Below are 72,089 nucleotides of genomic sequence, written 5' to 3'. Positions count from 1 at the left end.
AACTTGCTCTTTTGAATTCACATAAACCGGCTTCACATCTCCAGCTCTAATATGCTCTTTTATAAAGTAAAACCTTGCATTAATATGCTTTGATCGTTCATGATTAATTGGATTCCTTGCCAAAACAATGGCTGATCTGTTATCAACACAAATCTGAGTTGAGTCCTCTTGCTTTAGTTGTAGTTGCTCAGGGAATTTCCTTAGCCAAATAGTATGACAAACATAAGAAGCTGCTGCAATATATTCTGTTTCACAGATTGACAATGCAACAACTGATTGCTTCATCACCAAGATAAAACACAAAACCAGTGATACTTTTTCTGTCATTGTAACTTCCAGCTCAATCACTATCATTGAATCCAATCAACTCCAAATTTGCTAATGAAAAGTAAAATAGGCCATAGACAAATATTCCTCTAATGTATCTCAAAATTCTCTTGGCAATTTGCAAACGAAGTCTTTGGATTCTCCATATATCAGCTCACCAAACCAACTCCAAATAATATATCAGGCCTATGCAAGTCAAATAGCACAAACAACCAATAAGCCTCTTGAAGTATGTTGGATTTACTGGATTTTCTTCACCTTCCTCAGTTAACTTTGTGCCACATTCAACAGGTATATCAATTGGCGGGCAATTCTCCATAGAAAACTTCTTCAAAATTTCTTTTGCATTTTTTTTTGTGAAACAAAGATCCCATCACTGCCTTGCTTTACCTCCAATTCTAAGAAATAATCCATGAGAACAAGATCTGTCATTTCAAACTTTTTCTCCATTGATTGGTTGAACTCCTTGATCATGGAAGAGTTGCTGCCAATAAATATTAAATCATCTACACAAAGACACACAAACAAAACATCTTCATGAGAATTAGTTTTCACATATAAGGCATGCTCATATAGACATTTAGTGAAACCATTTTGAATAAAATAAGCATCAATTCTAGAATTCCATGCATGCCGTGCTAGCTTGAGTCCATAGATAGCTCTGTTCAACTTGTACCTTTTTCTTCTTTTTCTTTAACAACAAATCTAGGTGACTGCTTAATGTAAATATCTTCGTCAAGAAATTCACTGAGAAAAGCTGATTTTACGTCTATTTGGAATACCTTCTACTTCTTTTAAGTTGCTAAGAGATGAGCAATCTCATAGTTTCTAGATGAGTTATTGAAAAAAAAATTTCTTCATAATCGATACCATATTGCTTTTTGTATCCTTTCACAACCAACCTTGCTTTGTGCTTCTCAACTTCTCCTTTCATTTTTTTTTTTTGTTTTAAACACCCACTTGACACCCATGGCTTTATGTCCTTTGGGAAGATTAGTGAGCTCCTAAGTTTTATTTTTGTTGTTGATATGTATTTCTTCTTTCATTGCTTTCCTCCGCTTAATTATATTTTTAAGTAGCTTCTTCAGAGTCAATGGATCATAACCTGCAAAAAGGTATAACATAGCAAATTCATTATCAATATCAATTCTTCTTGTAGCATCATACAGGTCCTGAATGTTTCTTGTCGGCCTTCCTTCTAGGTGGATTAAATGAGCTATTGGTTGATTGTTGGGTTGCAACTCCAGACTGGTGATGAATTCTCCATAGTAATTTCTTTTTTTGCTCTTCTTCTTCTTCAACAACAATTTGCTTTTGTTGCTCTTCATTCTTCCAGTTTGAGATTTATCATTCATCAAACTCCACATCTTTTGACATCACAACTTTATTGGTGATAGGATTGTATAGCTTATCTCTGCTAGAATTTTCACCATAGCCTAAGAAAATACACTTCTGACTTTTATCTTCAAGCTTTATCCTCTTCTCTTCTGGTATTTTGGCATATGAAAGATTTTTAGATGATCAACTATTAGTTTGTGCAAACTTTATGCTTCCTTTGGTGTGACATCCCGAGTTTATTTTGTAGGGAACCTGTTTAATAAGTAGACAGCACAAACAATATAGCATCTCCCCAAAATTCTTTTACAACTTTTCTCCCTTTCAACATACATCTTACCATGTTGAGAATGGTTCAATTTTTTCTTTTGGAAACACCATTCTGTCGTGGTGTTTGTGGTATGGTTCGCTGGTGCATAATCCCACTATCTTTGCAAAAATTTTCAAAGTCCTCTGAAGTGTATTCACCACCTCTATCTATTCTAATATATTTTATATGACAACCATTTTGCTTCTCAACCAGAATTTTGAACTCCTTAATTCTTTCCAACACTTTTCTTTTTTCTTTCAAAAAGTAAACCCATGTCTTTCCACTATAGTCACCAGTAAGGTAAGAAAATATCTATTTCCACAAGGTTTGATAGGCCCATAAACATCTGAATGTATCAATTCAAGGCATTTTGTTGCTCTTTTTGATCTTCTTCCTTTGAAAGTCTTCCTTTGCTGCTTTTTCATAATACAAACTTTATGCAACGTGCTTGGCTAATCCATCTTTGGGAAGCTAGTCACCATATTCTCCAAAAGCTTCAATTTTTTAAGATTCAAATACCCAAATCGAAAATGCCAAAGAGTTCACTCATCTCGAATAATAGTTGTTGCTGTTGAAATCGGTGAGGTCGGAAGACGGACACCTGATCCTCATGCAGGGACGCTGGCACTGGAGTGACCTATAAAATAAGTCCCAAACCGAAGGTTGTGGCTCTGATGAGAACCCTCTGACACTCAAGTAAGAAAAGCAGAGAACAAAAGAGCGGCAACATGTTCTCTGAGAGAAATTTTATGAGACTTACCTGAATCCTCGGGGCTCTGGTTGTTTATATAGAAGGATGTTGGACAGCTGGGTTGTTAGCTGTGAGATTGCACAATCTCGAGATTATCGAGTCATTGGACATGTCAAACTGGGCGAGATAATTTAGCTCTTAATCATTTCTATGAGATCAGGTAAGACGGTTACGCTAGATCTTATCTATTCGGGATAGACAACCATTGCACACGTTGAAGAGATAAGTCGGCTGAGATGACGAGGATAGCTCATACACAGATTAGACCTCGTGGATGCTTCAGCTCAGCATGGAGATGGACTCCTTAGCTCAAACGGCGATCAACGGTCGTGTTGATGATCCAAGAACTTAAAATATTTTATGATGTAGTACTGATTCGAGGTGCTTATGGTAATCACCATAACACTACCCTCCTACTTTTGAGTCTGAAAATCAAGTGAAAGAAATACTCCAAAAGTACCTCGGATTTAATGCCATGCGCTTCCACCCGCACGTCTGCCTTCTGCATTTAAAGCACGTGATGTCAGCCTAATGCGACCGATGCAAACGGACATAACTAATAGGACCACTCAGATGATGACCTCTTCGAAGTTTTAATTACTTTACGATGGCTTTTTATTTTTTTTCTTCTTTAAATTTACGTTTTGAAAGTACAGATAGCCACAGATCTTCTTTTATGCTGATCATTCATCATAATTTTTTAGAGCAAGATTGATTCACAGTGCATGAAGAGACTTGAGCAAATTCTTACTTATAGGAGGCAGGTCATAGTTTCGATTGCTAAAATGAGACCCATGATCGGAAAAAAAGAATATGCTGCTCTTACCGTTGAGCCCATGGCCCCACCATTGGAAGCTGTGACACAAGATTTTTTAGAAAAAGTTTCGATCGATGGGGCATCGATGGAAATAGCACAAAAAATGAGCATCGAAGGACACTTCGAAAAAGATCCGACTGAGGTAGTGCGGATAGAGAAGGTGGTCGACAATCTGGAGAAGGATCTGACGATGACAATAGAGATTGGAGGATCTCTGGAGATGGTGACTCCTGTTGGATGCTTTCTTGCATTCACTTTTCATGCGGGACCTTCAGATTCGTCCTCTTGTGCTCTATCCATAATAGAGAGCCTCCAATCCATGATGGACTACTTAAGAAACCTCCTACCATCATTCGAGAGGTTGTTCCTCAACGAACAAAGAAAGGAGAAGTGATTTGCCGACGTTCTAAGATCCCTTGTACATATGGGCCAATGTTTGGTGAGCCTCACTAGTTCCAACCTCGATGTTCTGGTGATGGAGAAGGAGGAGATCGACTTGCTGAAGTATCGATTAGAGCATCTAGAGAGGGATAATACTGAGCTGGCTAAAAAGCTCAGCTTTACAGAGAAGGCTCTTCAGGAGGCCCAGGAGTCGATTCTCCATCGAGATGAAGAACTGTGATAGATTGAAAGACAGATTGAGGCTCTCGAATGGCAGAAATCTAGGACCGATAGAAAGGCTGAAGATCTCGAAGGGTGGATTAGAACCCTCAAGAGACAGAAGTCTGAGGTTGAGAGAGATTGTCGCCGAACCCATGATGACCTGGAGCATTTGAGGAGGACACTTAAATCGAAAAGATGTTCTCCTTGTGTTGAAACTCACTCTCAAAGGAGCTCCAGTGGTGGTCCGTCCAAGAGGGCTAGAACCTTCGAGGGGATGGGCGGTGGAGAAAAAACTCCTTGAGGAGATGGGCACTCCACTTTCAAAGGAGTTCAGGCCTCCCTAGAGCTGCTCTCGGGAGTCCAAGAGATCAGATTGGAGGTGGAGCTCCTGAAGAAGAGGTTGGAAGAAAGAAAGGTAAATCATAAACTTCTCTAGGATAAATTTTTAGATCAAAGAATTTTACTCAAACGTACTGAAAGCAGGAGAAAGTAGTTGGAGAAGGAAGGGGTTAAGATCATAGCCCAAGCTTGTAAAGTGGCGTTCTTCACAGGCTTTGAGAAGTGCAAGTCCATTGCTCAGATGCACCTTCATTCTGATTTTATCAAGCATCTTCCAATCGATTGTCTGGATGAGGATTTACAGGCAGTGTCATCGGATAACTGATCGAGGTTTATAATGACATCCCACTTTTTGGATGAGGTGGACAAGATCGATGCAGCCATCGAGACCGAAGGCATCGTCAGTGCTGAGGAATACCATCTTGTAAATGACCACCTCAGTAATCTCCTTGAGGAGTGATTTATACCCTCTTCTTTTTTCATTCTCTATGATTCGAGGCCCCTGGTCTTATAATAGATCTCCATAGGAACAGATGTATTCTTTTTCTTTTGATGAATATGAATCATGCTTTTAAATATGTGAATCAAAGTCTTTAACATATGCTCGGCCCCTGACTGTAACTATAAAACTTGATTAGAGTAATAGTCAAGGTGAATACTTAGCCTGTGTTGTGTTTTAAGCAAGGCACGAGTCGAGTTGAAGTTAGAGTGAAAATTCGAACTGGCTCTAGCTGTAGTTAGAACTGCAAGTATAGTAGAGATTATAATTCTCATTTCGTTCCAAGGTGAATTTTCATACATATCGTACAGATTTTGAAAAGACTGAAATTCGAATTGCATCTACATGGAAAGAATTGGCGCACATCTGCACATATTCCTTCGAAAGTGGTGTAAAGTGTGATTCGCTTGCTGTTGGCATTAACTATCATATCGGCGACAGTAATCACGTCCATTTACAGTCTTTACGTATCGCACATACGTCAGTCTTCTATTGATGCACGTCTTCTATAATTAATGCACCAATGGGAGACAGCTTTTGGAGGTCCCATTCAAGTCTGAGGTTATTTAAAATCTCCAGACAGAATGAGATGCGGACCTCGCAAAGTTCTGGTTATCTTTTCTTTCTATTGCGAGTTCCTCTCTTCTTTATCCTTTCACGATTTTTTTGCACGAGAAAGAGGGGTGGCCACCATGGAGCTTGACTTTGCACTGCTGGACTTTATATTAGAGTTGACAGAGTGGGACATAATCCTGTTGTATGAGCAATATCAAATACTTCCCACATTCTAACTTGAAGTCTCAGAGTCGGGTGATCCAGTCTGCCATCCGCCTTCAGGATATATGGGCTTCTATGAGGAGTGCTTCCGAGCTGGGCTGAGGCTTCCTCTCTACCTCTTTCTTTATGGCACTCTTTCAATACTTTGATATATCACTGCTATGGTGGTGTCGAATGCATGGTGGCATATCCACGGCTTCATCATGGTATGCATGCTAGTTGGGGTTGTGCCAAATGTCACATTCTTCCATTTTTTCTTTAGCCTCAAGCAACACCCAGACTCATGCAGGTGGTGGTACGTGACTCCATAAAAGAAGAAAGATGACTTCCGCTTGGTAGTTTCGGATATGCCCTCCACCTTGCATGGTTGGAAGCCAAAGTTTCTTTTCATCTTGCAGACGTTAGGTGAAGATTGAAATTTTACCACTCGGGACGAACCCCGAGAGGCTATGCTAAAGGAACCTTCGATGAACAAGAGCTTGGAGCAGGAGATGGCAGCTCTGTGGAGCTTCAGAATTTCAGAGTTGAAAGAGCTGCTGTTGGCTCAGGCACTGTTTAATACCGGTATCAGTAAAGTGGCTCCTTAAGGTACGTGAGTTAGCTGTCTTGGCCTTAAATCTTTGGACTCTATTCGTCTTACAATTTGATCACCATGATCATAGAGCTGGATGCTGGAAAGAGCTCGAGCCCACCAAAAAAGGAAAGAAAATTCTGCAAAAAAGAGGTGCCAAGCCTGCCACCAGACGGAGCCTCCGGGCCAGAGTCGAAGATTCTGCACAATCGATTTCGGAGGCCAAAAAGTCTGAACCTTCTCACCCAAAAGACAATGAGATTATGTAGATGAAAAGTGGCTTGTCTACCACCTCAGCTACTGCAGGCTACTGGATGGGCCGTGCAGACCAAGGCCTAGAAGAGGCGATTCTAAGCTTACATGCTCCTCTCAGCTCAGCAACCGACCAGCTTCACCAGCTGTCGGATCCTTCTCGGATGAGGCACCAGCCAAGGTTGCCAGTGCATCTGAAACTGCATCCATTGGGCTGAAGCTTGAGACCTCAGCGCTGAGGGATCCCACACTGGCTAGCGAGTTACTCTCCGGACTGCTTCTCCCTACCGACACGAACGAGCTGCTAAGCGTTCCTCGGAGGGAGATGAGGAGAGGAGCCATGGATTGCCTCATCCAGATATGTTGGAGCTTTTCCATTTAGTACTTACTGTATGCTCATTTATTACTTATACTTTTTTTTTCACTTGCCAACTTACCCATTACTTGAATGGGTACATTGAAAGCTCCTGTGAGCTGGCCAAAGAGGTGAAGAAGTCTGGGCTCGAAGTTGAGATGTTTAAAAGAGCAAAAGAGAAGGCCGAAAAGGAGGTTGGAGAAGTCTCCATGAAAGTCGATGCTGTCGAGAGGAGAGCTGAAGATGCTGAGGCGGTATTGAGGGAGGCTGTTGAGGAGAATCCTCAGCTGTTGGACAAGATAGTGGAGTTTGAAGCTCAGGCGAAGAGGAACGCGGCCGCTAACGAAGAGAACTCTCGCCTGCAAAAGAAAATAAGAAAGTTGAAGGCCCGACTAGGAGCTGAGGAGAAGCGAACAATCGAGGCTGCTTCTAAGATTGTGGAGGACTTTTGGGCCTCAAAAGAATATGAGGAAGAAAAAGCTGAATATTTCATCGATACCTATGACGTCGGAAGGTAGTCCATCCGAGCCCGAGTTACTACTAAATATCCAAGTCTAGACTTGAATTTTTTAGATGAAATCCGAAATCCTACCATAGTGGATATCTCAGCGGTCGGCACCTCAGCTCCAGGCACTGCCTTGTAATTTTTGTATTTTTCTTTTTGTGTTTTAGGATCATTGTAAGAAAATTTTGAAAGAAATAAAATGAGTAAAATTCTTTGTCATACTTCTACTATGTGAATTTACTCATGCCGATTTGAAGCAATTTAATTGAACAGTTACCTCATTCTGCTCCCTTAAATATAGACAATTATAGAGAATGACGGTCGATGACTTAGCCGATAAGGCCATGCTTGGGAAACGGTATGAGGCCTATGAAGATGCGCCACGTAGGCACACTCTATTTTGTGAAGCGTCACAGAGATTTATTTCCACTATAGAGAAAGTGCGTCATTAACTGCTTAGCCATTAACTTCTAGAAAGTATCGATTGATGATTGATATGGCTACTAGTGCTTATAAATAGAAAATCAGAGAGTAAAGGGATCTCTACTTCTCCTTTAATTTATGGTAAGAAGTCTCCTTCTTCACCTGCCGTCATGTCGTTGTCTCCAAATCTGCCATCTTTGGAGTTAGTTAAGCAACAGATGAGAGAGGGAATGCCTTTGCAAGGGATGTCTGCCAGAGATATTTAGCTCATGAAAGGAAGAGAGCTAGATGGGCCGGCACATCCTCTTCTCATGGGGTCCCCCTTCTTTGCCTTCTGCGATCAAGCTCCCCCCTTAGCTTGAGCATATCCTACCTGTAATTCAAGAGTGCTGCATTGCAGAGTTTCGAGATTCTGCAGCATTCAGGTGGAAAATGCTTGATGTCGCTGTCGCTGTCTTCATCCAAGACTCTGATGATTGTAAGGCCTATCTACTGAGAATAATTTCATATTTAAAACTTGACGATATACAGGCTAGCGGTACTGACGAAGAGATGGAGATCTCAATGGATGAAAATTGAATCAGCTCATCCAAATGGTGAGGAGGTGAAGTCCTCGATGGATGAAGATCGAACCAGCTCACCTGATCGATCCGATGCTCCATTGATTGCAGTGGGACGTCTCTCCTCATCTTCTTCTCTTATTTTTCTCTCCTTCTTTTGCTATCCTCCTCTTCTTCCTCTTTGCTTCCTTGTTTTCTTCTCTTGTTCGCAAGATGGTGCCTGAAGCAACTGTCCTCTAAAGTATTTGAAACACCAGCTTTTTCTTTGTAAAGTACTTGGAGCACTGACTTTTTTTGTAAAGATTTTAATGAATTAAAAAGAAATGCTTTGGTTTGGAAGTTGTTGCTTCATTTTAAATTTTAAATTTGCATCTATGGACTTTGTGAATGGCTCGTGGAGGACAACACAAATAAATATTTAGATCAGCATGAGAAAATGCTTAGTGCTCAGCTTAACACGAGTAAAGTTTTAGGTAGTTTAGCTTTAGCATAGATATATTTAGGACAACTTCGATTGAAATGAACATATTTAGAGCAGTTTAGAACAACTTGAATATAATCCAGCCATCCATTGATCTGAGGCATCATAATAATAATCTCAACACTATCCTCCTATTTCTGAGTCTGAGATAATGCCTCAAATAGAAGGAGTACTATTGAGGTAATACCTCTGACCATATGTTATCTATCTTTTTATTCTTCTTCTTAAGAGGCAGTGTGTGCTGACGATGATCTTATGCCTATGGTATCTAGGGCTCTTCAGTGACGTTTCGAGGGTCTGATTAGTTGTCCCTCATGAGTGGCATTATATGCATGTGGCAATCTTATGCCAATGGTATCTTGCACTTCTCGTCTTCGCACGAAAGGCAGTGTGTGCCAGCGATGATCTTGTGCCTATGGCATTCAGGGCTCTTCAGTGACGTTCCGATGGTCTGATTAGTTGTCCCTTATGAGTAACATTATGTGTCTGCGGCGATCTTATGCCTACGATATCTAGTACTTTTCATCTTCGTACAAGAGACAGTATGTGCCAGTGACGAGCTTGTGCCTATGGCATCTTGCACTTTGGACAGCGTTCTGAGGGTCTGATTAGTTAGCCCTCCAAAGGTTCCCTCAAGGGTCTCTCTCCGCTTCTCATGTGACTTAAGCTTTGCAAGGGTCTGGTAAGTTAGCCCTACCTCAAAGTCGTCGAGATCTTTTTGAGGGTCTGGTAAGTTAGCTCTCATAAGTGGCATTGTGTGCCTATGGTGATCTTGTGCCTATAGCATCTAGCATTTCTCGTCTTCGTGTGAGAGGTAGTATGTGCTAGCAGTGATCTTGCATTCTCGACGGTATTCTGAGGGTCTGATTAGTTAGCCCTCCGGAGGTTCTCTCAAGGATCTCCCTCTGCTTCTCGTGCGACTTAGGCTCTATAGAGATTTGGTAAGTAAGTCCTACCTCAGAGTTGCTGAGGTCTTCTTGAAGGTCTGGTAAGTTAGTCCTCACAAGTGACATTGTGTGCCTACGACAATCTTGTGCCTATGATATTTAGTATTTTTTATCTTCACACAAAAGGCAGTGTGTGCCAGCGACTAGCTTGTGCCTACGACATCTTGCACTCTCGATGACACTCTAAGAGTCTGATTAGTTAGTTCTCTGGAGGTTCTCTCAAGGATCTCCCTCTGCTTCTCATGCGACCCAAGCTCTGCAGGGGTCGGATAAGTTAGCCCCACCTCAGAGTCGTCGAGGTCTTCTCGAGGGTCTGGTAAGTTAGCCCTCTGAAAGTTTTCTCAAGGGTCTCCCTCTACTTCTCATGCGACTCGAGCTCTATAGGGGTCTGATAGGTTAGCTCTATCTTGGAGTCGCTGAGGTCTTCTTGAGGATCTGGTAAGTTTGCCCTCACGTTAGTTAACCATAATTATAGTTTAGGGTCTTAAGTAGAAGGAGGAGGCAATTCTTGGAGGACTCAGATGCTCATCGTAAATTGATGGCCCTGTAAATTTTATTTTCATGAAAAGTATTGTTACATCATTGGTAATATATGCTGAGATTCACTTCAGGACAAAACTTCACTTCTTTTGCTTTATTGGTCGACAGATTGGGTCCACCTTTAGGTGATGGGATATCATCTCAGAATCGATGCTAGGCATGTCTGCAGCAGATCAGGCGAAAAGATCCGTATTCTCCTACGAAAGATTAATTAGCCAGCATTTGGTTATCTTATCTAGTCGTGAGCCTATTTTCACCATCCGACTCAGATTCTTCTTTCTCAGTGGGATATCTAAAAAGTACTTAATTGGTCGAGGGCGTCCGTCAATTAGGTCCTCCCTAGCACCTAAGTCTATCAGGAGCTCAGGCTGGATCTTTGTCGGGGCTGGTTGATTCTTGATCGCTATCGTAGGTGGTCAAGAATAAAAATCAACTCAAACTATATAGATAGGATGAGTAGGGATCGTTTTCATGGGGATGTAGGGTGATTACCTCTTTTTTTTTAAGAAGAAATAAAAGAGAATTGATTGTAGAAGGATTAAAAGAAATAAAATAGCAAGAATTCAATTAAAAGTATAAATTAAATTATGAAAAAAAATAATTCAGAGAAATAACCCAAAAATTCTGAATCCACCATGCAAAGAGATTTATTTTTTTCTTTTTTTTATATTATAATATTTAATTCTTGTAATTATGGTATTAGTATATTTTATCTCTAAGGGATACAGACCGTATCAGTAGATTACAGCTCGTCCTGTTGGAGTATAAACTATCTAAATTCAATTACAAGATCTAAGATTCAATCTAACATACTACGATCTATCTCTCCAAAGCACGTACCGTATCCAGAGATCACAGTACGTCAATAGAGGGTATAGGCCGTGTAGGTTGGATCAATATCTCAAAAAAAAAAAAAATAAAAGCATAATTTTATTATATAAAAATTAAATACAAAAAAAAAAATAAAAACTCATTTATAGGCTTCATCATATTCCTGGATTGAAGGGATTTAGCCTCGCATCAAGCTCTCTAGCTCCATAATCTCCCAATAATTGATCCCTAAAGCTCTTTAAATTTTTTCTCTATTTTTTTCTTGCTTTTTCTCTAATTTTTTCTCTTCCCAAAGCTTATTCCCGGACTCCCTATTTATAGATGAATTTTTCATAATTTTTTGGTAGGAAAATGAGTCCTAAAATCCTTAGAAATCGTATAAAAACCCTTAGAAATTTTTCTGGCCATCGGATCAGGTTTGGACTGCCCAAATTTGATCAAAAATCAACATTTTAATCCTTATCAGGGTCAGATTTGATTCTGACCGTTTGATCTGAGTTCGGATTGATTCTAGATCGTTAGATCGTACCATATATCTTCTCTTATAAACCGACAGCAAACGTGGACCGTCGGATCTGAGTCAGGATGGATGTCACCCGTTGGATCGTGCAAAATTGGCTTCCACCACCCGTAGACTGTGCCTGTGGACCACGTATTATTTCTGATGGACCGTGCCCTAGCTTTGTGGACTGATCGACCGGTCCACCGTGCACCGGAGGCTATTTTTAGATTTTTTTAAAGGTATTTTGGCTCCATTTTTGCTTCGATTTTTGTTTGAAAAATTAAAAAAAAATATGTATTAAATTTTTTAAATTTTTTTTTAAATTTTGATGCTTAAATTACTCAATTAAATTAACATCTTATTTTTCATAAATATATCTAATTTTATATTTTTTTTAAAATTACTTATTTTTTTAAAAAATTAATAAATTCATGAAATTAGGTTTTTAAGAAGATGTTAATATCATAAATTATAAAAAATATCTACAATAAATATAAAAATATATCACTTATCACACCTCCCAACTTGAACTTTGCTCGTCCTCGAGTAAAGAAAGAATTTAGAATTAAGTATCATTTAATTTAAAGTTTTGAATTTCATCAAATAATTTTTAAAAGAGCTACTGATGTTCAGTAGAGCGTGAATGAGGTATGTCATTGGAGTATTAATACTAATCAATACAAGAGTTAAACTAAGAACACTAAATTTTTTTTGAATTTTTTCTAAATTATTTCTACATTTATTTCTAAATCATTAACCTTCTTATGGATAAGTACATTGTCACTTCCATCCTTCATTTATTGAACTCTCTTTTTTTTTTTAAAGTTATACCGCTATTGAGTGTCTTAACTCCTTAAGCTTTCTGTTTGACTTATGTAGCGAGTTTTCAACCAATGACTCCCAAACTAGATGGCTTTAGGGCATTAGGTATAGAATACCCTCAGATCTACTTGCTCGAATCAAACAAGCTACGAGTTAAAACTAGCTTTACAATAAAGCTTCTTTGTCTTTCATATCTTTTAACGTGAAACTCAATGCTTACTTAGGCAAAGAGGCCCGATTACTCAGCATGAAGTACTTGAAAACTTTTTTATTTTTTATTTTTTTTAAATATATGAAGAAACGTATAGTTACCCTACACAAGTCTATAAGAGGTAAACTCTTCTTTGATGCTGGTAGAAAAATTTAGAAATACTCAAAAAAAACTATTTAAGTTCTAAACTTAACTCCTTATTGAATTTTTTTAATACTTGATCCTTCGATATCTCACAAACTCTCTGGTCTGTACATAAATTTTTTTTAAAAATATTTAATTTAACTCAATTCTTAAATGTAATCTGGTGTTTAAATGTTAAATACTAACTTACTTGAGGACTTTTGAATTTTTTTTTTTATTCTTTCTCTCCGAACTTAATCGATATTATTCTCAATGGAGTAGGAAAAATGAAGGGTGCATAAAAAGAGAAAGAAAAAAGAGAGATGTCACCAGATCCAGAAGCTTTTTTTAAAATTGGTGCTTCCCCCATCTTAGCCAATATTGTCTTCAAATGTGTACAAAACAAGCCTTGATTAACCTGAATGTAATGCAAAAGAAAGTAAAAGCAAAAACTGAAAACTGGGTTGCCTCCCAGAAAGGACTAAGTTTTAAGTATTCTGCCAGACCAGATTATTGACAGGCTCTTCCATACAGAGCGATCTTTATTTCTATAAAAAATAAAAATTAATTAAAATAAAGTAAAAAAAAATGGATTGCCTCTCAAAAAGTGCTAAGTTTAACGTCTTCAGCCAGACACTAAAAGAGTGTCTATCCTATTCCTGCTCGAATCTTAATATGAGTCTGTAATTCTCTACATGATTCAGACTCTTCCTCAAGGTATTTTCTACTTGGGACTATTATATGACTCATTCTCCTGATAACTAACAATTCTTTCTTTATAATTAGATCTAGGTATAACTTAAGTACTAGTCAGGGTTTTAAGAGATCTAGATCTATATACTCGATGTGCTGAGAAAGTATTTCTGGATCTCCTATTGTTGTCTCTTTCTTTTTAAGCAGAGGTTCAATCAGTGTTATGAGGGGTTCAACAATTAATTTTTGGTTTAGCTGAGTGTAATGGTCACTAGGTATGGATACCTCATTATTATCAACTTCGGATATCTCCTCCAGTTTCTCAGACCTGATGTTCTCAACTGATTGAACTGATCTTTAAGTTCTAGACGATTCTGAGCTCTAGGATCATCCTCTTGTTGGCTTGATAATTTACCCTCTTCTAATTTACTAACTGCTATAGTTGATTGGCCCAATTGTTTAATTAATTGATCAGTAGTTTGCATGAAATTATTGAGGATATTTTTAATGTTTGAGGTTGATTGCATTAAGATATCTAGACTCTTTTCTAATGTGTTGACTCCTTCCTCAGAATCTAAATCTGATTGATCATTCAGTATTTGGTTGAGTCTTAGATAGGGTTGATAAAAATTATGGGCTCCTAATGTTGCATCTTGTGACCATGTAAAATTGGGATGACTTCCAGACCCTGGGTTATAGATTGATGCATAAGGTTCATTTATGTAGCTTTCATTGAATGCACTCTCCTGTATGAGCTCAGTTTGGGTTGGGTTCATCAAATAAGGACACTCCTCTACAACATGATCTGGTGTATCACATTCAATGCACATGGGTGCTAGCACTTGATTAAATTAGATATGTCTTTTGAATTCTAAGGCTTCAATTCTATTGGTTAAAGTTGCAACTCTAGTATCTTCAAACTCCCTTAAATAAAGGTATGCATTTTCAATTTCAGTAAATGTAGGATGCATGTTAATCATTTGAGAACCAATTATAAAATTGTTAGTTGAGGATCTAATTCTAGACAGTTGGACAGAGCTAATCGAATAACACAGGTCCAACAGAGTTCTAGGTTGTCTATTGGAATCTATTTTTTCCTCAATAACCTTATAGGTTTGTAGGTTTTAGATTGTGTCTAATAATTTTCATTTTATCCCAATAGAATTTTTTTTTTAATTTTTAATAATTTTTTTTTAAATTTTAATATATGAGAGAAAAAGAGGAGAAGAAGAAGAGTTCTAGAGATGAGAGTCCTAAGGAGTCCTAAATCTAGAGACGATAGAGAAGAGCATTTTAATTAGGATCAATATTTGTAGGTTTGTAATCATATTATGCAATCAATCCTAGCTAAGGGTAATCCTAGATCTAGACAGCTCCTAACTGTCAAGGTTGCCTTTGAGTACTTCAGGTAAAAGACTAGCCACTCAACTGGTCAAGTAAGTGTAAGGTCGGTGGGGGTCCTCCCGTTGCTTTTCTTAGACACCAACTGAGTTGGCCAGATAAGTGAATGGAATCAATTAAATAACCACCTTCCTTCAGGACGTAGTCCTTGAACCACTTTCCTAGACACCAGTCAAACTGACTAACCCTAATCCGATCTTACTCTTAGGATCCCTTGTCCTATTGAGCTCGAAAATCTTTAGGGACCAACGTCTAATTGATTTTAAATTAAAGTTTAGGTCAATGCAATATGCAGGATGGTGGTTTGTGGGCTAAGGAAGGGTGATGAAATCCCTACCTTATCTTGTTTAGAGTTTGTGCCCTTAAGATATTTTATGGAATTATGCAATGCAAGAAGAAAAAGTGATCATATTTGGTAGTTAGTTAAGAGTAAATTAATTTATTTTATTTTTTAGATTTTATGATTAAGTATCTAATTCCTTAAGTAGATTATGAGGTGTCAATGTAGAGTTTTTTTTTTTTTTTTGGAAAGAAATTAAGCTTGACTAAGGAACTAGGTAAGTTAGAAAGCAATTAAAAAGGAATTAATTTTTTTTAAAAATAATCATGCCTAGATCCCCGACAACGATGCCAAAATTTGATCACTGTCGTAGGCGGTCAAGAATAAAAACCAACTCAAACTATATAGATAGGATGAGTAGGGATCGTTTCTACGGGGATCTAGGGCGATTACCTTTTTTTTTTTTTAAGAAGAAATAAAAGAGAATTGATTGTAGAAGGGTTAAAAGAAATAAAATAGTAAGAATTCAATTAAAAGTATAAATTAAATTATGAAAAAAAATAATTCAAAGAAATAACTGAGAAATTCTGAATCCACCATTCAAAGAGATTTATTTTCTTTCTTTTTTTATATTGTTAATTGATCCTTAAAGCTCTTTGAATTTTTTTTTCTTATTTTTTCTCTAATTTTTTCTCTTCTCAAAACTTATTTTCATATCTCCTATTTATAGATGAATTTTTCATAATTTTTGGGTAGGAAAAGGAGTCCTAAAACCCTTAGAAATCGTATAAAAACCCTTAAAAATTTTTTTGACCGTCGGATCAGGCTTGGACCGCCCAGATTTGATCAAAAATCAATATTTTAATCCTTATCAGGATTAGATTCGATTCTGACCATCTGATCTGGGTTCGGATTGATTCTGGATCGTCGGATCATGCCATATAACTTCTCTTATAAATCAGCAGCAAACGTGGACTGTCAGATCTGGATCAGGATGGATGTCAGTTGTTGGATCGTGCAAAAGAGGCTTCCACCGCTCGTAGACCATGCTTGTGGACTGCGTATTATTTCTGATGGACCGCGTCCTAGCTTTGTGGACCGACCGACCAGTCCACCGTGCATCGAAGGCTATTTTTAGGTTTTTTTAAGGTATTTTGGCTTCGTTTTTACTTTGATTTTTGTCTGAAAAATTAAAAAAAATATGTATTAAATTATTTAAATTTTTTTATTTTGATACTTAAATTACTCAATTAAATTAACATCTTATTTTCATAAATATATCTAATTTCATATTTTTTCTAAAATTACTTATTTTTAAGAATATTTAATAAATTCATGAAATTAGATTTTTAAGAAGATGTTAATACCATAAATTATTAAAAATATCTACAATAAATATAAAAATATATCACTTATTAATTCTCTGCTTCTCAGCTTGGCGACAAAGCGTTCATGAGCTATGACTTTGTTGTCTCGAATCTGTCCCACTCCATGCTTAGTCAGAAACTTCACCATCAAATGGTAGCTTGAGACAACAGCTTTCAAAGTCCGCAGGATGTCATTGTAAGCTGAGAGCTTTCCTGACCTAGATGATCCCCTAGTAATCATGTGGATTTTTTTTCGGATGGGTCGCTCCTCTTCCGCCACTCGTCCTCCGACTTACTGTGGCTCCTGCCGCACTGCCGCTTGCTGTGGCTGAGATAGAGGGAGAGACTGTTGAGGCAAAGGGGGTGGTTGCTAAACTCTCAAAGCTCGACGTTGAGGGATCGCTCTCTGGATAAAATGATTCAGCTGCCCCTATCAGACAAGCCTCTCGATCTCATCGCGAAGCTGGTGGTAGTCTTCAGTATCATGACTATGGTTACGATGGTAAGAGTAGTATTTATTCAGATCTCAGCAGCATTCTGATCTTGTTCTCATCAGCCGTGGCTCGGTAACTCAGGCCCCACTTGTAACAATATCTCTTTTCGAGGAACAGTCAAGGGTGTATAGTTATTGTACTGTCTAAAAGGTAATGGTTGCCGAACCTTTCTTGGAGGACTACGGGATCGACAATTTCGATCCCCATTATTCTGCCTTGGGGGTGGGGACTGAAAGCGCTGGCATCTTTTCTCCTCTTGCCTTGGATGGTGCTCCTTATGGATCCTATCACGACTGAACCGATAGGAGTATCATCAGCAAAGGCCTCTTCTATACGGGCATACTTCTCTGTATGCGTAAGCATATCTAGAAGATCCCAAAGATAAATCTTAATTAACGACTTTTTCAAGTCATTCTTCAGTAGATCGCTTATCATTACGGCCATCATGGTCGACTGGTTTAGATTTTGGATCTCTAGAGTCATCACGTTGAATCTATTTATAAAAGAGCAGATTGACTCGCCCTCCTTTTGCTTAATAGTATGGAGGTAGTCAGACCACTTCTGCTATCGTCGGCTGTTGATCTAATGACTGACGAAAGATCGACACATATCTTCAAAGAAATAGATAGATGTCGGCTTCAAATTTGAGTACCACTGCCAAGTGACCCCTTTAAGGATTGGAGAGAATGCTCGACAGAGAATTGCATCCGATGTTTTCTGAAGGAGCATGACTGCCTTGAAGGTCTCCACATGATTGACAGGGTTGGTGGTCCCATCATAGACCTCCAGCTGAGATAGTTTGAAGTGCAGGGGGAGTGGTTCCTACATAATCCTCGGGATGAAGGGTGGCTAGCGTTATACCCTTCGTAGGACAGCGCTGAGGAAACATTATTGTTGAGGGTCTTTTTTATTTTTTGATCCAACTGTTGGCCGAGCTCCTGTAATCAACTTTTAAAATTAACTTCATGGACAGTACTAGCCTCGGAGCGCAGAGGAGATCGGCATTTGGGGGTTGAGTCAATATCCGATTATGGGCTTGGAGATCATCGTCTGACTGGCTGCTGGGCTCTCGGGCGACTTTGATGCATCAACCTCCTCTCCAGACTTCAAGGAGGTGCTTACGGCTCTGGTTGAGGTGGTGGTTGTGGAGCCACAGTCAAAGTAGGATTCTGTGGGGGCACCACTGCAGAAGGCACAGACGGCACCATCGAAGGAATTGTATGATGCACCGCTATAGGGGGTGCAGGGACAGCCTGAGGAGGTTGTGGTGCCACCTGGAAGGGTGTAAGAAAGGTCTGGATCACCTGGATTGCAGTCGTCAGATGTTGAACTTATTGGAAGAGCTGATCGAATTGGTCGGCCGTGACTGACACCGACTGGGCCTGTTGAACTAGTGCGATCGGTTGAACCGATGGAGGAATTTTCGACGCCAGTGATTAAACTTGATTGTCAGCTTGGCTGGCCGTTTGTCGAGAAGCGGTGGCATTGAAAAGTCAGAAAGGTGTCCGTCTTGGAGCCATGAATGTGATGGTTCAAGCCCTTCCTCTATCTGTTGCTGTTGAAATCCATCGAGATCAGAGGATAGACATCTGATCCTCGTACAGGAATGCTGGTGCTAGAGTGATCTACAAAATAAATTCCAAACCAGAAGTTGTGGCTCCGGCGAGGATCCTCCGATGCTCAAGTCAGAAAAGCAAAGAACAAAAGAGTAGTAACGGATTCTCTGAGAGGGGTTTCATTGGACTTACCTGGATCTTCGGGGATCTGGTTGTTTATATAGAAGGATGTCAGACAACTAAGTTGTTAGCTGTGAGATTGCACAATTTCGAGATTGTCGGACCATTGGACATGTCAAATTGGGCGAGATAATTTAGCCTTTAATCATTCCCGTGAGATCCAGAGAGATGGTTATGCCAGATCCTATCTATTTGGGACGGACAACCATCGCGCATATTAAAAAGATAAGTCGGCTGAGGTGACGAGGACAGCTCATACATAGGTTAGACCTCATGGATGCTTTAGCTCATTATGGAGATGGACTTCTCAGCTCATACGTCAGTCAGCGGTCGTGTTGATGACCCAAGAATTTGAAATGCCTTGTGATATAGTGCTAATCCGAAGCACTCAGGGTAACTACCATAACAATAGCTTTAAAGTAATTTGATTGGTTGATGCAGAGTGTTAATAGAAACATTTTGTTCTTCTCCATTTTGACACAAGCAATCAAGGAGTTGCTTGCATCATGGATGTAGAGAGTTAAGTTTTTCATTTCAATATCATAGCCTCTTTCAAGCAGCTGACCTAGGCTCGAAATATTATTTTTCATATCTAAAATATAGTAGACAGTGGACATACCTTTGCTCACCATTTCTAAGTTCAATTAGAATTTCTCTCTACCATACACTGGTTTTTGAGATGAATCTCCAAATGTGATATTGCCATTGTAGCTTTCATCATGTTTTGAAAAAGCTCCTTCCTTCCACATATGGTTAGAGGCTCCAGTATCAAGATACCAAATAGTGGAATTGCAAGCCTCATTGTCATTATAAGCCATCAATAAAATTGGTCCCTCTTCCTTTTTGTCTTCTTCCTTATAAAATTCATTTTCTCGGCTTTATTGTTGGTATTATGGTAACATTCTGATACATAACAATCGTATTTTTTACAAACATGGCATTGAATTCCAAATTTATTACACCTCCATCATGAATGTCTACCACATCCATAGCCTTGACCTCTGTCACATCCACATCCTTTATGATTGCAAGAATTTGTATCATTATAGTTGTCATCAGAAGCACGTACTTCTTGTGATCTGCCACCTCTCTCTCTTCTTCTAAAATCTCTTCTTCTTTAAAAGCCTCCTCTATTAGGCTGACCTCCCTTGTCTTGGGGAGTAAGTTTGGTTGGAAGAGCATGTTCTACTGACTTTTTTTTCTCTTCTCTTGACAAGCCTTCGTTCGTGAGCTTGAAGAGATCCCATAAGCAATTCTACTATATTTTGCACTAAATTTTTTGATTCTTCTATGGCCGCAATCTAGCTTTTGATCTAAAGACCATATTATCTTCTCCATTACATGAACATCAGTTAATTCTTCTCCATTTCTTCTTATTTGATTAACAATGGGAGAAACTTTGGAAAAATAATCAGAAATAGATTCTAAACTTTTTTCATGAAAAAGTGCTCAAATTGAGCTCTCAAGACCCGCAACCAAATTTTCTTGACTTTTCTTGCTCCATTGAATACTTTGTCAAGTAATTCCTTGGCCTCCTTTAATGTGTTTGCTATAGCAATCATCTCAAACATAGCTTCATCAAGCTCTTGATAGATTATAAATAGTGCCTTCTTATCTCTGTATCTTGATTTTTTAAGCTGATTCTTTTCACTACTACAATAAAGGCTTATGGCAGCTCTTACTATGGCAACGGTTCGAAAATCGTTGCAGTAGAGCCTATGGTAATGGTTATCACCAACTGCTGTCATAGATCGAACCTATAGAAGTGGTTATAGATAACCGCTGTCATAGGTTAGCCTATGGCAGTAGTTATAAATAACCGTTGCCATAGGTTAGCCTATGGCAGCGGTTATAGGTGACCGCTACTGTAGGTCCAACCTATGACAGTGATTTTTGATAACCGCTCTCATAGATCTGATCTATGACAGCAGTTATCAATAATCGCTGCCATAGGTGAGAATATATATATTTTTTCTCTGAATATGGTATAATTTTGAAACTTAAAATTCATCTTTATCATTCATTATTTAAATAATTATTATCAAAGTATCATCATAAAAGATCGTCTCGATCCAATAGCTTTAGGTATGTCGATCAATAAAATTCGATTTCGACAGTCACGAATGATAGCATAATCATCTGATAGATAGAGACCATTGATGGATTCGAAAACTTGCAACGATGATCTTGATGATATTTATAGCATACTATTAAAATTTTACTTCAATCGGATATCATTATCATAGTTAATTTAGTACGGAATGGTTTCGACCATTAAATAAAAATTGAGTTCTCAAAAAGCCAAAACATTTGATTAAGATAATTTTTTTAAATAAATAATCTTTACTACTATTTTAATCATTTATATAGTGGTGATCATAAAATTCAAACTGTACGTATATGAACCATCCATATTAAGCAGATCTTACAAATATACAAGTATAATTACTTAAGGACTTTGAGAATGAGAATCAAGAGACCTATAATTTTTGATGGTTTATATACACACAGTTTGAATTTTATGATCACCACTATACAAACGATCAAAGTAATAGTAAAGATTATTTATCTAAAAAATTATTTTATAATCGGATACTGTTTGGCCTTTTGATCACTCATTTTTCATTTAACGGTCTAAATTATTTGACGTTAAATTAATCATGATAATGATGTTCGATTGAAGTAAAATTTTGATAGTATGCTACAAATATTATCGAGATCATCATTAAAAGTTTTTGAATCCATCGGCAGTCTCTATCTATCAAATCATCATGCGATCGTTCGTAATCATTGAAATCAAATTTTATTGATCGACATACTTAAAGCTACCGGATCGAGATGATCTTTTATGATGATACTCTAATGATAATTATTTAGATAATGAATGGTGAAGATGGACTTTAAATTCTAAAATTATATCATATTTAGAGAAAAAAAATATTCTCATCTATGGCAGCAGTTAGAAAAAACTACTACTATAGCTGCTATAGGTCAGACCTACGGCAGTGATTATCAAAAACTATGGTCATAGGTTGGACCTACGATAATGGTTACTTGTAATTGCTGCCATAGGATAGACCTGTCACAGTGGTTACAGATAACTGCTGCCATAGGCTGACCTGTGGCAGTGGTTTACCTATAACCACTGCTATTGGTCCAATCTATGTTTTTTCTAATAGTCCCATATCAGTTGTGGAACTAATAAATGATTGATATATAATAACTTACGTAGTCAACCACCGACAGTTTGGGTTTGAGCATTTTGCTTTGGGCCCCACCACCACCGTTGTTGTCGCCCGCTGCTACCACCGCTCGCCGCCTCCACCTCCATCGGCCTCCGCTGCCGCCCTAGCCCATCGAATGGCGACTGTCAGTAAGCAACGGCCAGCCGTCCCCTCCTGTCGGTCGGTAGCCTGCTGTCGGTCGGTAATCATTCGATTGTCGGTCGATCATTTTGACAGGCCAAAGGCTACAACAGCGGTTTGGCAACCACTGCCATAGGTAATCTATGGTAGTAGTTGATATAACCACTGCCGTAGCTAAACGGATATTTTTACCGGTCAAAGGCTACGGTAGCGATTATGCTATCACTGCTATAGCTTGAAAAATCACTGCCATAGGTAGCCTATAGTAGTGGTTGACATAATTGCTATCGTAGCTAAAGAAATTGCTGCCGTAAGCCTACGGCGACGGCTACAACAGCAGCGATTAGGTAACTGCTACCATAGGCTATGGTAGAAATTTTTTGAACTATGGTAGCAGTTTTAAACAGTTGCCATCATCTCTTTTTGTAGTAATGTATTTCGTTCTTCTCAAGTCTTGATTCTTCTACCATATTGGGTTTAGAATAGCCATCTCGTATAAGCTCCCATACATCTAAAGATTCCAAGAGTGCTTTTATTTGGATGCACCATATGTCATATTTGTCTTTTGTTAATTTGGGAACCTGTGATTGAGATGTAGTGACCTGGCCGGTCTTTACATTTTTTTGAACCGGGGCCAAACAAAAAAATGAGATCTTTTCTATTAAAATTTAATATATTTTAAATATTAATTATTATTAAAAAATTAATCTATGTACAATAATTTTTTATAGATATATTCGTTAAGCAGTATGTAAAACTCATCATGAACCTATTTAATTATTTTTCTTATTATAATATTGTAGAAAGTCATCTTTGCACCCTACTGGAGCATCAATACAGGGCCTGGGGCTTGGAGCGGTCTCCTAGTTCGATCTGCCCCAGAGCTGGCCCTGATAGTGATCGAGGAAAGAAGATGCTTCTAGGCTTCACATTAGAAAATGGGGCTCATCTGTGACCTCTGCTTCTTAGCTCGTTAGGGCAATGTTATGTTGTACTCAAATGTTTTTATTAGGCTTGATTAATCTGGCTAAGCATTAGTGAACAAAAAAGGTTCAGGTCGTATCTTTCACAAGAAAAAAGGATGTCAATCATTAGATCCTACATTGTACCGATTTCCAAAGTATTTGAATCTTTTCTTCTATCTACTTTCACAAATCTCAAAGTAATCATTGTACGATTCAATAGTTGAAGTCACGAAAGAAAGTGAATCATACTTGTGCGAAAGATGCAACCCGAACCCAAACAGGAAAAAGGCCAAATCATGAGATCCCATGCAAAGTCAAATTTTTGAAGCCCAGCAAGTGGGCTAAAAGATGAGGCATTAGGATGTTAGATACTACTTATAGGCTTTATAATAATTATTTTGCCAAGCAGCTAGATAGAAGGCTTTTTATCTTATCCATTTAATGCTAATTTTGTATGACAAAATTCAAAATTCTTTGCATGGAAAATGTTAAATGTAAGCAACTCAAGCTTTCGTAGCAACCACCCAAGCAAGGGTCCAAGTGTCAGGGCTGGGCTAACTAAAACACCGATCCAAAAAAAACAATTCTTTGGGCCTATTTGGGATAGCCTGTGGTGAGATCCAACAAAACTGGTTAGAAAGTGATGAGCGGAAGGAATGTAATTAAGGGGCAAGAGGAGAGCATGGGAAGGGGCTACAACCATGATCAAAAAGACGACCGATCTTGAGGTTTTCTTTTATTCTTCTAACTTACAAAAATTGGGCCCGACTATTCTCCATGGAGTCGGACCTGTCAGGGTTGTATCTTTGTCAGGGTTGTATCTTTCTCATGAAAGAAGAATTTTCCTTCATTCATGTGAATCCACCATTGGATCATCCACTATTTACTTTGAGATCTATGCAAATAGATAAACGGTAAAGTTTGAAGTGCTTTAAGATCTATGCCGTAAGTGATTCAATGGTGACTTCATGTGAAAAAAGGTGATTTTTTTTTGTGCATGAAGGATACAATCCTAATCCTTGTCCATGTGCTCTTCCTTCTCTCTTCGTTTCTCTTTATTCCATCAACCTTGCATTCTCTTTGGGGGTAACCTAAAACCGCCACAAATAAGCAATTAGGCTATCATACTTGAGAAATTATTGCCTATACTACATGCACCAATGCGGCCATGTGCATAGCCAATTATGGCTGTTGGGTCCTGTGGTGGTGCATCAAGCTTTGTTGGGTCTTGATGCATAAATGTTGGGTCTTGATGCATCAAGCTTCATGCTTGGTGCATAAATGGGGCCCATAGGAACCGGCTGTTAATGGCTAAGTATACAGCCACATTGGTTAATGCAACGTAGGACATAATTTCTTCATTTAGTCCAGCAAGCTACATACAGGCCTAAAAGATAAGGCCAATAACAAATATAGATTGCATATGATTCTCACCCTGGCCAGAACCAAAAAGCACAATTACTTCTTAAAAAAGCAGCCTCTCCTCCTTTGCTAGCTAGGGTTAGGTTGGCTGACTAATAAAACACCAGAAAAAAAATCTCTCTCTCTGTCTTTTGTCTGGCAAAGACTGGGTGTCTCACTTCATTATAGTTTTTCAATGGAGGGTGAATGCTGGGTGCGAATAGAATAAGTCATGAGCTTAGTCTGTTCTATTGAAGATGAGAGAATACATGATCCTCCATCTAATGTTTCTGTTTGCCACAACCATCAAAGATTTTCATGAACAAGTAATAACATTGACAAGAAAAACTAAACAGATAAATGGAGTTTACTTACTTTCACTTCATCCATAAAACTATAATTTTCCAATGGACTGATACAGTGAAATGCTACAATATTAGAGAAACATGACTCTTTATTTATATATAAAATTTATAGATATATTTTATTTTTAAATAGTGAAGTGTTAAAAGTAGGGTGTGCATTCGGCTTTTTCGATTTAAATCAAATCGAAGTTTTGAAAAACCGAACTTCCGAACTTGCATTTTGTAGAACTAAAAATCGAACCAAAATAGCTTAAAACCAAACAAACCAAACTGAAATAATTTCGGTTCGGTTCGGTTCGGTAATTCAGTTTTGGACTTCTTTATGCTGGGCTTTTGGTTTTAATTTAGACTGATTAAATTTTTTAATAATTTTATTATTTGGACTGCAGAATTGCACTTGAGCTTAGTCTAGGTAGACCATGATTTAGAAAGGATGTGATAAGTGAGTCTGATTCAAAAGTAGACTAAATAAATCATGAAAGATAGTCTTTTTATTTTTTTTTAATTCATTCTGAGATTTTGCCACATGTTCTATGAATATCATCCAAAGAAATAATATCAATCTGACTCATCTAAACGAGGCCTCAAAGAAATAAAAAAAATAATAGCACAAAATCTATATAAATATGTTTTCAGAATATTAACATTTGAAAATGAACTTTCTCTAAACTCAAAGCAGAAACCTCCTCTCACAGGGCAGATGCATGATGGACGGTGTGCAATCGGAAATTGGTCAAATACAAGGGGTAATATAGCATGTCATTTACCGTTGGATTTGATACGATCTAACTGGACCATCTGGTTCAAGTAATATTTAGCTCAAACATAAATATTAAATCAAAAGAGATCAACTATCAGATAATTTCAATTTTCGGTTAATTAAAATTATCAAATTAAATAACAAAGATTGAACCGATAAAAAAATTTCAGTTCAGTTTTAAACCAAAATCAAAATATTCAGAAAAAAATCTAACCAAACACCAAAATAATTAACGGTTTGGTTCGATTTTCGATTAACCAAACCATTTGCACACCCCCAGTTAAAAGTATTCAAATGCAAAAGATGAAGTATAAATTTGTTCTTCAATTTCGCACCAAAACCAAACAAATGATTTCTAATAATAAATTGATTTATTAGAATAATGGAAGTGGCATATCTTGAGCATCAAATACATTATATGTTGCTTGATAAACTATCAAAAGCTTCAAACTTTGTAGAAGTGTACACAACTTTGTAGATTATAAGATCCTCTTCAACATTAGTATCATCAGTCTGTTATGATGCTACTACTATATTCAAAAAGCCAGCATCATTCTTTTGCTTGTGTGCATACTCTGAACATACTCATTTACCATACTTCTTACATTGATGATACCACATTTTGCTTTATCTCTGGACTTTAATTTTGACCATGCACTTGCAAATCCTTTCACTAGTGATATTTCTCTCTCTATTAACACACCAATTGAAGAAACCACTTGACTACTCTTCTCTTGATCACACCACTGAGTTCATGTTGAGATTTGTCATATCATTAAATTTCATGATCGGACCATCCCACGAATCAATCATCGAGCAATATATAGCTACTTTCACATTATCTTCAATTACAACCTTGATAGTGACTGGCTAATCGGTAAATTAAATTGATTCAGATGCTCATGTAATGAATCTACTCATGCATCCTCAAAGTGTACAACTTCGTCCGAAGAAAATCTTATATTGGCATAGATTTTTCTTCATATATACTCCTCAACCTTTCTAATAATCTTAGAAGTTGTTTATGGGGAAACTTTAAATAGGCTCATCTCATCAAATGCCATGAAGAATCAGCTATTACCATCTAGTCCCTCTAAGCAAATTTTTCATCCACCATTGTAGTAGGTTTTTCTCTCTTTGCCCTTGATCATATCACTCCTATCCTTCGCCAGTACAACCTGCATCTTTTACTTCCATATTCTAAAGTTGGTGTTATTAAATCTTGGAGTTTCAAATTTACTTGGACCAACCACCACCACAAATAGCCCTAAGATCTGATGCTAATTGTTCCAAGTAAGGAACAACTAAAGAAAAACAATCAAATTAGAAATAATATTGGCACAAGACACTAAAATTTAACTTTGTTTACCCAAAATATGAGCTATGTCCATCGGGAAGCAAGAAACCTACTATGATAAATAGAGGACCTTTTACAAAGTTTTGCTAAAAAAAAGCGAATACAAAGATAAATACAAAAAAAAAAAAAAAAGACTTTCTAAGAAACCTAACAGAAGAAGCACGTCACCAAGAGACTACCAAGATGTTGAGATGGAAAAATAATTTTCTTTCCTCCTCTATCTCTCCTTGCCCCCTCCCCCTCTCTCCTCTTCTTCTTCTTCTTCTTCTCTTTCTCTTTTATTCTACTTCTTTCTATTTTCTTATTTTCTCTCCACATATGCCATAGTGAGTCATCGGAAACTAGCACCCCTCCTACCTGTTACAACAAGAACTCTCCTACTCATAATAGAATTCCAGGAGAGCACCTCCTCTATTTTCAACATGGTGCCCAAGGAACAGTCTTAAGAGGACCTTGTTTTATTACATGGCAAGAGAAGCGAAAAATCCAACAATTAGTATAATATCAAGTATATAATCTGTCAACGGGCCAGTTGAAGATTTATAGAACATGCATCTAACTTTGTTGTATAAGGTTTTTATATGTTATGGTAGTATATATTTTTAATTTTATAGTTGACATCCAGTACTCTATTGGATCATCATCTAATATTTTCATTATAATGATTGAAAATGTCTATTTGATTCCACAATATATTGCCATGTTGGTGCTAAATTTATATTTTTGATAGCACACAGGCCCAAAACTGCCAAACATTTAATATGCACTCCATCAATTTATTGGATCAATGACGCAGTTTACTAGAGTGTACCAAAAATGCTGCTAATTTAAAATTTTATCTGGCATTTTCTAATTTCTTTACTAAAATTAATAATATAATACCGTTGCTTAATTAAATTATTATAGCGACATATAACAAAAATGCACTAGTATAACTACTATTTGCAAATTTCTCTTTTCTAGTAGAAGCCTTATTCCCATGCACTTTTGCCAACTGAGAGTTTGACTCCACATCAAATTACAGTCTTGTTGGGGCTAGGTAGTCAGCTAATTCCTGAAACCCACAAATCCACATTCCATAGAGTTTCTCTCGAATGAAAAAAAGAAATCACATATGCCATCCACACATGGAAAGATCCCTTAAAATAACAATCCACTGCATGTGGAAAAATCCCTCACCCACATAATCCACCGTGTCCGACAATCCATCATGGAAAGAGCACCCTCTTTGTGCTTAACCTGCGCACCCTAATCCCTATAATCTACCACCTCATGCCCATGTCCTCCCCTGAAAAAAGTATTTTATTCCCTCTCCTCCTCCCTAGCACTGTTTAAGGCCATTGAAAGACTATTCGAGAATTGAGCATCAGCAGTGAGTTCCTCTCTCTCTCTCTCTCTCTCTCTCTCTCACTCACTCACTCAATAGAGTCTTTTTGTGATTTCTATGTTAGAGATGGTTGGATGGGCGTATGATTTTGTTAGATGCAAAGATTATTTTCTTTTGTATTTCTATATAATGATAGTCTTCTTGTTACTCTCTCTTTATTTTGCATATTAACTTTTACTAGCTTGACAATACTACAACAGAACAGGATATTAGCGATACAAAAAATTCGTCGCTAATAATTCATTAGAATTTTTTACATGTATACCCTCTCAAACATTTAAATTTGCATAAATATCCTTTCAAAATTGATATCTGCATATATATCCTCATAAAATATTTTTTTTACATATGTACCCATATCATCTAATACTGTTAAAAATTAACGGTTTAAAATTAAAATGACTAAAGTATCCTTATAGATAAATATGCAAAAAAAAAATTTATAAGGATATATACATAAATAGCAATTTTATGAGGGTATTCACGTAAATTTGAATATTTGGAAGGGTATTCATACAAAAAATCTTTAACATGAATATACCTCTCTTGATTTGTTAATTCTTTCCTTATTCTAATAGAGAAAAATTAATATATATAATTAAAATAATAAATTTATTTAATTTATTAATTTATATAAATAAAATAATTTTTTTATCAAATGATAGATCAAAATTATTTTATCTAAAAAATAAACTGATCATAACCATCTATGTTTTCTCTAATATATAATAATATGCTTCTAAAAAAAGTATCTAAACTTAATATTAGATAAATAGTTTGTACATTTGCATAGAATGGATATAGTTATAGATTTGAGCATTATGTAATAATAAAAATTTCTAATCTTATTCTATTTTATTTTAAAATTTTTATCAAAAATATCTTTATGAAGTGTATAAGGTATATCATATTGTTATAAGATGAACATAATCATCCCATGTTAAATAAAAATAAAATATAATATAGTATTCTAATATATAAAATATTATATAATATTATCATCATATTATTATATTATATAATATGTTACTACATTGTAGAATAAAAAGATCTGAATTCATCTAAATGAAATAGATAAAAATTAAATTAGAATTTTTTGCATGTATATCCTTCTAAACATTTCAATTTACATGAATATCCTCATAAAATTGTTATTTATGTATATGCTCTTATAATTTTTTTTTTTTGCATATCTATCTATAAGGATATTTTAGTCATTTAAATTTTAAACTATTAATTTTTTAACGATATTAAATGATGTGGATATATATGCAAAAAAATAAGAAAAAAAATATACATACAAAATAAGTATTTTATGAGGGTATACATATAAATATCAATTTTGAAAGAATATTCATGTAAATTTAAATATTTAGGAGGGTATACATGTAAAAAATCTAATTTATTTTCATCGGTAATAGTTATTAGCGATAAAATTATCGTTGCTAATATTTAGTCACAAATAATGATGTCGTTGATAATTTTTTATGATGAAAAAAATTTTCATCATTAATAATCGATATTACCGATCAAAAATTTTTATCGTTAAATTTTTTTTTTTCAAAACCTATTCACTATGAAAAATTTTCATCATAAAAAATTATAATTTGTGATGAATAATTATGTCGCTAATAAGAAAATTATTTACGATGAAATACTTTCATCGCTATTAATTTAATTAAAATTTTTTATGAAATATAAATTTAGAAAAAAATATTAGAGATGTAAAATTTTTATCACAAATATGATAATTTTTTGATGAAAATTTTGGTCGCTACTAAGTTAGCAATTATTTGCGATGAAAATACTTTTATTGTTAATAATTTAATATAAAATTTTAATATTTTTAAATTTATTTAAAAAATTATTTACGACCAATTATCTTTGTCGCTAATAGTTTTTTGATGATCAATATTTCATCAGAAATAATTTTGTTGCTAAAAATTTAAATAATTTTTTTTAAAATAATATATAAATATATATTTTTAATTTATATTTATAATATTTTTTTATTTATAATCTATAAAATAAAAATAAAAAATTCACATAAAAAAATCATAAATAAATTTTATCATTTTATTATATTAAATTAAAATTATAAAAAAATTGAAATAAAAATAAAAAGCAACATAAATAGGTCGTCAAGTGTCGGTATCTGCAGAAGGAGAACAGACTGGAGAAGGAGAGCGCTCGAAAGAGCTCGGACCGACTTGCTGCTGCCTTATCAGCTGCATCATCTGCTCCATCTACGTCATCCGCTCCATCATTTGGGTCTGGAGCAACTAGCATTCATCGACACGTGCAGCCAACTCATTAGCTCGCTGTTCAATCCGCTGTCGATCTTCAGTAGCCTGCCTCTATATCTCCACCAATCAAGTATTGCAGGCAGCATAGATGTCAGTCTTGAACAAGCGTGAGGATGAGGGAGCACTGATCCCATGCCCTAGACCCCTAACATAATAAGGTCTCGTACCAAGCACATAATCACAGATCTCGTCATCTGTGGGTGTGGTCGAATCCTCAGGGATAGGCTGGGATCTGATGCCTATCATACGATCCTGAAAATTAAAGTTATAGCTATTTTAATTTTGTATTGAAAATCAAACTGTGAATGAAAAAATAATTAAAAATACTTACAAAAAGCTCCTGGCTCTCCATCGTCCACTCTCCTGATCGTCGTTGGTGGGTCTGCTGGTAGATTCGATTCTACCAAGAAGCTCACCATTCTCTGCATCTCTCTGTAATTTGAGAATAATTAATTAAAAAAATTTTAAATAGTTAGAGAGTTAAAATATGCTAATTAGAAATTACTTACTATCCGCTCCATATGACGAGTGAATGACCTCGAACCCCCACAATATGACACGATCTATCTCGTCTGATTCATGATGTTCTGGGTATATCATCTCTGTACAGTTAGCAGTCAAATTAGTAGGTAACAAACTGAATTTAAGAATAAATGATTCAATCATTAAAGTCTAAAAAAAAAATTTGGATGTGTAACTTGATATGCCAGATTTTTGTAATGCTGGCATACGAGAGCCCAATCATCCATAGTGATGCTGTCATATGGCCTCGTCATGTTGCTTCCACCCTATGGTCCTGCATCACATGTACCAATGCTGATGAATGCGGTAGCGATACTCCTTGAAACGCAAACATAAATGAGCGTCCATAGCTCACCGCATGCGATCTTCCTCAAAATCAATAATATCAAATACACCCTGCCAATAACAAATATTAGAAGAATACCGTGCTAATTAAATATTCATAATATAATCTACTTTATCTATAACTGGATGTAGAAAATCTCTTTCTGAACCCGTATAATGTGACGCCAATTGAAAAGCATCATGGGGGCATAGCTGCGGCATATGATACTCAGCTTAGTCTGCCACGGCTCGCACCATCTCCTAATGGGTCTGGTATAGTCGGATGGTATGTCACACCCCGAACCCAACACCCGGGTTGGATACGTGATGACCGCACACTCCTTAGAGCAAGCCCTAAAGAATATGCAAGGCCAAATTAAATCATTACAACCTTATCAACCATAATATTTAATTTTAATAATAATTTATAAAATTTACATAATTATAATTAACATTCCTTCAATCCTCTGATCAGGTATCAACGGTACCTATCTATGCATCCGCTCACTCACAAATCCATACCATAGCCAACCATGGACATCTTGTAACTCTGAGAAGAAAAGAAAAAGAAAAAAAAAGAAAAAGAAAAGAAAAAAGAAAAAGAAAAATAAAAGAAAAAAAAAGGAAAAAAGAGAAAGAGAAAAATAAAAATAAAATAAAATAAAAAGAAAAAGAAGAGAGAAAAATTTTCTCTCTCTCCTCTCTCTACCTTCTCTCTACATTTTCTCTCTCTAGATTCTCTCTATTTTCTCTCTCTAGATTTTTTTCTCTCTTTATGAATTTTATCTCTCTAGTATCTTTCTCTCTCTCTGGTTTCATCATGGACCCTAGGATAAAATTGAGATGAAAATAAGATGATCCGAGATTGCTCCAAATTCGTACGGTAGATCTGATCCTAGTCCGATTCTATTTGAAATTTGTAACACTTGATTTATGTTAAGTCACCCTGATAGGACCTCTGATGATCTTGACCATAATTGCCTCATCGAAAGAATACGAAGATTTCTCTCTCCACTTTCTCTCTCTACTTTCTGTCTCTAGAATTTTCTCTCTCTTCATGGATTTTCTCTCTCTAAAAGTCTTATGGATTAGTGGAGGATCTAGATACTTATGTAAATCCTAATTTTGATTAATCCTAAGAGAGGTCCTCGATCTGTGTTATTAGGATCGATTATCGATAATTTTTCTATATATGATTTTTATGTTTGATCAGGGTTATGAAGAGATGATTGTCTACATATGATATCGAGTAAAATATTTTGTTAAAAAAATTCATAAGTCAAAGTAGAACATTGATTTCTTTGCTCGGATCAGTCACTGGTAAAGGTAAGAATCTCTGTACATGATCATCATTATATATGTTATTTTACCGTTGGTTTTATCTCCTTGATTTTGCAACGTTGGATTTGAGATCGATGAATTTGTTATATCCGAGACACTGTTATTTATTTATGTAATTTTGAGCATGAGTATGCTATATCAATACATATGTATCAGCGATTGATGGCATGATTATGTGTATGACATATTTATTACACTGCAAAAGATGAATTGATTAATGAAGTTAAATATCATAATTTTATGAAAATAAAAAGAAAGAGAAATATGGTTTGGACTGGCCTTGTCATGTGGAATAGCTTGCCAGGAGCTTATGCCTGGGACAGCCCCCACAAGCTTATGTGTGGAAGAATAATATGATCCAAGAAAGATCATGAAGAATCTGATCCGAGAAAGATCATGAATGATTTGATCCGAGAAAGATCATGGCCACTTTGATCCGAGAAAGATCATTAATATTTCGATCCGAGGAAGATCACAGAAATTGATCCGAATAAAAGATCGTCGCATGATCCTGGTAGTCCAAAGCCAAAGCCAAAGCTAAAGCTAAAGCTAAAGCGAAAAAGAAATGATTAAAGATGATGTGATAATAGAAGAAAATAGAAAGATAAGACATGAAACAATCGTTGAATAAAATTGTTTCACTTATTTAACATATGATGATGCATCTCTTTTGATAAAACAGATAATCTATAAATGTTTGCAGTATTCTGGACAGTGAACATCGACTTTTTATGTGTTATTGTCTATCATTATTTTCAGATTATATTATTATATTGGTGTGATATGAAAATTCTTACTGGGCTGTAAAGCTCACACCCCCTTCATTTTCTTTTTCTTCTCAGAGTTACAAGATGTCCATGGTTGGCTATGGTATGGATTTGTGAGTGAGCGGATGCATAGATAGGTACCGTTGATACCTGATCAGAGGATTGAAGGAATGTTAATTGTAATTATGCAAATTTTATGAATTATTATTGAAATTAATTGTTATGGATGTTAAGATTGTAATGATTTATTTTGGCCTTGCATATTCTTTAGGGCTTGCTCTAAGGAGTGTGCGACCATCACGTATCCGATCCGGGTGTTGGGTTTGGGGCGTGACAGAATGGTATCAGAGTCTAGGTTTAAGATCATCAGAGATTATGAAGAGATATTAAAACTTTATGTCAGATCAATAGGATGTGATAGAGTGATATCTGAGCTTAGAGCTTAGGTTATGTTCATTTGGAGACAATGATACAAGTGATTAGGATATGATAGAATAGTACTAGGGCCCAAGTCTAAGGTCACTAGGGATTGTCATATAAATGATATCAAAACTTTGAGATTATAATCAATAGAGTATGATAGATAATATTAGAGTCTGAGGTTATAATCATTAAGGATGTAATAGAATGATATTACAATTTAGGTTATGATCATTAGAGAATATGATTTAAGTGGTATTTAAGCTTAAGATTATAATTATTTGAAATTATGACTTTAGTGATATTTAAACTTAGGTTATGATCATGAGGAACATGATAGATATAAAAGAGAAGATTCAATATTTAGATTTTGAATCAGTAGATATTAAGATGAAATTTATGTATAAGTGGAATATGATATCTATAATAAAATTGACGAGTTATATCTTAGATTTCAATTAGTACGGTTGACCTAAGTATAAAAGAGTTGATCTTGGAATGAAGTAGAAAGTATTGATAAGTTATGTTGAGTATACTAGATGATTTTAGAATATAAAACTTATATAATTGAAGATCATGATTTTTTTTAATTCTAATGATAATTGTCTGAACATTATGAATTTTGGACTTATCAAAGAAAGTTAATTAGGGTATGGTCTAAGAAGAAATTACATCATATGAGAGAGAAATATTTTTGAACACTGAACCCATAAGAGGTCATATAAGAAACTCAATTTTAAATAAAAAATATATTTAAATTTTTATTATGAGAATATGAGATACACATTTTGGTGAAATCTTTGGTTACTCAAAATATCATATTCTGACTAGGATTCTTTGATTTTTCAAGTTGCATGAAATTTCAAGTCAAAAGCTTACTTTTCTAAGTGGATCAAAAGTATTTTGATATTGTTGTTAAATTAAAGAAAAAAATTTATTTTGTCAGAGTATGATATACAGGTTATGATGAAATCTTTAATAATTTGAATTACTATCTGTGGATTAATTTTTTTGTTGAAGATGGTGAAGTGTATTAATTATTCAAGTCAAAGTTTAGATATTTTTTTTAAATTGAACTAAGACATCTTGCTAGTGTTAAATTTTGAATGACTTATACAAGGGACAAGATTTTCTATAGATTTATCGATTAATATTAAGGGTTGTGATGAAGAGAGCTCTATAAGAAATAATCAAGTTGATTCTACTTAAGGATATTGGCTTGAGTTCTTTTAGTTGTCAAGTTAGAATTAATTCTTTTAAAAAAGAAGATTGATTTAGAAATTATCTAAATGATTGTAAGGTAAATCTAAGATTAACTCCAATTAATTCTAGACATATCGGATTCTTGAAGAGTGATGAAACTTATGCAATGATTTCAAACATAGAAAGTGGATCAAGATTTAATTTTTATATGCTATACCCAAAGGTAGTAAAGATAAAGAAACTTAAATTTTGCCCTAAGTCTTATATGAAATTTGAAGGTTGGATCTATCCTGGATTGATCTAACATATAAGGATATTTTATCTTTGATAGACTTATATAATTTGGTAAGTTGAGATCAGAGTGCGCAGCAAAAGCGTGATGGTCTGAATTGATTAGAAATATTAATCCTTTAAATCAAAAGTTATGATGGAATACATTAGTTGCAAATAAGGAAGGATTTTATTGATAATGAAAGGATGCTATAAATTCTGATCTAATCTGATCATAGCCTGATAATTTTTGTCAGTAAGTTGCTTCATTGTAGATAAGGCCAAGAAATTTTAGATATCTCAAGTTTATTAACAGCTTGATAGTTTTGATATTAGTTCAAACTTAGAATGTCCTGACATACATCTCATATTTTTTAAAAAAATTAATATTGTTACTTAAACTGATATAGAATATTGAGATTTTTCTTAAGATGAGAGTCTATATATAAAATTTGTTGGAAGATCAAGTGAAGAAAGAAATCGATGATTGTGAAGAGTGCCCGATGTTTGACCTTTATTTATTTTCTATCAAGGATAGTCTGAGATAATTATGAATTTCGAGTGAAATGTATTAGACAAATAATGGTGGTATATTAATACAAGTCTAAAATATTACGGTTCTTCGAAAAAGTTGAGAAATCAATAAGAGGAGATGAATTTGAAATTTCAAATAATTTTGTTATAATAAGATCATGAGAAATAAATAATATATAAGACATTATTGTAAGCTTGAGAATGATATGAAGAATGTATACTTTGAAATATATCTCAACAACATAACTTAATTTCGAGGATGAAATTATTTGAAGGGAGGGAGAATGTAACACCCCGGCCCAAATTGAGCCCAGAATCAGCCATAGCCCACAAAAAAAAAAAAAGGGGGAGAAGACTCCCGAAGGGAGTCTTCTTCCTCCGTTCACCGGCTCCCAATCGGAGTCGGAGACAAGCTCCCTCCGGCCCTATTTAAGGAGGAGATCCCTCCTCTCTCCTTTCCATCGAAAATCTCGGGGCAAAACGGCGGCAATCGCCGAAAATTCCTCACAGAGATCCATCACTGTGACGTCCAATTTCTCACCGGAAAAGCTTCACCAGCGACGGAGGTAAGCCTCCTCCCCTTCCTCTCTCCTTCCCCTTCCCATACCGATGTGCACGCTCGCCGACGACCGGAGTCGCCGGATTTTATTGCGAAAGAAATCCTTCTTTTTGCCATTTTCCATCGCCGGTGGTCACCGCTGACCACCGGTTTGGCCGCCTCTTGCCGCCGGATCACCTCTCCTTTGGCCGTCGACCATCCCCGCGCCGGCTGCGCCGTCGGTCGGCCAACCAATGAGGGGATCAAAGATCCCCTGTTTCGGTCAAAAACAAGCCGCGGGAAGAAAAGAAAAGAAGAAGGAAGAAGAAGAAAAGAAAAGAAAAGAAAAAGAAAAAAAAGAAAAAGAAAAGAAAAAGGAAAAAGAAAAAGAAAAGAAAAAGGAAAAAGAAAAAGAAAAGAAAAAAAAAGGGAAAAAGAGAAAGAGAAAAATAAAAATAAAATAAAATAAAAAGAAGAAGGAGAGAAATAAATTTTTTTTCTCTCCTCTCTCTACCTTCTCTCTACATTTTCTCTCTAGATTCTCTCTCTATTTTCTCTCTCTAATTTTTTTTCTCTCTTTATGGATTTTATCTCTCTAGTGTCTTTCTCTCTTTTTGATTTCATCACGGACCCTAGGATAAAATTGAGATGAAAATAAGATGATCCGAGATTGCTCTGAAATTCATGCGGTAGATCAGATCCCAGTCCGATTCTATTTGAAATTTGTAACACTTGATTTATGTTAAGTCACCCTGATAGGACCTCTGATGATCTTGACCATAATTGCCTCATCGAAAGAATACGAAGATTTCTCTCTCCACTTTCTCTCTCTTCATGGATTTTCTCTCTCTAAAAGTCTTATGGATCAGTGAAGGATCTAGATACTTAGGTAAATCCTAATTTTGATTAATCCTAAGAGAGGTCCTCGATCTGTGTTATTAGGATCGATTATCGGTAATTTTTTTATATATGATTTTTATATTTGATCAGGATTATGAAGAGATGATTGTCTGCATATGATATCGAGTAGAATATTTTGTTAAAGAAATTCATAAGTCAAAGTAGAACATTGATTTCTATGCTTGGATCAGTCACTGGTAAAGGTAAGAATCTCTGTATATGATCATCATTATATATGTTATTTTACCGTTGCTTTTATCTCTTTGATTTTGCAACGTTGGATTTGAGATCGATGAATTTGTTATATCTGAGACACTGTTATTTATTTATGTGATTTTGAGCATGAGTATGCTATATCAATACATATGTATCAGCGATTGATGGCATGATTATGTGTATGACATATTTATTACACTACAAAAGATGAATTGATTAATGAAGTTAAATATCATAATTTCATGAAAATAAAAAGAAAGAGAAATATGGTTTGGACTGGCCTTGTTATGTGGAATAGCTTGCCAGGAGCTTATGCCTGGGACAGCCCCTACAAGCTTATGTGTGGAAGAATAATATGATCCGAGAAAGATCATGAAGAATCTGATCCGAGAAAGATCATGAATGACTTGATCCGAGAAAGATCATGGCCACTTTGATCCGAGAAAGATCATTAATATTTCGATCCGAGGAAGATCACAGAAATCGATCCGAATAAAAGATCGTCGCATGATCCTGGTAGTCCAAAGCCAAAGCCAAAGCTAAAGCTAATGCTAAAGAGAAAAAGAAAGGATTAAAGATGATGTGATAATAGAAGAAAATAGAAAGATAAGACATGAAACAATCGTTGAATAAAATTATTTCACTTATTTAACATATGATGATGCATCTCTTTTGATAAAACAGATAATCTATAAATGTTTACAGTATTATGGACAGTGAATATCGACTTTTTATGTGTTATTGCCTATCATTATTTTTAGATTATATTATTATATTGGTGTGATATGGGAATTCTTACTGGGCTGTAAAGCTCACACCCCTTCATTTTCTTTTTCTTCTCAGAGTTATAAGATGTCCATGGTTGGCTATGGTATGGATTTGTGAGTGAGCGGATGTATAGATAGGTACCGTTGATACCTGATCAGAGGATTGAAGGAATGTTAATTATAATTATGTAAATTTTATGAATTATTATTGAAATTAATTGTTATGAATGTTAAGATTGTAATGATTTATTTTGGCCTTGCATATTCTTTAGAGCTTGCTCTAAGGAGTGTGCGGCCATCACGTATCCGATCCGGGTGTTGGGTTCGGGGCGTGACATGGTATCTCAATACGGAGATGCTGTCCCAGGTGCTCACGTCTCCAATGATCTAGAGTGAGGTTCTTCGATAGATCTCGCCCTCGCCTCACCACCGATGGAGACCGGCCTGAAACAATAATAAATAAATCATTAATATGATAGCTATCTAAATAAAAAAATTAAATTTTATTATATAAAAAGTATAGTAATACCACTTGAACCCGCTTCACTCAGACCCTCCTCACTCGGACCTGTCTTACTGAGACCTGCCAGTGCAGGACCCTCTGGCGATTCTGCGGGTACAATAGTGAAAATGGATGAAAGTGCCTCAGTCTCAGAGGTAGGCTGTGAACACGAATATTGTCATCTATCTCCTAGTACCATACCTGCAATTCTTGACATATAAATGAATATAATATGAAACAATAGTAGTAAAAAATAAATTTCATTTTAATGAATAGAATTATATCGCATACCATTATTACAAAAGAAGATTCAACAAAGAATATAGATCTACTCATCAATATTCATATCTTTCTCGATGTGTAGGTCCTCCTTCAAATCACAATGGAGGCAGTCCCATGGAAGCAGCTCCGCAGATAGGGCTGGAAGTGGGTCGGACCGTGAGGAGGCCCATCGGGCCGGGCTTCAGACTCGCCCCCAAACCATTCAGGCCAGGCTCTAGCCAAAAAAATAGGGTCCATTTGGCCATTGAGCTGGGCTCGCCCGACCCAGAACCAACCCGATTGGGTTTGGATCGATTAACCCCCCTCTCCCCCGACCCCGACCTCAACCCAATCCATATTTTAACTTTTATATATATAATAATAATTTTTTATTTTTTTAAAATATTATTTTACCTAAAAATATTTTTTTCTTAATTTTTTTTTCTAAACATTTTTTCCTAACAATTATTTTTTTTCTAAATATATTTTATCCTAAATATTTTTTTCTTAAAAATTATTTTTTTTCTAAACATTATCCACTCGTGGCCTGACCCACCCCTCGTGGCCTGACCGACCCCCATGGCATCGTCGCCGTCACCCACCCCCTGTCGCCCGCACTCGGCCCCCGCTACCGTAGTGTCGGTGCTGTCACCCACACCCCGTGACCCAGACTCGGACCCCGCGACCCCTGCTCCTATGGTGCCGCCGTCGTCACCCACCTAGTGCCGTCCGGACTCAACCCCCAAGACCCTTGCTCATGCGGTGCCGCCGCCATCAACCACCCCCCATGACCCACCCCCCACGACGTTGCCGCCCTCTCCAACCCCCTGCTATCCGGATCCCAACTCGGATCGTGATCAGATCCCGATCTGGATCTCAATCCAGATTGGAATCTCGATCTGGATCCCGACCTCGATCCAATTCGGATCATGATTATTTTATTATTATTTTTATTTTTTTTCCTCCTCATTTCTCCCTTTCTTTCCTCCCTCCCCACCTTGGCCGACCCTCCGGCCCCCGTGTTGCCCCTGATCGTCCACCCCCACCCCACAAAACCCCCACCACTCTTTGGCCTCCCAGCCCCCTGCAACTCCCTCCACCCGTCGTGCCACCCCCTCCGCCCTCCGACCTTTCGGCCCCCGTGTCGCCCCAGGCCGCCCACCCCCACCCCTACAACCCCCTTCGTCCCCCGACCCCATACCAGCCACCGTGTCGCCGTCGGCCGCCCAACCCCACCCTTGCAACCCCCTTCGCCCCCCGACCCCCTCGCCCCCGTGTCGCTCCCGGCCACCCAACCCCACCCTTGCAACCCCCTCCGCCCCCCGACCCTCTGGCCCTCGTGTCGCCCCCGGCAGCCCACCCCCACCCCTGCAAGCGCCTCCACCGCCGATGGCTCGATCAACCAAAAAAAAAGAAAAAAGGGTGGGAAGAACCTTTACCTCCGGCGGACAGCAATGGTGGTGGCGGAGAAGCCCACGGCAATGGCGGTGGATGGCAACGACGGTGGCGGTGGTGGAGACATGATCGCCGGTGGGAAGAGAGGGGGGGAGAGCTCGGAGAGGGAGAGAGTTTTGCAGGGGGAGAGGGAGAGGGAGAGGGGGGGAGAGCTCGGAAAGGAGGGGGAAGAGCTCGTAGAGGGGAGAGGGAGGGGGGAGAGCTCAGAGAGGGGAGAGAGAGGGGGGAGGTAAAGGGTTTCGCATGAAGAGACGTCGAGTTGATGTTTAATAAATGAAAAATTATTAGTGATAAAAATTTTCATCGCTAATACGCATATTAGTAACGGAAAGCAATTTTCGTCGCCAATAAGGCCCGTCAAAAATTTTCCACTAAAAAAATTTTTTTCTAAAAAAATTTCATCCAAAAAATTCATGAAATAACTTATTGGCGATGGAAATAAAAATATGTGTCGTTAATAACGGTATTAGAGATGAAAATACAATTTTCATCGCTAATAAGTACCAACCAAAAATTTTTTTTTTCTCTAACAATTTTTCTATCAAAAAATTAAAAAAAAAATATTTTTAAAATAATTTTTCTAACAAAATTTTTTTTCATCTCTAATAAATTTTTTTTTCCATTAACAAATTTTCTCTTCACAAAAATTGATTAAAATAATATTTTTAAAATTTGATTGCTGATGAAAAATCAATTTACATCATAAATAATTTTTTTTAAAAAAAAATTAAAAAATTTAAAGATTATTTATGATGAAAATTCAGTTTTCATCGTTAATAATTAAAAAAAAATTCTTCCAAATTTTTTCAGTCTAAAAAAATCTTCTCAATAGTAATTTCATAAAAAAATAATTTTGAATTTGTTCATCATGAAAATTTTCCATCCAAAAAAATTTAACAAAAAAATAACATTAAAAAATTATTGGTGATGAAAAATAAAATTAATTTTTTTTAATCTAAAAAATTTTTGGTCTAAAAAATTTTTTCAAAATAACTTCATTGAAAAAATTAATTTTCTATTAATCAAAAAAATTTATTTAAATGGTTAATTTACATTTTTTTTTCAAATTTTTTTTTCAAAAAAAATATATAAAAAATATAATTACGATGAAAAGTTTAATTTACGTCGCTAATAATTATTATAAGAACGACTCTTTAGGTTCTATAATGGAATGGGCACTATGGGAGATCGATAGTTTTGAGGTCTTTGATTTTTAAGGAGCTCGTCTTCTTCTTGGAATCCTCATTTCGAAAGTTAGAGTATGAGAATATCATGATGATTTTAAAATCGTGAGAGAAATCTATCAAGATTGAGATTTGAAGGATAAGGTAGAGACAGAAAGTTAGAGGTCCAGAAGCTCGTATATTATATGTGAGGATCGAGTTTGAGAAATTTAAGAGGAATTGTGTGAGCATCAAAGAGTAATTAACCAGAATCAAAACAGACCTATGGGTAGTGCAAGTTATATTATAAAGCACAAGCTCACATTTATGTTTTGCATTACTAGAAAGATGAGTGCTCGTATTATTTGTCTTCTCATGATTGAAACTCATACAGAGATTTATTTGAGCATCGATCGATGCAGAAAGTATGGTACTTTCGAGATTGTGAAAGTCATGCTAGAATACGCTGGTTAACTATATGGTTTCTGCATGAAGGGAGGCTCCATTTATGTAGCTCAAGGCAGATACTCCATCAGAAAGATTCATTGATATCACTAGTAATAGTGACAGCGATGAACAGATGAATTTTACGTCACAAATAAATATATAGCTTATTTTATTCAAAAAGATCTATTCATTCTACTCCGCGAATATTACCCACTTTCATATGATTTTTTCATACAAAAAATTCGATCTAGATCATAACTCATATTTACTTCTTTACCATATGAAAGGACAAAAGATATATATAGCTGCTACAAAAATTAGATACAGTTGCCTTATACAAAATCAAAATTTTAAATTTTATGATTTTTTAAATATTAACGATGAAAATATTTTAGTCATAAATAATTAAATATTTATGACGTAAATTTTTTTCATCGTAAACACTAAATTATTTATGATAAAAAATTTTCATCGTAAATAATTAGCCACTTTTGATTTTTTTAAATTTTTTATTTTTTACATATTGACGTCAAAAATATTTTTATCATAAATAATTAGGTATTGATGATGAATTTTTTTAATCGAAATACTTGATTATTTACAATGAATAATTTTCATCATAAATAATAAGTAATTTTTAATTTTTTTTAAATTTTTGATTTTTTTAAAATCTTGACGATGAAAATATTTTCATCATAAATAATTAAGTATTTACTATAATTTTTTTTCATCATAAATATTCGATTATTTATGATAAAAAATTTTCATCATAAATAATCAATAATTTTTGAATTTTTTAAATTTTTTATTTTTTTTTAAATATTGACAACAATAACATTTGCATCATAAATAAGATTATTGACGATAAAAATAGGTTTTCTTTCAGAAATACATAAATTATTTATGATGAAAATATTTTCATCTCTAATATTTAAAAATTTAAAATTAAAATAAATGATAAATTATTTATGATGAAAATATTCATCTCAAATAATAGGTATTTACGATAAAAAAAATTTTCGTCACTGATACATGACTATTTGCAATGATAAAATATTTTTATCATAAATATTAAATTATTTATGATGAAAATATTTTCATCATAAATAATTCCGTCATAAAAAAGCTGTTTTCTTATAGTGCAAGATGGTACCTTGTTTGAAGCCATTACTCTTAAACAACTCTAGGTTTCCCTTTTTCTGACACGAGAAGCATATGCACACTTATAGGGCATTTACATAAGAGAAAATTATACATGAATATGTATAAAAGTTTAGGAAAAAAGTAGATACCGTTACACATTTTTTATTGGTAGAGCAGGGGGACTATGTATGCACGTACATAGGAAGATAATACATAAGATATCTCAAAAATAGACTTCCAATCATCCTTAAGAATGCATCAAATCTAGAAAGATGCCAAAGTTGGTGCTAATCTAGTAAGAAAGGCAATGCATGCTTAAATTTCATCATCCCAGAACTCCTTAATTTTGTAAATGCGTTGAGGGTGAATAAAAAATTTGGCTCTTAGCAGCCTAGCTTGTAATTATAAACTAAAAATTTCTTATGAATAGAAATTAAAATAATTATCCTATTAGAAGGGCAATATATTCCTTTACAATCATTATATAACAAAGCTTTTCCTCATGCTCAAATTGATGTAGTTTAAGAAAGCATGTGTATAACATAATAAATAAATAGCAATAGAAGATTGTGCATATCGAAGTGTTAATGTTGTAGATAGAGTATCAGGCTAAAATTATGCTCTGACATTTAGTATGATGCTTTTTTGAGAAAGGATATGAACCTAATAATGATATAAGCAGCCACTAACTTACAGACAAGAAACCAACAAAAAATTTTGAGAGAATAATTAGCATGACTTTAGTTCAATGTTAACATCGTTTGATTGACAAAAATGCTGGTTATTGCCTAATTTTTGATATTCAACTGCCTTTTCTCACTTTTTTTATGGATTATAAATTTTCTACACTGAAATATAACCCGCATCAAGTTGTATTAAGAAGTAGTAATAAATCAACCAGAAAATATTACAAAATGTAATTATGACAACAAGAATCATGCATATCAGCTCGATAAACTCAACTATTATAATTTCAATTACATGGACTTTTAAAGAGCATGTTTTCATGATACAATTTTGCAATTTTAAAACCATAATTTTTCTACGAAACTCCTAGTTTCAATTCTGCATGCTTCTTTCCAGCGGTTCTTATAGTCAGGTTAGCTCATTTTTAGGCTGACTTTCTATAGTAAGTATAAAGCTTTATGGACAAACAGCGGATCCATCAACCTAAGTAAGAAGATATATATTATAACATTAAATAGCATTTCTTTTTATTGCAATGCCTTATTTTAATTCATTCTTCTACTATCATTTCAAAACTTAAAGCAAGCAAATGCATACATAGAGGAATTTAACTGATTTCTAGATTTTGCATTTTGCTAATGCATATCTTGAGAAATCGCATAAGAAAAAGATATTGCGTCCATCCAAGAATTGTAGCAACAACTTATGGAAGATGCGAGAAGATGTATATGACCATATAGTAAATGTGATGGATTTCTTAAGAAAAATACTAATTAGATTTTCCATAGGGTAGCTTTTATGTTTTGCTCATGTCTCTCATACTCAGGATGAATTAGATCAATTTGATGACATGCATGGGATATTGCAAGATGTATTTTCAATGGTACATCAAGATAGTGTGACAGAAAATCTAGCTAATGAGCATATAGAGGAGTCTAATATTGAAGCCAAGAAATTTTATAAATTGGTTAACAAGGTCCATCAAGAATTGTACCCAAGATGCAAGGAATTTAGCAAGTTGGTTTTTATAGTCCAATTATTTCATAGTATAAGAATTGTTGGATTAACAAACTATTCACCATATAACCCTAGTTGCTGAGAAAAGCATTTCCAGATAGTGAGCCATTGTCACGTACCTATTATGAAGCAAAAAATCATAATTGGGGACCTTGGATTGGTTACAATAAAGTTCATGTATGGACCAATGATTACATGTTTTACTGGAAAAAATTCAAAAATGTGCCATGTATGGGGCTTCTACGTGCAAAGCATCTAAGAAGCCTTTAGATGATGATGGAACAACATCATGTGAGACCAAAATTAATTTCTATAAATATTCTATACCACTTTTCCTTAAAATCAACACTTCATAGACTATTTATATCATTAAAGACAGTTTCATCATTAGTGACATGGCATAAAGAAAGCAGATCAAATAATGGGAGGCTGAGACATCTTGTAGACTCTTCAGCTTGAAAAATATTTGATCACTTGCATCCTTCCTTCTTCATAGAACCTTGAAATGTTATATTTGGATTAGCAAGTGATGGTTTTAGTGACAGTCTATTGTTTTAATGCCATATAAGTTACCTCCGTGGTTTTACATGAAACAACTGTATATTTTGTTGTCTTTGCTGATTGAGGGACCATCTATAAGTAGAAATGAAAATAATGTATACCTAAAACCTCTCATAAAGCAGTTATAAGAATTAATTTTCAAAATTAGTTACTCCATCTGGAAAATAGATATGGGATCCATCATTTATTTCATTACCATTTCTCTCATTTACTTCTCATAGAAAACATGATAATCTAACTAGGAATTTATTTTTTCATGCATGATTACCCCTACTTAAATGGCCTTGAATATATCTTGAGGCATCCTTATCTTTTCCTCCTTTAAATTCTTTTCACTTTTACTGTATATTCTTTCTCTAATTCAATAAAATGGGGGAAATGATTTACTTCCTCCTTAACCATCTCCCATAAAAGAAGGAAAATTGTGGGAAGAGATAACTCAATTAGCGAAAACCAGTTTTGTTACTGCCCATTTTAGGCTAGTACAATGCAACACTTGTTCCTATAAATGCCCAATTCCCATGGCTCTTTTCCACCAAAGACTACTCAAGCCAATTTCAAGAGAATTTAGACTGAGAGAGAGAGAGAGGCGGGGGCAATGGGAATATCAAGCTTAGTCTTATCTACGATCTGCGCCATGGCTCTTGCCCTGGTCTCTATCAGCCAAGCCCAAAACTCCCCACAAGACTTCATCAATCCCCACAACGCTGCCCGTGCTGCGGTTGGCGTTGGGCCAGTGTCTTGGAATGATGCGGTGGCGGCCTACGCGCAGGACTACGCCAACAAGAGAAAAGCCGACTGCCAGCTCGTCCATTCCAATGGCCCCTATGGCGAGAACATCTTCTGGGGTGGTGGCCCAGGATGGACGGCGACCGTTGCCGTGAACGACTGGGTCTCGGAGAGGCAGTACTATGACTACGCTAGCAACAGTTGCGCCGTAGGGCAGGTTTGTGGGCACTACACTCAGGTGGTATGGGCCAAATCGGTGCACATCGGTTGCGCTCGCGTGGCATGCGATAACGGCGATACCTTCATTACATGCAACTACGATCCCCCGGGCAACTACGTTGGGGAGCGCCCCTATCCTTAGTAAACTTGAGATGAATTGTAATTAATAAGATGAAGTAAGGTTAGCTTGTGGTTTCTAAGTTCTGAAGTCTGCCATGAAATTTGACATTTAGACAATAAAATGAGGCCTATGTTTCATTACACTTTTCCTTTTGTTGTATTCGTTCTTTTCGAATGGTTGAAAATATGTTTGTGGAAATTATGATCTTTTTCTTCGTCTTCTTCTTTCCATCTCATGTAATCTATTCAGTTGGTGACTTTATTAGATTACGCTTTCGTCCATTTTTTTCCTGCTCTAACTCCTCTCTCTTTCTTGTCCTTCTTTTTCTTCTTCTGTTTCTTACTCTGGTCTTCTCTTTCTTTTCTCTTTTATATCCATCATTGCTTACAGTTGAGTCATGGAACACTTTCTTCACCTAGCTTTTACTACACGCCTAGCCTCACTTTTATAACAAGAGAATTCTCCTATTCATAATAGATGACTAAGAGAGCATATGCAAACAAGGCAAACAGAGAAAGCTAAAATGAAGAAAAAATTATCTTCATATTTCTTGATTGAAAAACTAATAAGGAGGTTCCATTTTTTTTTTATACAAATGAAAAGGACTATCTAGAATTTAAAGAATGATCTAAAATGCTAGCTAAGCTGTACAGATTAAGAAATGATTCATAGCAAATCTTTTCCTTTTCTTGCTAGCTAAAATAAGTAAGTAGATCAGCTGGATAACAAATCTTTGACGTCCTTTTGAGTAAGTAGACCAACTGGATAACAAATCTTGGTTGCCCTTTTCTTGCTAGCTAAAATAGATGGATATTGTTGTCCTTTTCTTGCTAGCTAAAATAAGTAAGTGGATAACACATCTTCATCCCCCTCTCAAGCTGGAGGCTGGTGAAGATCAACCAGACCAAGCTTGGACAATATAAATGTAAAGGCAGCAGCAGACAAAGATTTAGTGAATACATCTGCCAAGTGAAGACGAGATGGAGTGCGAATAGTTTGAAGAAACCCGCTGTTTACATGATCCCGAACAACATGACAATCTATATCGATATATTTTGTACGTTCATGGAACGTTGGGTTGTTACTGATGTGAATGATAGCTTGATTGTCGCAATGCAATAGAATGAGAGTATAGAGGGAAATCTGAAAATCTTGAAGAAGAAATGAAATCCACTTGAGCTCACAAGCTGTGCTGGCCATGCTTCTGTATTCGGCCTCAGCTGAAGAACAACTCACAGTCATTTGTTTCTTTGATTTTCATGAGATAAGAGCAGAGCCCAAAAAGATACAAAATTTCATGATTGTTCTGCGGCTTGTTGGACATGCTGCCCAGTCAGCATCGCAATAAGCTTGAAGCTTGAAGGATGATGCTGCTGAAAAAAATACTCCCTTGGAAGGACATCCTCGTAAGTATTTGAGAACTTATACAATAGCTTGCCAGTGAGGAATCTTTGGTGATTGAAGGAATTGACTGAGTTGTTGAACAGAGTACGTAATGTCTGGTCTAGTCAGACTTAAGTATAATAATTTTTCAACAACTTTTTGGTACTTTTCTGGGTCTGGCATTAAATCTCCCATATTTGGTGATAAACGAAGAGCTTGTGCCATGGAAAAAGGGGCATGTTTAGCATTAGAAAGCCCAACGTCTTATAGCATGTCAAGTATATACTTGCGTTGGCTGATAAACAAACCTTCTGATGATCGAGCAAGTTCAATACCTAGGAAGTATTTAACATATCCCATGTCTTTAATGGTGAATTCAGCATCAAGAAACTTCTTAGTGGAGAAAATGGAATGCTCATTTGTACCGGTGATAAGGACATCGTCAACATAAACAAGAAGAGCTTGAAAATCATCTCCAGAGATAAATAGATAATGATCAGAAGATGACTGAGTAAAATCGAACTCCTTGAGTTTGCTTGTAAACTATTTATTCCATTGACGTTCCGCCTATTTCAACCCATAAAGGGATTTAATAAGCTTACACACCTGGCCATTGCATGCCTTTGTATAACCCTCCGGCGGTATCATATAAAGATCTTCATCAATGAAACCATAAAGGTATGCATTGTTGATATCAATTTGATGAATAGGCCATTGTTTGGCTGAAGCAATGGCAATAAAAATACGCACCGTAACTATTTTAGCAACCGGCGAAAAACTGTCTATATAATCAATTCCTTCAATCTGGTTATAGCCCTTAGCTACCAGCCGGGCCTTGAATCTATCTACTGTGCTGTCCGGCTTGTTCTTTATATGATATACCCATTTCGAAGCTATGGATCTTTTTTCTGCTGGAAGTTCAATCAACTGTCATGTATTATTGCGCTCGAAGGCATCCAATTCTTGATTCATGGCTTGAACCCACTGGACATCATTCTTAGCTTGATGATAAGAAGATGGTTCCTTGACACTTGATACATTAGCAATAAAAGTAAGATAATCATGATTAAAGGTAGGAGCAGAAATGAAATGGTTATGGGGAAAAGATGTACCTGCAGAACCATCTTGATTAGGAGGTAAAACTATTGGTAAAGAATTGTCATGTGTAATTTGTGCTACAAAATCTTGTAGCCAAGCTGGTTTTGAGACCGTCCTTGTACTTCTACGAAAAGGTGCAATAAGAGGTACAATAGGTGGTGTAGGACATGACTCTTGATGAGGTGATGGTGGTGGACACTCAACTGGAACATTGGAAATAGGGTGAAAAAATCATTTTGTGTAGTCACAGGTATAATGGGTACAGAAATTGTGGATGAAGGATATTGACTAGATGATGAAATGGAAGGCTCATGTTTATAAGAAAAAATGGACTCGTGGAAGACTACATCTCTTGACATAAATACTGTGTGTGATTTGATATCATAGACCTTATATGCTTTGTACCCAGATGCATATCCAAGAAACAGACATTTTGTAGCTCATGGTTCAAATTTTGTTTTATGTGGCTTGGTGTTGGTGGCAAAACATAAACAACCAAAGACTCTAAGGTGTTTATAATCTGGTAATTTGTGATACAAAACTTCGAAGGGTGTTTTCCAATTTAAAACCGAGGAAGGTAATCTATTTATTAAGTAGACAGCTGTAAGTATGGCTTCACCCCAAAATTGTTTAGGTAGATGGGAATGAAATAAGAGTGCTCGAGCTACCTGTAACATATGCTTGTGCTTTCTCTTAACTACTCCATTTTGTTGAGGTGTGTGAGGACAAGATTTTTAGTGAAGGATCCCTCAATCTTGGAACATAGATTGGCAAGAGGCATTGATGAATTCTGAGCCATTATTCGTGTGAATGAATTGCACTTGTTTCTAGAATTGTGTTTCTGTTAAATTCAAAAACATAGTGAGATGAGATAGGGTTTGGGTTTTATCTCTCCTAGGTAAGCCCAAGTTGTTCTACTAAAGTCATCTACAATGGTTAGAATAAATCTTGCTCCAGTGATTGTATGAATATGATATGGTCCCCATAAGTCTACATGTATCAATTCAAACACAGTTTTACTAGAAATTGTACTGATTGAAAAAGATAATCGCTGCTGTTTTGACAAAGGACAAACTTCACAAGGTAGAGAATCTTTAATAGAAATATTGATATTTGGAATTTTGAACAATGTAGACTTGGATACATGACCTAAACATTCATGTCGTAGAGCACAAGAGTTTGTGACAGACTGAACATTATTGCAACTTTTATGAAAAACAAACTGTGAAGGAGTATGTGTGAATGATAAAGAATCAAGCTTGTATAAACCAGCATGTTCTTTTCCAATAGCAATTATCTCCTTAGTCCAATGGTCCTGCAAAGTACAATGAGAAGGAAAAAAATAAACCATAGTATTAGTAGATTGTAGAAGTTTACTGACTGAAAGAAGATTGTACTTGAAAAAGGGCACATACAACACATCTGTGAGAGTTATTTTTGGATGTAAAGAAATAGTGCCTATACATGTAACATTCTGTTTGGTCCCATCGGGTAAGTATATGGGTGAAGGGTTAGGTGGTCTATGTGGTTGAGAAAATATTTGTATATTTGAGCATATGTGGCTGGTTGCACCTGTATCAACTATCTAGATACTAATATTTTCATTACCTTTGCTAAGAAGACACCAATGAGGTTCATTACATGCAAAGTTTGAATAATTGGCAGTGTTTGGCTCCATGGTCACCTTCCCTTTCATATACTTTGCTATTTCTTGCTAAATTACGGTGGATAGATTGGCGCTCTGATCACTTGGCTGAGATAGAGGATTGAGTGGATCATCATCCATAGGGGTTTCATGAACTCGGACTGTGTATGCCTGATTCTGTTGATTAGCACGTTTTTGCTTCAGCTCCTTGTACCAATCTGGGTAGCCGTGTAGTTTAAAACATGTGTCACGCATATGATCTTGTACCTTACAATGGGTACAAAATCGATCCTCCTTTCTAGCAAAGTCACGCTTTTTGTTGCCACTAGAATTCTGACTTTTTTGAATATTAGCTTCTTTTGTACCTTCAGCCTTCAATTCTTTAACCATCATTGCCCCAGCGTGATCCATCGAATCTGAAGTAGAGAGAACTTCACGCTGTTTTTCAACACGAAGCACCATAGAATATGCTTTATTCACAGCAAGTAATGGATCGAGCAGTAAGATCTGGTTGCGGACATGATCGTAGCTATCATTCAAACCCATAAGAAATTGTATCAACCTATCTTCATTCTCAATATTTGCAACAATTTTTGCAGCCCCACATGTACAGATCGAAAAATTCCTCAAGCAAGATAACTCATCCCAAAGCTTTTTCAGCTTTGTAAAATATACCATCACCGATATATTTCCTTGAGAGAACGAGCTAATTTCTTGTCTAATTTGGTAAAGCAACGGGCCATTGCTTTCACCAAATTTTTGTTCAAGTTCATTCCAGAGTTCACATGCAGTAGTTATATAGAGAAATGCCTCTACTAGATCTTTAGAGATAGAGTTCAAAATCCATGACAGCACCATGCTATCGACTCGTTGCCATTTCTCAAACAATAGTGATTCAACATCAAGCATAACATATTTTTCATTTAGAAAGCCAAGTTTATCCTTAGCCTTGAGTGCGATCTTCATCGATCGACTCCATGACAAGTAATTCAATCCAGTTAAGGGAGCGCTTACCAGGAGCATACCCGAATGATCAGAATTCGGAAGGTTGTAAGGATCGCTGATAGGAACTCTGTCGATCTGAACACCGGACTGAGCTTCCTCTTCCATGAGTTTTAATCATCACAAAACTTAGAATATTCTAGGCCACAATGATCGTGGCTCTGATACCATGCAAACAAGGCAAACAGAGAAAGCTAAAATGAAGAAAAAATTATCTTCATATTTCTTGATTGAAAAACTAATAAGGAGGTTCCTTTTTTTGTATACAAATGAAAAGGACTATCTAGAATTCAAAGAATGATCTAGAATGCTAGCTAAGCTGTACAGATTAAGAAATGATTCATAACAAATCTTTTCCTTTTCTTGCTAGCTAAAATAAGTAAGTAGATCAGCTGGATAACAAATCTTTGACGCCCTTTTGAGTAAGTAGACCAACTGGATAACAAATCTTGGTTGCCGTTTTCTTGCTAGCTAAAATAGATGGATATTGTTGCCCTTTTCTTGCTAGCTAAAATAAGTAAGTGGATAATACATCTTCAGCATCACCTCTCTTTTCAATGTAGGGTCCAAGGAATAGTCTCTTAAGCGGACTGTTTCTTCTCTTTTACATGGTAAGAGAAGGCCAAAACCCAACATCCTCTATGTTAGCTTCAATTGTCAAGCCAACCAAAAGATCATAGAGAACCCTCTACCGACCATCTCTCAAACCACACCCTCTCCCCTTTGGACAATAGCTAGTTCAACTCCTACCTCAAGATGAGCCCGGGAAATGTTCAAATCCACTCATCTTGCACTACAACAAAATTTTTGATTAGCCGCATAATCATAGTGGCATTTGTTATTTTATGTGGGTAAAAATTCTTTTCTAGTGGCATTTAGTCTCAAGTGCTTCTAACTGTTAAAAAGTGTTATAAAATATAAGGCATTTTTTACATATGCTAGCATTTTATTAATCTTTTGTGGCATAAAGCATAAAATGCTGGCATTTAGATGATAATTCATATACTAATTAAGGAATTTATGTAAAATACCGATAAATGTGATATAATTAGTATGATTTCATTACGAGACTCTAAATATTCTATATTTGGTTGATGTAATTTAAGATCAAAATTAATTAAAATCTTGATCATATATATGGATAATTTTAAATTTTCATAATTTAATCTTGCTCATAATCGTGTGCCATTTTATACATACATCAATTATTATATTACCCAATTTTTGTAACAATTATATGATTGATATTTCTCAACCGTATGATGGTATTTCTCATCTACTATGGATCAAAGAGTCTAAGCACTCAAAACTCTCTCCATTCTTCTCCAACCATGACTCTTTAAAAAAGTAATTGCATATATGTCCAAGAGGAAAAATCATGCTGATTGCTTTAAAAAATCAAACTCTCACTTGCATCCAAATTTAAAAAATATGTGTCTAAAAAATTCCCGTGGATTATAATATTAGCTATTTTTTTTCTAAAATTATGCAATTGATATATCTTAACTGCATGATACTATCCTAATTATACAAAAGATATCAGAGTCCAAACATCCTAAAACTCTTCCATTCTTCTCCAACCATGATTTCTCTTAAAAAATACTTCTACATGCATCCAAAATAAATATCGCACACTCCTTCAACAAAAATATTTTCTCATGCATCTAAAAAAAATGTGCATCCAAAGAAAATTGTCATAAATTACCATATTAGCTAATATTTCTAGATTTATGTGATTAATATATATTAACCATACGATAGTATCCTAGTCATATAAAAGTTTTCATTCATCGTAGATCAAAGAATCCACATATCTTAAAACTCTTCCTAATCATTCCAACTACAATTTCTCTAACAAAAAAGCATCCAAACTCTAGAGGGATCCCTAAAAAATATGAGTTTAAAAAATTTCCTAAACAACATTGGGCGTCCAAAGAAAATTCTATGCCGAACCATGATTTCTCTACCAAAAAAGCATTCATGGGATTGCTCCAAGAAAAAAGCGTGCATCCAACAATTTTTCTAAACCATATGGCACATCCAAAAAATCCAAAACAATCATGATTCTTCTAATTCTTCTACTGCTCATAAAAAAGATTATAAGACATCACAAAAAAAAAAAAAATCTCAGATATCATAAGATAGATGAAAGAGTCCAGATATCCTAAAACTCTTCCAAATTTTTTCAACTACGATTTCTCTATCAAAAATATGATATCCTAAAACTCTTCCAAATTTTTTCAACTACGATTTCTCTATCAAAAATATCCGACGTCTAGTGGGATTCCTAAAAAATGTAAGTCTAAAAAATTTCCTAAACAACATTGGGCATCCAAAAAAATCCATGCCCAATGCTTTATCTGGTTTAAATATGAAATGTATAGACATTATAATATTGAGCCTATTTATAAGAATTGGATCTGGAAATCACTTAGTAAGAAGTGGAGGGACTACAAGGCACAACTAAAGGTGGACTAGAAAAATGATAATCTTTCTAAGTGATAGGATCCCTCCAACTCAATTGGAGGCCCTTATTACATATTGGACTTTGGATGATGGACAGGTATATGTTTTTGTATGAGTAGGTTGAGTTCTTGCAATGAACCTTCATTTATCATGAAATTCATAACCATTTTGATTGCATCTTGTCGGCAGAAAATTTCTGCATTACAAATTCTTTTTAGTTAACTAGCTGGTTTTTATATTTTTGTGTGATTTGCTGATACAAAATTTTCTATATTGCTGATTTTATTGAAGTTTTCTATTTATGATTAGTTGACTAAAAATTTCTGTTTTTGTTTTCATTAGCATCTGAATCATTTTTCTGTTTTATCTTGCAATTTGTATTCTTTTCTTCGCTATGCATAGATGTAAGTGTTGACTCTATTGTCCTACTGCTTCTATCAATAATCTATTTTATATATTACAAGCATGTTCATTAAGTGTCCCGCCTCCGTTCTAAGATCGCAAGTCAAGTGATCATGGCAACCACCATATACTCATGAAGAACTTTCCTCACAAGCATGCAAGATATTTCATCATGATATTATAAAGTAACAGTGGAATAAAATTTAAATAATTAACATTCAACTTTAGTTCAAATAACTAAATCTAATATCTTACAAAATAATATTTTATAATTTTATATCACCTAATCTAAAATAAAGATATCAAATTTTATTTTTAATTCGCTCTTCCATATACAAGCCCCAGATCAAGCTAGATCTTTAAATATGTAAAATAGTAAAATATAAAGTAATGAGCTAGATAGCCCAGTAAATAATATACATTTTAGCTAGATAAATTTAGTAATAATAATATACTGAGAATAAGCATGCAAGATACATCAATCAAAATATACAACATTAATCCAAATAAGATCTATATAAATTTATTTTTTTTTATAAATCAATTTGTTTTAAAATATCACGTTCATCTCGATGCCATAACTAAATCAAAGTACTATTGCATAACCCCCAATGATAGAGTATCGAAATACCAATGCACATCCTCTACTAATAGTGTATCGAAATATCAACATACAACCTTCACTGATAAGGTATTGAAATATCAGTGCACAACCCTCATTGATTGGATACCAAAATATAACACACAATATACTAGTAGAGTATCCAAGTACCAACATACAATTCTCACTGATAGGATATCGAAATACCAATGCACAACTCTATTGATGGGATATCAAAGTACCAGTGCACTGACCCCACTGGTAGAGTATTAAGGTATTAGCGTACAATCTCTACTAGGGGGTATCAAAATACCAGCACACAACTCCTACCGGCGGGATACCAAAGTACCAATATTTAATCCCCACTGCTGGGTTTGATACATAATTAGATCGTAATTCAAAATCCATCTTAGATTAAAACACTGTTTCATATTTAAATTTGAAAAGTTCACAAACCATGCAATACTGAAATCAATTGGACCATTCATATCCAATTCAATTGGTTTATTCATAAATCATTTAACATGTCAAAAAAAAGGAATACTCAGATAATCAAAATACTATGTATTAAATTTATAAATCATAAATAATTCAATATAAAAAATATTTTATAATTTACTGATAAATCTAAAAAAAGTGAAATATTATTTACCTCACATATACTCCAATAAATCTATATAATTTCAAATTTTTTTTTTCAAAATCTTTGACTCATAGTCACATTGCAGTATCCCACTACTAGACATCTTTTTATCGAGATAATTATATCCCTATACATAATTAAGTCCAATAATTAGAAAGGATACAATTAATCAAGGAAGACATGAGAATGATAGTTGCACCCTATGGTCCAAATTGATCTGATCATAATAATTTTATTCGATTATGATTAAACTAAAATACAGGTGGTTTAATAGAGATCGAGGATGACCAAATTAGTAGCATTCAACAATTATCAAGATAGAGGCCAACATGATACTCAGCGATCAAAGATCAATTTGATCAAATAACTTTATTTAATTAAGATTATATTAAGATACAATTGACTCCATAGAAATTAAATAGATCAAATCTGATGATATCTGGATCTGATCAAGATGGATACCAGTATACTGTTCGATGATCACATATGAGGATCATTCACTAAACTTGATCAAAATCATCAAAAGAAAGTCCTTTACATTATCAATCTTAGAGAGATAAATTTTATAGAGATAAATAATTTTAGATAGAAAACTTTGTAAAGAGAAGGTGAAATTTTTTGGAGAGAAAGGAGAGAGAAAAACTAGAGAGAAAGTGGAGAGAGAAAGTGGAAAGAGAAAGATACAAGAGAGGGGGAAGAAAGAGAAACTTCCTCTCTCTTCTTTTTTTTTCTTTCTTTCTTTTTTTCTTTTTCTCTCTTCCTTTTGTTCCATGGTAAACTAGAGGATTGTTTCCCCCTTTTTCTCTCGGAGCAGTGGATCACTGCCGGTCATATGGCTTTGGCCCGTGGTGGCTAGGTTTACAACGATGCACTCCTAGATCAATGGTCAGCAACATCTTTCGGTGCTAAAAAAATCAAAGGGGTAGAACAACCAAATTGAAGCAGGGGAGGTGTTTTTAAATTGATCGATTTTTGATGATTCTCGATGGCATCCAGCTGGTGGTGGCTCACTAGAGTAGGAGAAGATGTAGCAGGAAAGATAGAAAAACAAATAGGAGTTTCATACGTTGTCTTTGGTAAGGATTCAAGATTGACACAAGGTGGGTGTTTAGAGAAGATGAAGGCTTCTCTGATAAGGATGGCCACCGATTATTGATCGGTTAGAAGGGGAAGCTGAACCCCTATAAATAGGGGTGGAGGGGGTATCATACATGGACTCTGATTGGGAGTCCAATGGGAGAAGACTCCCAATGAGAGTTCTCTCTTTTTTTTAAAATTTTTTTTCTATCACTTTAAGATTTATCCGACTATTTTAAATTGGTTGATAAGATGGGTATTATATTCTCCTCCTTTAGAAAAAAAATTTATCCTTAAAATTTTTCTTGCTCAAGTCCTCAAAAATTTAAAGTTTCTTTTACCTCATGTTATAGTCATTCTTTAATTTTAAAATAGAATCTTTTATCATAATATCTTTCAAATCAAATTACTGTTATGATCTGCTTGAAAATAATCTAGACCATTATGCTTCTACTGCATGCTCTGATTTAAATCTATCAATACACTTGTGTCAAATATAAGTTTCTAAATTATGTCACAATTAATATAAGTTATCGTTCTAATATCTCTAATATCTACCCACCTACATTGATGTCTAATTTTATGTGTCATAATTCATCAATTTATGCTCTGATACCATATTAATTGTCACACCTTTGATCCAAGATCGTGAGTGTAGGGATTGCAGCAACCACTGCATACTCATGGAGAAAACTCTCCATTGGTATATAAGAGGTTTTATCATGATATCTTAAAGTAACAGTAGAATAAAATTTAATAATTAATATTCAATTTTAGTTCAAATTAATAACTGAATCAAATATCTTATAAAATATTATTTCATAGTCTTTTTATCTTTCTTCCTTCTTCTCCTATCTCTAATGAGCCATCGCCGGCCAGATTCCACTAGGAATTACCAAAAATTGGTTTGAAAACCCCTCTCCTTTGGTTTGGTTGTTCCATCCCTTTTTTTTGATTTTTTGACATCAAAAGGCATTATTGACCATCAGTCTGGGGTCCACTAGTTGCATTGTTGCAGCTCCAGCCACCGTTGGCTAGAGCCATACGGACGGTGATCCACTGCTCTAAGAGAAAGGGGGAAAATACTCCCCTATTTTATCGTGGAACCAAAGGGAGAGAGGGAAAAAGAAAAAAAAAAAAAAAAAAAAAAGAAGGGAGTTTCTTCCCTCTCTCTCCTACCCCTCTCTCTCCGCTTTCTCTATCCACTTCCTCTTTAATTTCTCTCTACTTTCTCTTTCTAAAAAAATTTACTTTCTTTCGCTACAAATTTTTTTTTCTAGAATTATTTCTCTCTATAAAATTTATTTCTCTAAAATTGATCGAGTAAAGAATTTTCTTTTGATGATTTTGATGGAACTTAGTGAAGAATTATGATCCACCATCATCAAATAGTGTGCTGGTACCCACCTTGATCAAATTCGGATACCATCAGACTTGATCTATTTGATCTTTATGAAGCCAATCATATTTTAATCTGATCTTGATTAAATGAAATTATTTGATCGAACTGACTTTTGATCATCGAGTACCGTATTGGTCTCTATCTTGACTCTTGTCGGATACTACTAATTTGATCACTCTCAATCTCTATTGAATTATCTGTATCCTAATTTGATAATGATGGAATAAAAATATCATGACCAGATTGATTTTGACCATAGGATGTAACTACCATTCATCATGTCTTCTTTAGTCATTCATATCCTTTTTGATATTGGACTTAATTATATATAGAGGTATAGTTATCTTGACAAGAAGATATTCAATCGTGGGATACTGCGGTGTGATCTATGAATTGAAGATTTTAAAAAAAATTATGAAATTATATGGATTTATTGGAGTACGTGTGAGATAAGTAATGCTTCTTTTTTTTAGATTTATTAGTAAATTATAAATTTTTTTTTGTATTGAATTATTCATGATATATAAATTCGATACATTATATTTTGGATTGCCGAATATGCTCTTTTTCTGAAATGTTAAATGTTTTATAAATGTACATATTGAATTTGATATGGATTATCTAATTGATTTCAGTGTTGCATAGTTTATGAATTTTTTGAATTAGAATATGAAATAATATTTTGATCTGAGATAGATTTTGACTTGCAGTCTCACTATGTATCGAATCTAGCTAGTACAGGTTAAATATTGGTACTTTGATATCCTACTAGTGGGGGTTATGTACTTGTACATTGATATCACTATAGGAGGAGTTGTGCACTGATAATTTGATACCTTATTAGTGGGGTTTGTGTACTAGTACTTTGATACTCTATCAGTAGGAGTTGTACATTGGTATTTTATGGAGATTATGCACTGGTATTTTAATATTCTACTAGTCGATATTATGCACTGGTACTTAATTGATATTCTGTCAGTAGGGGATGTGCGCTGGTACTTTGATATCTTTTCAGTGGAGATTGTGTGCTGGTATTTCGATATCTTGTCAGCGAAAATTATATACTGATATTTCGATATCCCGCTAAAATTTATATTCAAATATTTTGTATTCATCAGTATCAATCTTTGGGTCAACAATATTGCTCCCATTCTTCATCAATACAACCTGCAATGTTAACTTCCATACTATAAAGTTGGTGCTACTAAATCTTTGAAATTCAAATTTAGTTGGACCACCCATCACCATGAATAGTCCATTATTTTTCTTTGCCTTAGCTTTGAGATCTGATACCAATTATTATAACTGAAGAACAACTATAGAAAATAATAAAGAAATAAAAATAATATTGGCAAGATACACTAAAGTTTAACTTTGTTCACCCAAATTCCAAGCTAATAGGGAGCAATAAATCCACTATAACAAATAGAGGATCTTTTATAAAAGTTTACCAAGAGAAAATAACCTAAAGAGAATAGAAGAAAGATAAATAAAAAAAGAGATATTTTCCAAGAAATCTAATAGAGAAGATCATATCACCAAGAGATGAAGGAGATGTTGAGATTGAAAAATAATTTTCTTTCCTCCCAAACCCCCCTACCATGGAAGTTTCTTCGCGCCCAACTTTTACTAGCACCCCTCCTACCTTTTATAACTAGAGAACGCTCCTAGAGCACCTCCTCTCTTTTCAACATGGTGCCCAAGGAATAGTTGCAAGAGGACCCTGTTTCATTACACGGCAAGAGAAGCCTAAAACCCAACAATTAGTAAAATATCAAGTATATACTGTATCAATTAATGGGCCAGTAGAAGATTTAATAGGTTACATATATAACTTTGTTGTTTACGATTTTTATATTTTATTTATAGTATTTTTAATTTTATAATTTATGTGTAGTACTTTTTTGGATCATCATCTAATATTTTCACTATAATGACTAAAAATGACTATTGGACATGCATAATATATTGTCATGCAGGTGCGGAATATACGTTTTGGTATGGCAAAAAGGTCCAAAACTGCCAAACATTTAATATGTGAACTTCTGTGATCATTGGAATCAGACTATTTTGGAACATGCTAGCGTTCATTTTTTTATTCTTTTAAAAAATCCAGTTAGATGCTCATTGATGACTTTGCAAATAATGGTCGCTTGCATGTCCCCACAAATCACAATTTGTAGAGCAATCGGTCAATATGGGGCGTCGGATTCTAAAAACCAAAGGGATGCCGAGAAGGACTGATATGCATCATCTTCCATATCCACGAATGCATAAAATTGAATGCTAGGTTGGATGTGTCTGTGTGTGTAGATCCAACTGTAATAATTCATAACCTCATCAAAAATTATTAGTCGAAAGATATTATTTAAATTTTTTAATTCTATATAAATATTCAAAATTTTTTCAGTGAATAATCGATGTGGGACTAAATACGTACCCATATAAATCCTCACATACTTCTCTCATTTAAATCTTGATATCTTCGTTAGACTAAGAGTCTAAATCCATATATTCATTTATAAATACTATGATTAGCCTATGATCATCCTTATTGAACTCATACTGCAGTATCTCCTAGTCCATATAGACTATGGGCTGAATCGGTTCTAACATATATCATTTGTAATAAAAAGACTAGCCGAAAGATATTATTTGGATTCCTTAACCTTATATAGATATTCAAGATCTTCTCAGCAGATAACCAATATGTGACTAAATACATGGTCCTTACACCAATTAAGATTACAAGTGCCCTTGGTAATATTTCTCTTTCGGACTAGATATTCAGTGCAACAAATTGTCATTTTTCATGATAATGCTTATATAATTAGCTAGAAAGCATGTTATCTGTGGTGGTTCTAATAATGTGGAGGGCACCAATAGTCCCACATCGGTTATGAGTCAAGGGGGACTCGTGCTTATAAGGAAGAAAAAATTCTTCCTACGGAGGCGCCTTTTAAAAGGTAAAACCGTGAGACCCATGGGCCAGAGCAGACAATATCTCACATGATGGATCGAGCTCTTATCCGCAATAATGGCATGGCAGAAAGGGGTCGAGGTCCGCCTCGATTTTTTGGGACTGAGGTCTGCCTCAGCTGACTGTGGGGCTCCTCGGACTGTACACATCAGAATCCCCCTTGATTGGGGGGATCTGTTGTGGTTCTAATAATATGGAGAGCACCAATAGTCCCACATCAGTTGTGAGTTAAGGGGGACTCACATTTATAAGGAGAAAAAAATTCTTCCTATGTGAGGCGCCTTTTAAAGGAAAAAACCGTAAGGCCCATGGGCCGAGCGAACAATACCTCACGTGACGGATCGAGCCTTTGTCCACAATATTATGTAAGCCCAGCCTGCATCCTGCATCCTGCTAAATAGAGCTCGTGTGTTAAAACCAAGCCGGGTTGTTTGTTGGCTCCGATCATAGTCAAGGGCTGCCAGGATCTTCAAGTTGTTGCATGTTTGGGTTAGCAGATAATGCGCTTGCTAATCTAACCTGGCCCAAGAACCTGTTTCACATCTATGATATAAGCCAGAAGTAATAGATCATGACCGTGCAACAACTATTAGAAAATTTCAGGACTGCTGATTGTGGGACTCTTTCCTTCATAAAAACAAGCAAACATTGCAACCCAGACCTTAGTTTTGAATTCAACATATGGGACAATAGTGTGGTGGAGCTCTTAAATCTTTCTCACTGGATTCTTATGTCTACATGACCTCCTTAACAATAAAGTTTGCGACTTTTCCTGGCAGATTCAGAAGGGAATTTTGGATGAGAAGATAAGCTTAATTTGAATGGAGACACCAACCCATTTATTCCTACATTGAGGATTTTTTAGCAAACACAAAAAGGCACATTGCATTTGCAGAAAAAATTGTATAAGCAAAATACAAAAAAGGTACATTGTATTTTGTGGAAATGTTGTTTTTGAACCAAGGTTTGAAACATTGAGTGATTCATTGCGCATATATTTTGCCCATGAACGTGAGGATCGCAGGTTATTGGTAGGCATTAATTACATGATTTTAGCTCCTATGCTTGAGATTGAAGAAAATCTTTCGAGATTTTGGGAGATCTCATCGAGTCAATCTTTCCTTCTTAACAGCCTGATGGTTCGGAGTTTGTCTTGTGTTGTCGGCATGATTCTAATCCTAGGGTCGTAGTGTGTCTGAGTTTGGAGTCGGATTATAGCCAATATCAAGGAATCATCTTGGCAAAAAAATTTGGTTGTCCGATCTTCCATTCCTTCTGAGGAGATCCTTTTGGGATTGATGTTGCTTCCATATGTGTCATCGGTAACAGGTTTGAGGTGAATGCCTCGCTTCAACCCGAGATAAGAGAGATCGAGGTTGGATGGTTGATTCTTTTCATAAAACTTGCCCCCTACTTTCGAATCTGAAGTGACTTCATCACTTTGGGCTAAGGAGGTAGTTGGCTTAAGAGACCCGACCTCAGCTCCTAGTATGATCTCTAAGTCAAAGTATTTAATTCGCATTATTTGGTAAAGAGAATTTCAGAGCTTCATTAATGCGCCATTTTGCAAATCTTACCGCAATAATGAGGTGTGGATGGCCCGAAGCACCGCATCATAATGATTTTAAATAGTGATTCGGTAGTTATTTTTGAATCCATGGTGGTTTTCCATGCATCGATCATCGGTAGGTCCCGAGTTACCCCCTACGAGTCTATCTACATGGCACAATTAGGGGGCGATGCGATGAACGGTTGTACAATCTAGTGTCCCTAATGCTCATTATATCTGGTGCATTGGTGCTTTGATCCGGGCCATTGATGGATAGTATAAATAGACCCAATCTCTTCTCCTTTTCTTCTATTTTCTTTGTCAAATCTTTTGCTGCTCCGCTATTGCCACTGCTAGTGGGTGCTTGTTGTTGTTTGTGCCATCATCTTCTCTGGCTCCATTGTGCCCTTGATCTTTAGAGCAAGCTCCCCGCTTTCTGATTGGTTCTCCTTTTCTTCTTCCTTTGCTTTTTTTTTGTTTTCTTGCTTGATTTTTCTCTCAACCTTCCTATTCTATTTGTAAGTTTACTTCTACCTCTTCTTTCTTTTATGGCTTCTAATGGCAGCAAGGCCAGGGCTAAAAGTTGTTGGGGTAGCTGAAATCCATAATGAACTCCTCCCCGGGTTAGGTCTGAGGGGAATCCTTAGACAATTGCTGAATCGGATCCTCATCTAGGCACTGATCTCCTGATCTCCAAGGCTTAGATAGTCTCATATGGGGATTCAGAGATTTCTAGAGCCCGAACAATAAAGAGTCCAACATTATAGAGTTCGACTTGAGGAGGTTCCGAACTCAATACTCCATCCTTATGTCTTTTCGATTAGAAGTTCTGGTCGAGAAGATCAGGTCATCAAGGCTTCAGAGAGGTGAGTCACCATATATAAGGAGTTCCTTTGGGTTGGCCTCCATCTTCCACTTTATCTCTTCATCAGTAACATCTTAGACTTTTACATGGTCCTTCCTACTCAGATCACCTTGAAATCGATCCGAGTGATCTTTATCTTCATCATTCTTCATGATTTTCTTGAGATCGCTCTGAGGTGCTCCCTCTTCAGAGCAATATTCACCTTAAAAAGATATTCTCATGAGAAAGAATGGTGGTACTTTTCTCCTCGTAAAGCTATAAGTTCATTAAAGGGCTTCCCTCTACGGTCCATGGTTGGAAAAGCCATTTCTTCTTTGCTTCCTTGGATTTGCCTTAGGACTTTAATTGGATCTGGGGTGATCCTTAGCTTTCACCCAATAAGGATATGTCAGTTCTTGTCGAGGATGATGAGGACTATCACTCCCTGCTTGATGTTGAGGTACTAAAATTGAAGGAGTTGGCGACCAAGCAGGCATTGTATGACACCGACATCAGTTGGCGTTACCTTAGGGTATAACTGATTTTTTTTGACTTGGATTTCATACTAACAATCTCTATTTGGTTTTGTAGTGATGTGGCCATCATTGGAGTCCATAAAGTTGGCCCTGAAGACAAGATTGGGCTCCTCAGGTGGGGAGCCTTCACCTAAGAAGTAGAAGAAGTTGAGGCCAATGACTTCTTTCCTAATCCCCGCACCACCATTAGGGACCTTGAGCATGGAGTCGATTGAGATCGACGATGAGCCTAGGGTCATCTCCGCCATGCCCTTGAGATCAACTCCTCTAGCCTATACTGAGTTGGGTCGCATTCTGAGCCCGGTGCTACCTTCCCGATGCACTCCATCCCCGCCTTGTCCAGCAACCATACCGATCTCCCCAATGGTGCCGACTTCAATGGCGAGGTTTGCGGTTGGCCCCTCCTTATTAGAGACTGAGGAGGGGTTCCTTACTCTAGCATGAAAGTTTGGAGTAGTAACTCCATTCTCCAAAATCATCAGCTTGTCTAAGAGCTGATGAAGATGATTCTACTTTCATCCGACTAGTCGGATAGAAAATCTCATCCCTAGATGAGGTGGTGGGCTCCTACTATGCAGGTCTTCTCGAGATAAGAATCTCTCCTTTAATCTATTTTTCCTACTTGAAGTCGATGTTCCTGACTTGGCATATATTTCTTTTACAGTTGGCCTATGATGTCACTATTCTCAGTGAGGGCCTTGTCAGTTTCAACTGAGTGAAGCTCTCACTAGAGGAGAAGCTTCAAGCCTCTGAGGCTCGGATGAAGGCTGCCGAAGAGGTGAAGAACATGGCTGATGAGGAGGCATCCTAGGCCTGGTTTGAGCTCCTAGTTGCTCGTGAGAAGTTTGAGGTCCTCGAGGGTCTCGTTATTATGGAGCAGGGTGCTGTGCAGGTGCATCGGTGGAAGATCGCCGAACTGGAAGAGGCACTCGAGCTTGGTGAGGTGGTGCTCAAGGCTACCAAGGAGAAGATGGAGGTGGTTGAAGCTTAGGCTGCCTTGGAGAAGTCGAAGGCAATCATCGAGGCTAAGTCCCAGGCCATGGAGTGGTTCATGGCCTCCACTGATTTTGAAGTTGAAGTCGTCGAAGGCTCCACGGTGGCCTATGGCCTCAGATTTAAAGCCTACAAGGCGTAGGTCGCTTGGCTTTTCTCCAACAATCAATATGAGCTACCTCAACCTCGAAGCTAGTGATAATGAAATCGAGGAGGATCGGGCTGCGCCATCATCTACCATCGAGGCTAAGGTTGTCCTAACCATCGAAGTTGCTTTTGAGCCTCCATTCAAGCCTACTGCTGAGGAGACTCCTTAGTTTAGTTTTATGTTTTTATTTTTCCAATCTTTTATAATGAACTTCTTTATTAATGAACTTTTTTTTTCTTCATTTTTTGATTTATTTGCCCCAATGTACTTGTTGTTTATTTTTCTAAGTCTGAGATCATGGTACAGGCACTTCGAACTAAAACATGTCAGCTAGGATAAGTGTTTGACATGGATCCCATGTGGCGATCATCGGTTTAGACAAGTATTTGAAGCTGATAATTTCAGTTCCATGTCTGAAGTCAATTATATATAGAGTCTGTAAGTTTGGACTCGCATCTAAAGTCGATCTAATGTGGAGTCTATTAGTTCAAACTGACATCAAAAGTTGGTCCAATGCAGTCCATCAATCTGAATTCGCATCCAAAGTTGATCCGATGTGGAGTCCATTAATTCGAACTCATATTCAAAGTTGATCCAATATGGAGTTTGTCAATTCAGACTCACATCTGAAGTCGATCCTATGCGGAGTCTATCAATTTGGACTCGCATCTAAAGTTGATACTTCACAAAATTTGATAGTTGTTGTCGGCCATGTTCATGATGTTGTTTGCGCCCAACTGGCACCTATTTATGAGGTTGGGATGTTTCTGGCCTAAGTTTTGTTGAAAATTATGTCTCAAAGTCAATCGTTAGTCTATTGATAATTATGCTTATTAATATAATTATATATGAATTAATTATTAATAAAATATTTATTTGATAATTTTTATTACAAGCTTATACATCTTATATATCGAACTTCTGTATTATGATGAAAGTCTTTAGAACTATTTTAAATCGATAAAAAAGATTTATCATTTAATTTTTAAATAAATTCACGATAAAATGATAGGTTATTACTAAAATGATAGCTATATCAAGTGTAGGTCGTTGTGTGCTATATAAGTTGGTTGTCCTCTTAACCAAGGAACGTAGAGACGCTGGTATGGTATGCAAGTAAAATCTAAGAGTACATTTTACTGAACGTGATCAATTTCAGAGCACTCTACTATCAAGAGTTACTCCGAAGGGATATGGGTATAAGTGTCCCTCTGATCTGAGATCATCATGATGATTTGCAAGCAACTTACTGTGCTTTGATATCAGACTACCTGAATTTCTAATTCAGGATTGAAAGATTTCTGAGCACAGTCAAGTATTTGTGAAGTCGGTGCATGAGTCAAGATGAAATTGATCACTCTAAGGAATTGAAAAGAATGCTTGGTGTTTTAATTTTGTAAGACCTTGGCCAGGACAATCCTTGTGAGGAGTTACAGAATTTATTAGGTTGAGATACATAATGGATGCACTGTTAGGAGTTGACAGTTTAAACTCTAAGTCATCCTTACATCAAGGATTAAAGGAATGAATTATACGGTAACTGTATCCAAGTAGATTCTTGAGTATTGCTTTGCATACATTCGGTCTATCCGGACATTGGGTACCATTGCTAGATGGTTATTCAAATTGGTATAGAAATCTGTTCCTATGCTACCGACTTAGATTCAAACCTATAGGGTCACACACATTACAAGTTTCTCTCTGATTAGATGGCTGATCTGAAAAATTTCACTAGATTGAGACTCTACTGAAGAGTCTCACTAGACTAGGACTCTATTGAAGAGTCTCACTGGACTGGGACTTTGGTGAAGGGTCCCACTGGACTAGGACTCTATCATTAATGAAAAATTAGTCAGTGATTAGATCATTGATCAACTCAATTTGATTGAGTATTAAAAGTCTGAATCAAGTCTAATTGAATCTAATTCAATTAATTCAGGTCCGATTAGGTTATGAGATGACCTAATCGATAAGAAAGAATTGATCCTGATTTGATCAGATCTATGGCTCAGTTAATTTGCTGATTTGATTAGATTTAATTGAGGTTATGGGAGCTTAATTAGATTAGGTTTATCATGATTAATTTGGGTTTAATTGAATTGGGTTTGGATAAAACCTAATTAGGAACTTAATTGGTTAAACCCTAGAGTCCAATGTGATTGGACTTTCTCCCTTGCACCTTCCCTTCTCTTCACACCTTCTTTCATCACACAAATTGGTTTGTGTGCTAAATAATCTATGCCAAAGCCCTCCTATTGTCACCCATTAGTGATAGGATTAGGTTGGTTTTAAGTTGAATTCAAAAGGTTTAAATTTAAACCTAAAACCATATCCTTATCCTCCTACATGCCGACAATTTGTGAAAGGCCTCTAATATGTGCGACAAAAGAAAGTATCCTGATTTATTTCCTATGCCAAAAAGCTTGTTTGGTCTCCTCTTTCATTTGGATATGGATGGGTTAAGTGGCATTTGATTTGAAATTCAAAGGGGTTTGAATTTGACTCGAACAAGTCCTTATCTCATCCCAATTCTTTTTATGCAGCAACCATAAAATGCTTATAATTTTGTGCGCCATAAAAATCTTTAATTTTCACCATGAGATACCTGAGAAAGAGAGGGGCCGAACATCCTTTTGGGGTGCAAGGTTTGGGATGGGCTTCTATCTTCTTGGCATGTGCAAAGGAGGAGATCTATCTCCTCTCAGGTGAGAGATCTAGAATCATTCTAAGATTTCTGGGTGAGGAAAAAACCAAAGAGAAGAGAATCTTTATGTAAGTTTTCTCCACCTTCCAACATCCTCCGTTGATCCATCTTCGACATCGAAAAGATCTAAGATGATTAAAGAAGGAGATCAAATCAGATCCACCATTAGAAGCCGACTGCACGAGCTAGCACTCCCACGGAGGGCTGATCGGTCTGAGGACTTCGTGTGGACCATCCGTAGAGGCTGGACGCTTGTGCGGCTATGAATGATCAGTGAAAACTTTCAGATCCATATTTTCGATCATGGAGTTCGACTATCCATCCTCAGGTATTGGATTCGAAATCCTAATAATGGTAGATTAGATTTATTACTGTGTGTTGATTTTTGTTCATGGGCTTGTTTTTTTACATTCAAATTTTTATGCATATAAATTCATATCATAGATCTATTTGTAGAAGTTTTAAGATTAGATCTTATGCATACATTTATAAATTAAATAGTTAATCTTATATTTTTTCATTATAAAATTTTTAAAATACATGCACGAAATCTCTGCGCATTCCAACAGTGGTATCAGAGCCACGGTTCTATATGATATGATGTTATATGTATTTAGATCTATAATTTAATTTTGATTAAATCTGATATATAATTTTTAGATCTAAAATTAGTTATAGATCAGATCACACAAACTAAAATAAGGTTATCCCACGGTAAGGTTTACCCCTTACAGTGCAAAGATTGTCTTAGTTTGTGCTGATCTTTATAAAATTTAATTTTAAATTAAAGTATATGATATTTATTTATGATGATTATTATCTACATTTAATATGATCAAAATATAATAATCAGATCTAAAATAATTTAGATTATATTTAAATTATTTAGATTAGATGATCTGAGTAGCGAAGTAGTTGGATCGGATTTGTCACCAGGCCTTCCGATCATAGGAGATAATAGAGATTTGATCTCTCTTTTTTTATTTAATTGAATTCTGTTATGATGTGTAGGGGTGCTATTGTGACTTTGTCTCATGAAGATGAATGTGAAAGAGAAACTTTACTTTTCTGTGAAATCCTACGATTGTATATGTGATATATTATATGAAAAATAGTTGCATCTAATCATTGCAAATAAAATTTAGAATCATAAATATATTTAGAATAGTTTTAAAATAATTTATGATTGATTTTATTACTATTTATATAGAATTATTTTGATATAAAATTATTATAATTATTGTAGTTTGCCTGTTAAGTCGACTCAGTTTTGTTTAGATCGACTCAAGACCATGGTTAGTCAACTTACTTTCTGTTGAGCTGACTTAATAAAACAAGCTAAAAATATAATTTATAATTCATCATCAATGAGTCAACTAAGTCTCAAAACTTAGTCGACCCATTGTATTTAGTTGGCTCAATCCAAGGGTGAGCCGATTCAAGTTCAGATCTAAATAATCATGCATGAAAATTAATTATAAAAATATTTTATAAAATTTAAAATTATTTTTAAATATCGAATCCCTATCCAAAGCTTCAAACTTAATTAAGAATTAAGTTAAATATATTAGATCTAGAATTATGAATTAAAGATCTAATGTCATTCACTAAAAATATGAGTGATGGATTTATGGGTTAGCTTGATCAATTCCTCCTAATTGGGTTAGACCCTAGGGTTAGAATTAAAGATTAAATGGACTAAATAAAAAAATTGATTAAGTCTAATAAAAAATTGAATTAGATTAAATCAAGATTTTTTTAGAGCCAATACAATAGTTGTAGTTGGTCGAGTCTATGTCTTTGATTAAATCCAAATGAATTTTGATCTCTAGCTCAGTGGTCGAACCAAAATCTATAAGTTGATCGAGTTGAAACTGATTTAGGTGTTTGGCAGTCTTGACCGGTGGTCTCTAATTGGAAGCTACTTATATAGATTGAGTCTATGATGAGTTAATGACATATCCCTCCCATCGATCTCACTTACCTAGCCAACATGATAAATCATGTTTTGATTAGGTTGTTTAATGATTGGGATTTGATCTGTGCTTACTAAAAAATCAGTTGTGACTGATTTAGGTGCTCTTAATTCGACTTATCTTAATCTTCATCATGACTTGATGAAGTCAGTGGGAGGATTGATGACTTGTCAGTTAGATTGACGTATTTCTAGTCCATCTTGATCTGACTTGATGAAGTCAATGGAAGGATTGAGATTAGCTCATCTATATATTTAATCCTATTAATTGTGTTAACCAAATTTTTTAGATTATTAGGTCCATAAAATGAGCTGGTTATAGTGATAACTAGATCATAGCCTTCCATTAAGGTGAATGGTAATGGGTCCATTATTTCTAATTGACATCGCAGGCGCCATCTGTCTGGTATTTCTCTAAATGATGAAATTATCATTCATTATATGATATTTCTATTGTACTATCTAATGAATGGTTGGGTTGGTTGAGCCATACTTAGGTCTGATCATTCATTAATTAGAATCACTGAGTAAGTTCATATTAATGGTTGGACCTAATCGAAACTTTCAATGGAGGCCCATCGCCTACTAAAATAAAATCTAGGATAAAATAAATTACTAAAAATTATTTAAAAAAATAATTGATTGAGAACCTACCTATAGATGCACATGGATTGATCGAGCCATACTCGGATCCATATACAATCTGTATGGATTCTAGTACCCACTAAAAAATTATGGTAATTCCTCGAATTGAAGGTAGAGACTAACAATTCATATAAATTAGTGAGAGAACCTTTAAATTAAAATTTATATCTTTAGGCTTGATTAATTTATATACTTAATTAGGTCTATATTTTTTTTTTTTAAAATGGCTGGCAATTTATCACTCCACTCATTGTTTGACAATGATGAGTTTATTGGACCCAACTTCGATAGCCAAGATCAAAAGTTAAATATAGGTCTTGAGCCCAATCTAGCTAAAAAATTTAAGACTGAATCGAGTCAGACAGACTATCACCCAAATAGGCTAAAGAGAAATAAGCAATTAGTTACTGGTCAAAGTGCTTATATGATAACACCTTATAATTTCTCTATATGTGATACTACTACCTAAGTATTGGATATCGGAAGTTTAGTTCACATTTGCAATTCATTGTAAGAATTTTAAGTTAGTAGAAAATTTGAGAATGATGAGAGATTTCTAAATATGAGAGATGGAAAACAAGTTCTAATCCTGACTTTAGGAGTCATCAAGCTTGTTTTCAAATTCAATAGTGTCATTTTAAGTGATTGTTACTATTGTTCATCTTTCTTGATGAAAATAATCTCTGTTGGCCTCTTGACTAAGGATGGTTATAGTTTATCAATAAAAAATGATTATTATGATATCATTATGAATGATGTTACAAAAATATGAAGACAGTTAAGAAATGGCATCTATATTTTGTCACAGTCTGTGAGTGTAATGTATACTCCAAATAAATATCCTAAGTTAGATAATGCCATGGATGCCTACCTTTAGTATTGTAGGCTTGATCACATTAATAAAAATAGGATAAATAGGTTAGCATAAGAGGGTATCCTTAATATCAATGATTGTGAATTATTGTCGATTTATGAGTCTTGTCTTGTTGGAAAGATGACTAAGTCATCTTTTACTGAAAAAGATGAACGAGCCAATGATGTTCTGAGTCTAACACATAGTGATGTATGTGAACCCATGAGCATTAGTGCCAGAGGAGGGTATAGTTATTTTATTACATTCATAGATGACCT

At 35.6% G+C, this 72,089-nt stretch overlaps 1 protein-coding gene across 1 annotated transcript; it reads left to right on the top strand.

Moving 5' to 3' along the window:
* The first annotated feature begins 46,394 nt into the window (after positions 1-46,394).
* On the top strand, positions 46,395-46,886 carry LOC105031941 (pathogenesis-related protein PRB1-3-like). The gene has a single exon (XM_010906244.1). It carries the CDS (start codon positions 46,395-46,397, stop codon positions 46,884-46,886), a length of 492 nt encoding a protein of 163 aa, XP_010904546.1.
* Positions 46,887-72,089: the final 25,203 nt, after the last annotated feature.

This window comes from Elaeis guineensis, chromosome 2 (genome assembly GCF_000442705.2).
Source record: "Elaeis guineensis isolate ETL-2024a chromosome 2, EG11, whole genome shotgun sequence".
NCBI classification, from domain to species: domain Eukaryota; kingdom Viridiplantae; phylum Streptophyta; class Magnoliopsida; order Arecales; family Arecaceae; genus Elaeis; species Elaeis guineensis.
The sequence above is the reverse complement of the archived record's forward strand: the minus strand, read 5'-3'. Positions and strand labels throughout refer to the sequence as shown.

What these genes read in the sequence shown, in the direction of transcription:
- LOC105031941 (XM_010906244.1), top strand. Translation starts at nt 46,395, where the DNA reads ATGGGAATATCAAGCTTAGTCTTATCTACGATCTGCGCCATGGCTCTT.